Genomic DNA, 72,089 nt, shown 5'->3' with positions numbered 1-72,089 from the left:
CTAATCCTAACCATAACCCTAACCTTAACCTCACCCTAACCCTAAACCTAAAACTAACCCTAACCCTAACCCTCATCCTCACCCTCACTTGAATCCTATCTGTAACGATAAACCTCACCCTCACCCTCACCCTAACTCTAACCCTAAACCTAAACCTAAACCTCACCCTAACCCTAACCCTCACCCTCACCCTCAACGTAACCTTAACTCGAAACTTAACAATCACCCTAAACCTAACCCTAACCCTCACCCTAACCCTTACTCTCACCCGAAACCTAAACCTCAGCTTAACCCTAACCCTAACCCTCAGCCTCACCCTAGCCCTCACCCTAACCCTAATTCTAACCCTAACCCTCACCCTAACCCAAACCCTAATCCTCACCCTAAACCTCACACAAACCCCAACCCTGATCCTCAATCTAACCCTCACCCTCACCCTAACCCTCATCCTAACCCTTACCCTAACCTCAACCTAATCCTAACCCTCACCCTTAGGGGAACACTCACCCTCAGCCCAACCCTCAACTTTATTCTTACCGTCACACTCATGCTAACCCTCACCCTAACCCTAACCCAGATCCTAACACTCACCCTGAACCTAACCCTATCCATCACACTAACCAAAACCCTCACCCTCACCCTCACCCTAAGCCTAACCCTAAGCCTAAGCCTAACCCTAACCCTAACCCTCACCCTCACCCTAGCTCTCACCCTAAACCTAATCCTAATGCTAAGACTCATCCTCACCCTCAACCTAACCCTAACACTATCCATCACCCAAAACCTATTCCTCACCACCATACTCACCCTCAGCCTAACCCCAAGACTAAGCCTAACCCTAACCATAACCCTCACCCTCAGGCTCGCCCTCACCGCAAACTAAACCCAAACAATAACACTAACAATAACACTAATTTTAACCCTAACCCTAACCCTAATCCTCACCCCCACCCTCACCCTCAGCCTAACCCTAACCCTAACCCTAACCCTAAACCTAACACTAAAACTCACCCTAATCCTCAGCCTCAACCTCACCCTAAACCAAACCCTAACATTAATCCTCACCCTAACCCTAAGACTAATCCTAACCCTAATCCTAACTCTCACACTCAATCTCAACCTAAAATTAAACCTAACCCTAAACCTCACCCTAAACCTCACCCTAAACCTAACCCTCACCCTCAACCTCAACCTCACCACAAAATTTACCCTAACCATAAAACTACCAATAACCCTAACCCTAACCCTAACCCTAAACCTAATCCTCACCCCCACCCTCACCCTCAGCCTATTCATAAGCCTAATCCTAAGCCTAACCCTAAGCCACACCATAACCCTAAAACTAACCCTCGCACTAACCATAACCCTAACACGAAACCTCAACTTAAGGCTAACTCTAAACCTAACCCTAACGTAACCCGCACCCTAACCCTAACCCTCACACTTACACTCTACCTCAGCCTAACCCTAAGCCTAAATCTTATCCAAATCCTAACCCTCACACTCACCCTAACCCTAAACCTAGTCCTAAATCTAACACTATCCCTAACCCTAACCCTCACCCTAACGCTCACCCTACCATTAACCCTAACCCTAAACCTGACCCTCACCCTCACCCTCAAACTCAGTCTATCCCTAAACCTATCCCTAATCCTAACCCTAACCCTCACCATTACCCTAACCCTCACCATAACCCTTAACCTCACCCTCACTCTTGCCCTAACCGAAACCCTCACACTAAACCTAAGCCTCCCCCTAAACCTAAACCTAACCCTCACCCTAAACCTCACCATAAACTTAACCCTAAACCTAACAGTCACCCTCACGCTAGCCCTCAACCTAATCCTAACTCTAACCCTAACCCTCACCCTAACCCTCATCCTCACCCTAAACCTCACATTAACCTAACCCTAATCCCCAATCTAACCCTAACCCTAAACCTTACCCTATCCCTCACCCTAACCCTAACGCTAACCCTCACCCTCAACCTCACCCTCACCCAAATCGTAAGTCTAACCCTAACCCTAACATTACCACTAATCCTAACCCAAAAACTAACCCTTACCCTAACCTTAAACTTCACTCTCAGCCTCACCCTCACTGGAATTGTAACCCTAACCATAACATTTACAATAACCCTAACCCTAATCCTAACCATCACCATCACCCTAACCATAACTCTAACCCTAACCCTCGCCCTAACCTTAACCCTCACTCTCACTGAAACCCTAACCCTCATCTTAACCCTCACCCTAACCTAACCTTAACCCTCACCCTAACCCTTAACCTCAACCTAATCCTAACACTAAGCCTAAACTAAACCTCCCCCTCACCCTAACCCTAACCCTCACCCTCAAGCTGGGCCTAAGCCTAAGCCTAAGCCTAACCCTAGTCCTAACACTAACCCTCACCCAAACCCTAATGCTAACACTAACCCTAACTCAAACCCTAAACCTCACTCTCACCCTAACCCTAACTCTAACCCTAACCCTAAACCTAAACCTCATCCTAACACTAAACCTAACCCTCATCCTCACCCTCACTTTAACCATAACCTTAAACTTAACCCTAACAATAACTCTAACCCTAACCCTAACCCTCACCCTTACCATAAGCCTCAGCCTAACATTTACCCTCAACCTATCACTCACCCTAACCCTAACACTAACCCTCACACTAACCCTAAACATCACCCTAACCCTAAGCCTAACTCTTACCCTAACCATAAACCTCACCCTCAACATCACCCTCAGGCTAACCCTCAGGCTAACCCTCAGGCTAACCCTAAACCTAACCCTAACAATAACCCTAACCTTATCCCTAACCCGCACCCTCACCCTCACTGGAAATCTAACCCTAACCCTAACAATACCACTAACCCTAAACAAAACCATCACCCTAACCCTAATCCTAACCCCCACCCTCACCCTCAGCCTAACCCGAAGCCTAAGCCTAACCCTCAACCTAATCCTCAACTCACCCTCACCCTAAACCTAATCCTAAACCTAACCCTATCCCTAAACCTCAACCTAACCCTCACAAATCACCCTAACCCTAACACTAACCCTAACCCTAAACCGCAACCTAACAGTCCCCCTAACCATACCTCTAACCCTAATCCTAAACCTAAGCATAACCCTAACCGTCACCGTAACCCTAACCCTAAACCTAAACCTAACCCTAAACCTAACCCTAAACCAAACCCTAATCCTCATTCTCACCCTCACCCTAACCCGAACCCTAACCTTAAGACTCACCCTGACCCTAAGCCTAATCCTAAACCTAACCCTAATCCTCACATTCAACCTCAACCTAACCTTAATCCTAAAACGAACCCTATTCCTAACTCTAACCTTAACCTAACCCTCATCCTAGCCTTAACACTAACCCTAATGCTAACCCTACACCTCATCTTAACCCTCACCCTCAAACTCATGCTCAGCCTAAGCCTAAGCCTAAGCCTACGCCTAACCCTAACCCTCACCCTAACCCTAAAATTAACACTAACCCTAACTCTAAACCTAAACCACACTCTCAGCCTAACCCTTATTCTAACCCTGATCCTAACCATAAACCTTATCCTAACCGTAACCCTAAACTTCTCTGACCCTCACTGTAACCGTAACTGTAACCCTAACTCTAACAATAACCCTAACCCTAACCCTAACCCTCACCCTAACAATAACCCTCACCCTAAACCAAACCCACACCCAAACACTTACCCTCACCTTAACACTAACTCTAACCCTAACACTAACACTCACACTAACCCTAACCGTAACCCTAAACCTTAACCTCAACCTAACCCTCACCCTCACCCTAACCCTAACACTGACCCTAACCCTAACCCTCTCGCTAACCCTATATCTAACCCTAAACCTCACCCTCACCGTAACCCTCACCCTCAGCCTAGCCTTCACCCTAACCTTAATTCTAACCCTCACCCTCACCCTAACCCATACGCTCATCCTCACCCTAAACCTCACACTAACCCTAACCCTAATCCTCAATCTAAACCTCACCCTAAGCCAAAACCTAACCCTTATCCTAAACCTAAACCTAACCCTAACCCTCAGACTTATTTTAACCCTAACCCTCAGCGTAAACTTCATTTTTACCCTTACCATCATCCTCACCCTTACCCTCAACCTTACCCTAAACCTCACCCTAACCTTCACCCTAACCTTAAATTTAACCATAACCCTAACCCTAACCCTCACCCAAAACCTCACGATCAGCCTAACCCTAAGCCTAAGCCTTACACTAACCCTCACCCTCACACTAACACTAATCCTAACCATCACCATAACCCTAATCTTCACCCCCACCCTCAACCTCAGCCTAACCCTAAGCCTAAGCCTAACCCTAACCCTAACCCTCAAACTCACACTCACCCTAACCCTAACCCTAAACCTAACCCTAAACCTCAACCTAACCCTCACCCTAACCTTAACCCTAACACTAACCCTAACCCTAACCCTCGATCTAATCTTCCCCTAAACCTACATCTAACCTTAAACCTCACCCTCACCTTAACACTAATCCTAACCCTAACCCTAAACTTCACCCTAAACCTAACTCTCACCCTCACCCTCACCCTCACTCTCACAGTAAATCTAACCCTAACCCTAACAATAACACTAATCCTAACCCTAAACCTAACCCTAACCATAAAACTAATCCTAAACCTCAGCATCACCCTATCCCTAATTCTAACCCTAAGCCCCACCCTACCACTAACACTCATGTCACCATAACCCTAACCCTCATCCTAACCCTCACCCTTTCCCTAACACTAACCCTAAACCTCACACTAACACTAACCCCAATACTCACCCTCACCCTAGCCCTCACCCTAACACTAATCCTAACCCTAATCCTCAACCTAACCCTCACCCTAACCCTAACCCTAACCCTCACCATAACCCTAAACCTAACCTTCAACCTAACCTTAACACTCACCCTAACCCTAACCCTAAACCTCACCCTAACCCTAACTCTCACCTTCATGCTCACACTCAGCCTAACCCTAAACCTAACCCTAACCCTAACCCTAACCCTCAGACTTACCCGAAAGCTTACCCTAATCCTAATCCTAACCCTAAGCCTAACCCTAAGCCTAAACCTCACCCTCACCTTAATCCTAAATCTAACTCTAACCCTAACCCTAATGCTCAACCTCAGCCTCACCGTAACACTAACTCTAACCCTAAACCTCAACCTCACCCTAACCCTAACCCTTACCCTAACCCTAAACGTCACACTAACCCTAAGCCTAAATCTCACACTCAAAATAGCCCTCACTCTAACCCTAATCCTAAAATTAACCCTCATCCTAACTCTCACCCTAAACCTAATGCTAATCCTCACCCTCACCCTAACCCGAACCTTCAAACTAATCCTAACCCTCTCCCTCAACATAACCTTTACCCTAACCCTCACCCTAAACCTAAACGTAACCCGAACCTTAATGCTCACCCCAACCCTAACCTTCATCCTCAACCTCACCCTGAGCCTAAACTTAAGCCTAATCCTAAACCTAACCCTAACACACACACTCACCCTCAACCTAACCCTAATCCTAACCCTAACCCTAACCCTAAACCTCCCCCTACCTCTCACCCTAAACCTAACTCTAACCCAAACCCTAAACCTGACCCTAACCCTAACCATAACCCTCACACTAACCCAAACCCTCACCCTAAAACTTACCATGACCCTAAAACTAATCCTAACCCAAGCAATAACCCTCACACTAACACTAAACCTAAACCTCAGCCGCACCCTCACCCTCACCGGAACTCTAAACCTAACTCTAACAATAAGACTAATCCTAACCCTAACCATCACCCTAAACCTAATCCTCACCCCCACCTTTAGCCTCATCCTAACCCTAAGCCTAAGCCTAACCCTCACCCTAACCCTTACACTCAGCCTCACCCTAACCCTAATCCTAACCCTAATCCTATCCCTAAACCTCATCCTAACCCTCACCCTCACCATAACCTTAACACTAACCATAACGCTAAACCTCACCATAAGCTTCCCCCTAACACTAACTCTAACACTAAACCTCACCCTCAGCCTAAACCTAACCTTAAACCTCACCCTAAACCTCACCCTAACTCTAAACTATCACCCTCACCCTCAACCTCACAGTAACTCAAATCCTAACCCTAACAATAACACTAACACTAACCCTAACCCTAACCATAACCATAACCCTCAACCTCAGCCTCACCCTCACTGCAAACTTAACCCTTACTATAACACTAACAATAACCCTAACCCTAACCCTAACCCTAACCCTAACCCTCACTCCTACCCTCACCCGCACCCTCACCCTCAGCCTAACCCTAACCCTAACACTAACCCTCACCATAACCCTAAACCTAACCCTAAACCTAACGCTAAATCTAACCCTAAACCAAAACCTAATCCTCAGCCTCACCCTCATCATAACCCAAACCCTAATCTTAACCCTCACTCTAACCCTAAGTCTAATCCTAATCCTAACCTTAACCCTCACACTCAACCTCACCCTAACCTTAATACTAAACCTAACTCTCACCCTAACCCTAACCCTCAACCTAACCCTCACCCTAGCCCTAACCCTAAACCTAATACTAACCCTAAACCTCATCCTAACCCTCACCCTCAACCTCATGCTCGGCATAAGCCTAAGCCTAAGCCTAAGACTAAGCCTAACCCTAACTCTCACACTAACCGTAAAACTAACACTAATCCTAAATCTAAACCTAAACCTAACTCTCACCCTAACCCTAATTCTAACCCTAACATAACCCTAAACCTCATCCTAACCCTAACCCTAACCCTCACTCTCTTCCTCACTGTAACCGTAACACTAACCCTAACCATAACAATAACCCTAACCCTAACCCTAACCCTCACCCTAACCATAACCCTCACCCTAACCCAAACCCTCACCCTAACACTTACGCTAACCATAACACTAACCCTAACCCTAATACTAACCCTCACACTAACATTAACCCTAACCCTTACCCTTAAACTCAACCTAACCCTCCCCCTTACCCTAAGCCTAACACTAACCCTAACCATAACCCTCACCCTAACCTTACCCCTAACTCTAGATCTAACCCTAAATCTCACCGTCACCATAATCCTAACCCTAAACCTAACCTAAACCTCACCCTGATCCAAACCCTAACAATAATCCTCACCCTAACCCTAAGCCTAATCCTAACCCGAACCCAAACCCTCACACTCACCCTCACCCTAACCCTAATCCTAAACCTAACCCTATCCCTAACACTAAACCTCAACCTAACACTCACCCTTGCCGTCACCCTAACCTGAAACCTAAACCTCATCCTCAACCTAGCCCTCACCCTAACCCTAATTCTATCCCTCACCTCACCCTAACCCTAACCCTCATCCTCACCCTAAAGCTCACACTAACCCTAAACCGAATCCTCAATCTTACCCTCACCCTAACCCTAAAACTAACCCTTAACCTAACCCGAAAAATAAGCCTAACACTCACACTTATCTTAACACTCACCCTCAGCCAAAACCTCTCCTTTACCCTTACCATCATAATCACCCTAACCCACACCCTAATCTTAACCCTAACCCTAATCCTAACCCAAAACCTCAACCTAACCATCAACCTAACCTTAACCCTAACCCTAACCCTAACCCTAACCCTTGAACTAACACTCCCCCAACCCAAAATCTAACCCTAAACCTGACCCTCACCCTAACCCTAATCCTAACCCTAACCATAAACCTCACCCTATCCTTAACCCTAACCTTCAACCTCACCCTAACCCCACCTTACCATAAATATAACCCTAACCCGAACAATAACAGTAATCCTAACCCTAATCCTAAACCTAACCCTAAACCTAACCCTAATTCTAACACTCACCCTCAACCTAACCCTAATCCTAACGCTAACCCTCAACCTAACCCTAATCCTCACCCTCACTGTAACCCTAACTCTCATCCAAACCCTCACCATAACCCTAATACTAACCCTCAAACTCAACCTAGTCCTCACCCTAACCTAAATCCTAATTCTAATCCTCATCCTAACCCTAACCCTAACCCTAACTCTAACCATCACACTATCCCTAAACCTAACCCTCAACCTAACCCTAACCCTCACGCTGACCTTAAACATAAGCAGAACCCAAACTCTCACCATAATCCTAACCCTAATCCTCACCCTAAGCCTAAATCTAAACCTAAAGCTCACCCTCACTCTAATCCTAATTTTAACACTAATCATAAACCTCACCCTAACTCTAACCCTAAACTTCACCCTCACCCTCACCATACACCTAACCCTAACCCTAACAAGAACACTAATCCTAACCCTAAACCTAACCCTAAACCTAAGCCTAAACCTAATCCTAACACTCACCCTCACCCTAACCCTAATCCTAACCCTAACCCTATACCTAACCCTAATCCTCAACCTCGCTGTAACCCTAACCCTCATCCAAACCCTCACCCTAACCCACACCCTAACCCTAAAGCTCAAACTAACCCTCACCCTAACTGAAACCCTCACCCTCAACCTCAAGCTCAGCCTAACCCTAAGCCTAAGCCTTACCCTAATCCTCACACTCACCCTAGCCCTCACCCTAACGCTAATCCTAATCCTAACCCTCACTCTAACCCTCACCCTAACCCTAAACCTAACCATCACCCTAACCCTAATCCTCACACCCACCCTCACCCTCAGCCTAACACTAAGCCTAAGCCTAAGCCTAACCCTAACCCTCACACTCACCCTCACCCTAAACCTAATCCTAACCCTAAACATAAACCTCACCCTAACCCTAACCCTAACCTTCACCCTCACCCTCACCCTCACCCTTACCATAAATCTAAACCTAACCCTAACAATAACACTAATCCAAACCCTAAACCTAAGCCTAACACTAATCCTAACACTCACCCTCACCCTAACCCTAATCCTAACCCTAACCCTCAAACTAACCCTAACCCTCACCCTCACTGTAATCCTAACTCTCATCCAAACCCTCACCCTAACCCTAACGATAACCATAAACCTCACCCTAAAACTAACACTATAAACCTCAACCTCACCCTAGCCCTCATCCTAACCCTAAACATAACCCTAATCCTCATCCTAACCCTAACCATCACACTATCCCTAACCCTAAGCCTCAACCTATCCCTAACTCTCACCCTAACCCTAAAATTAACCCGAACCCAAAATCTCACCCTAACCCTAACCCTAACACTCACCCTAACCCTAACCCTCACCCTCACCCTCACCTCAGCCTAACCCTAAGCCGAAGCCTACCCCTAATCCTAACCCTCACACTCACTCTAAAACTTAACTTAATCCTAATCCTAAACCTGAGCTTAACCATCACCCTCAGCCTAACCCTCACCTTAACCATAAACGTAACACTCGCCCTAAACCTAACCCTCACCCTCAGCCTAAACCTAAGCCGAAGCCTAACCCTAATGCTAAACCTCACACTCACCCTAACACTTAAACTCACCCTAACACTTACCCTAATCCTACTCTTAACCCTAAGCCTAACCCTCACCCTCACATTAAACCTCACCCTAACCCTAACTCTAACACTAACCCTAACCCTAACCCTCACTCTCAGCCTCACCCGAGACCTAACACTAATCCTAATCCTCACCCTAACCCTAACGCTAAACCTAACCCTAAACCTCACCCTAACCCTAAACCTCACCCTCACCCTAATCCTAACCCTAACATCATCCTAACCCTCACCCTAACACTAACCCTAACCCTCACCCTCACCCTCACCCTCAGCCTAACCCTAAGCCTAACACTAACCCTAACCCTAACCCAAACCCTCAAGGGAACCCTAACCCTAACCCTAAACCTTACCCTAAATCTAATCCTAAACCAAACCCTAATCCTCAGCCTCACCCTCACCACAACACAAACCCTAATCTTAACCCTCACCCTAACCCTAAGCCTAATCCTAACCCTAACCCTAACCCTCACACTCAACCTCACCCTAACCTTAATCCTAAACCTGACTCTATCAATAACCCTAACCCTCAACCTAACCCTCACCCTAGACCTAACCCTAACCCTAATCCTAACCCTAAACCTGATCCTAACCCTCATCCTCAACCTCATTCTCGGCCTAAGTCTAAGCCAAAGCCTAAGCCTAACCCTAACCCTCACCCTAAACCTAAAACTAACACTAAGCCTAACTGTAAACATAAACCTCAGTCTCAACCTAACCCTAATTCTAACCCTAACATAACACTAAACCTCATCCTAACCCTAATCCTAACCCTCACTCTCACCCTCACTGTAACTGTAACCCTAACCCTAACCCTAACAATAACCCAATCCCGACCCCTAACCATCACTATAAACATAAACCTCACCCTAACCCAAACGCTCACCCTAACACTTACCCTAATCCTAACACTAACACTTACTCTAATACTAATCCTCACACTAACCCTAACCCTTAACCTCAACCTAACCCTCACCCTCAAACTAAACCTAACATTAACCCTAACCCTAACATTCACCCAAACCCTACCCCTAACCCTATATCAAACCCTAAACCTCACCCTCACCCTAACACTAAACCTAACCCTAAACCTAAACTTCACCCTAAACCTCACCCTAAACATAACCCTCACCCTCACCTTCAACCTCACCGTAAATCTAACCTTAACCCTAATAATAACATTAACCCAAACCCTAACCCTAACAATAACCCTCACCCTCAGCCTAACCCTCACTGCAAACTTAACCCTAACCATAACACTAACAATAACCTAAACCAAACCCCACCCTCACCCTCACCGTAACCCCAACCCAAACCCTACCTCTAGTCCGCACCCTAACCCTAAGCCTAAAACTAACATTAAACCTAACCCTCACACTCACTCTCACCCTAAACCTAATCCTAAACTTAACCTTATCCCTAACACTAAACCTCACCCTAACACTCACCCTAGCCCTCACCCTGACCCTAAACCTAAACCTCACCCTCACCCTAGCCCCCACCCTAACCCTAATTCTATCCCTCACCCTCACCCTAACCCTAACCATCATCCTCACCATAAACCTCACACTAACCCTAAACTGAATCCTCAATCTAAGCCTCACCCTAACCCTAACACTAACCCTTACCCTAACCCGAAAAATAACCCTAACCCTCACCCTTATCTTAAACTCACCCTCAGCCAAAACCTCTCCTTTACCCTTACCATCATAATCACCCTAACCCACACCCTAACCCTAAAACTCATACAAAACCTCACTCTAACCGTAAACCTAAACATCACCCTAACCGAAACCCTCACCTTCAAACTCAAGCTCAGCCTAACCCTAAGCCTAAGCCATACCCTAATCCTCACCCTAACCTTAATCCTAAACCTAACCCTCATTCTAACCCTCAAGCTAACCCTAACCCTAAACATCACCATAACCCTAATCCTCAACACCGCCCTCACCCTCATCCTAACCCTAAGCCTAAACCTAACCCAACCCTAAACCTCACACTCACCCTCACCCTAACCCTAATCCTATTCCTAACCCAAAACCTAAACATAACCATCAACTGACACTTAACCCTAACCCTAAACTTAACCCTAACCCTCGAACTAACACTCCCCCTAACCCAAAATCTAACCCTAAACCTCACCCTCACCCTAAACCTAATCCTAACCCTAACAATAAACCTCACCCTAACCCTAACCCTAACCCTAAACTTCACCCTCACCCTCACCCTCACCTTACCATAAATCTAACCCTAACCCTAAAAATAACACTAATCCTAACCCTAAACCTAAACCTAACCCTAAGCCTAACCCTAATCCTAACACTCACCCTCAACCTAACCCTAATCCTAACGCTAACCCTCAACCTAACCCTAATCCTCACCCTCACTGTAACCCTAACCCTCACCGTAACCCTAACACTAACCCTCAACGTCACCCTAGTCCTCACCCTAACCTTAATCCTAACTCTAATCCTAATCCTAACCCTAATCCTAACCCTAACTCTAACCATCACACTATCCCTAAACCTAACCCTCAACCTAACCCTAACCCTCACCCTAACCCTAAACTTAAGCGGAACCCAAACTCTCACCCTAATCCTAACCCTAATCCTCACCCTAACCCTAAATCTAACCCTAACCTTCACCCTCACACTAAACCTAATCCTAACACTAACCATAAACCTCACCCTAACTCTAACACTGAACTTCACCCTCACCCTCACCCTCACCCTTAAGATAAAACTAACCCTAACCCTAACAATAAAACTAATCCTAAACCTAAACCTAACCCTAAACCTAACCCTAATCCTAATCCGAACACTCACCCTCACCCTAATCCTAATGCTAACCCTAACCCTATACCTAACCCTAAACCTCAACATCACTGTAACCCTAACCCTCATCCAAACCCTCACCCTAACCCACACCCTAACCCTAAACCTCATACTAACCCTCACCCTAACCGAAACCCTCACCCTCAACCTCAAGATCAGCCTAACCCTAAGCCTAAGCCTTACCCTAATCCTCACCCTCACCCTAGCCCTCACCCTAACCCTAATCCTAATCCTATCCCTCATTCTAACCATCAACCTAACCCTAACTCTAACCATCACCCTAACCCTAATCCTCACCCCCACCCTCTCCCTCAGCCTAACCCTAACCCTCACACTCACCCTCACCCTAACCCTAATCCTAACCCTAACCATAACCCTAACCCAAAACCTCAACGTAACCATCAACCTAACCTTAACCTTAACACTAACCCTAACCCTAACCTCGAACTAACACTCCCCCTAACCCTAAATCTAACCCTAAACCTCACCCTCACCCTAAACCTAATCCTAACCCTAAACATAAACCTCACCCTAACCCTAACCCTAACCTTCACCCTCACCCTCACCCTCACCCTTACCATAAATCTAAACCTAACCCTAACAATAACACTAATCCTAACCCTAAACCTAAGCCTAACCCTAATCCTAACCCTCACCCTCACCCTAATCCTAATCCTAACCCTAACCCTCAAACTAACCCTAACCCTCACCCTCACTGTAATCCTAACTCTCATCCAAACCCTCACCCTAACCCTAACGCTAACCATAAACCTCACCCTAACACTAACCCTATAACCCACATCCTCACCCTAGCCCTCATCCTAACCCTAAACATAACCCTAATCCTCATCCTAACCCTAACCCTCACCCTAAACATCACACTATCCCTAACCCTAACCCTTAACCTAACCCTAACACTCACGCTAACCCTAAACTTAACCCGAACCCAAACTATCACCCTAACCCTAACACTAACCCTCACCCTAACCCTAAACCTCACCCTCATCCTCACCCTCAGCCTAACCCTAAGCCGAAGCCTACCCTTAACCCTAATCCTCACACTCACCCTAAACCTTAACCTAATCCTAAACCTGAGCTTAACCCTCAACCTCAGCCTAACCCTCACCCTAACCCTAACCCTAACACTCACACTAAACCTAACCCTCACCCTCAGCCTAAACCTAAGTCGAAGCCTAACTCTAACCGTAACCCTCACACTCACCCTAATCCTTATATTCACCCTAACCCTTACCCTAATCCTACCCTTAAACCTAAGCCTAACCCTCATCCTCACATTAAACATCACCCTAACCCTAACTCTAACACTAACACTAACCCTAACCCTCACTCTCAGCCTCACCCGAGACCTAACTCTAATCCTAAACCTCACCCTCACCCTAAACCTAACCCTAAACCTAAACCTCACCCTAAAACTAAACCTCACCCTCACCCTAATCCTAACCCTAACCCTGATCCTAACCCTCACCCTAACACTAAACATAACCCTCACCCTCACCCCCACCCTCACCCTCAGGCTAACCCTAAGCCTAACCCTAACTCTAACCCAAACCCGTACCGGAACCATGAGCCTAACCCTAAACCTTACCCTAAATCTAACCCTAAACCAAACCCTAATCCTCAGCCTCACCCTCACCATAACTCAAACCCTAATCTTAACCATCACCCTAACCTTAAGCCTAATCCTAACCCTAACCCTAACCCTCACACTCAACCTCACCCTAACCTTAATCCTAAACCTGACTCTTTCAATAACCCTAACCCTCAACCTAACCCTCACCCTAGACCTAACCCTAACCCTAATCCTAACCCTAAACCTTATCCTAACCCTCACCCTCAACCTCATGCTCGGCCTAAGCCTAAGCTGAAGCCTAAGCCTAACCCTAACCCTCACCGTAAACCTAAAACTAACACTAAGCCTAACTGTAAACATAAACCTCAGTCTCAACCTAACCCTAATTCTAACCCTAACATAACATTAAACCTCATCCTAACCCTAACCCTAACCCTCACTCTCACCCTCACTGTAACCGTAACCCTAACCCTAACCCTAACAATAACCCTAATCCCACCCCTAACCATCACTCTAAACATAACCCTCACCCTAACCCAAACGCTCACCCTAACACTTACCCTAACCCTAACACTAACCCTAACCCTAATACTAACCCTCACACTAACCCTAACCCTTAAACTCAAACTAACCCTCACCCTCACCCTAAGCCTAACATTAACCCTAACCCTAACGCTCACCCTAACCCTCTCCCTAACCCTATATCAAACCCTAAACCTCACCCTCACCCTAACACTAAACCTAACCCTAAACCTAAACCTCACCCTAAACCTCACCCTAACCCTAACCCTCACCCTCACCCTCAATCTCACCGTAACTTTAACCCTAACCCTAATAAAAACATTAACCCAAACCCTAACCATAACCATAACCCTCACCCTCAGCCTCACCCTCACTGCAAACTTAACCCTAACCATAACACTAACAATAACCTAAACAAAACCCATCCTCACCCTCAGCTTAACCCAAAGCCTAACCCTATCCCTAACACTAACCCTCACCATAACCCTAACCCAAACCATACCCCTAGTCCGCACCCTAACCCTAAGCCTAATCCTAACCCTAACCCTAACCCTCACACTCACCCTCACCCTAAACCTAATCCTAAACCTAACCCTATCCCTAACACTAAACCTCACCCTAACACTCACCCTAGCTCTCACCCTAACCCTAAACCTAAACCTCACCCTCACCCTAGCCCTCACCCTAACCCTAATTCAATCCCTCACCCTCAACCTAACCCTAACCCTCATCCTCACCCTAAACCTCACACTAACCCTAAACTGAATCCTCAATCTAACCCTCACCCTAACCCTAACACTAACCATTATCCTAACACGAAAAATAACCCTAACCCTCACACTTATCTTAACACTCACCCTCAGCCAAAACCTCTCCTTTACCCTTACCATCATAATCACCCTAAACCAAACCCTAACCCTAAACCTCATACAAACCCTCACCCTAACCTTAAACCTAACCATCACCCTAACCGAAACCCTCACCCTCAACCTCAAGCTCAGCCTAACCCTAAGCCTAAGCCTTACCCTAAACCACACCCTCACCCAAGCCCTCACCCTAATCTTAATCCTAACCCTAACCCACATTCTAACCCTCAAACTAACCCTAACACTAACCATCACTGTAACCCTAATCCTCATCCCTGCCCTCACCCTCAGCCTAACCCTAACCCTAAGCCTAAACCTAACCATAAACCTCATACTCACCCTCATCCCAACCCTAATCCTAACCCTAACCCTAATCCTAACCCAAAACCTCAACATAACCATCAACCTAAACTTAACCCTAACCCTAAACCTAACCCTAAACCTAACCCTAACATTAACCCTCGAACTAACACTCCACCTAACCCAAAGTCAAACCCTAAACCTCACCCTCACCCTAACCCTAATCCTAACCCTAACCATAAACCTCACCCTAACCCTAACCCTAACCTCACCCTCACCCTCACCCTCACCTTACCATAAATCTAACCCTAACCCTAACAATAACACTAATCCTAACCCTAAACCTAAACCTAACCCTAAGCCTAACCCTAATCCTAACACTCACCCTCAACCTAAACCTAATCCTAATGCTAACCCTCAACCTAACCCCAATCCTCACCCTCACTGTAACCCTAACCCTCATCCAAATCCTCACCCTAACCCTAACACTAACCCTCAACCTCACCCTAGTCCTCACCCTAAAATTAATCCTAACTCTAATCCTCATCCTAACCCTAACCCTAACCCTAACTCTAACCATCACAGTATCCCTAAACCTAACCCTCAACCTAACCCTAACCCTCACTCTAACCCTAAACTTAAGCGGAACCCAAACTCTCACACTAATCCTAACCCTAATCCTCACCCTAATCATAAATCTAACCCTAAACCTCACCCTCACCCTAACCCTAATCCTAACACTAACCATAAACCTCACCCTAACTCTAACCCTAAATTTCACCCTCACTCTCACCCTCACCCTTACCATTAATCTAACCCTAACCCTAGCAATAACACTAATCCTAACCCTAAACCTAACCCTAAAACTAAGCCTAACCCTAATCCTAACACTCACCCTCACCCTAACCCTAATCCTAACGCTAACCCTATACCTAACCCTAACATTAAACCTCACTGTAACCCTAACCCTCATCCAAAACCTCACCCTAACCCACACCTTAACCCTAAAACTCATATTAACCCTCACTCTAACCGAAACCCTCAACCTCAACCTCAAGCTCAGCCTAACCCTAAGACTAAGCCTTACCCTAATCCTCACTCTCACCATAGCCCTCACCCTAACCCTAATCCTAATCCTAACCCTCATTCTAACCCTCAAACTAACCCTAACCCTAACCATCACCCTAACCCTAATCCTCACCCCCACCCTCACCCTCAGCCTAACCCTAACCCTAACTGTAACCCCCACACTCACCCTCACCCTAACCCTATTCCTAACCCTAACCATAACCCTAATCCAAAACCTCAACGTAACCATCAACCTAACCTTAACCTTAAAACTAACCCTAAACCTAACCTCGAACTAACACTCCCCCTAACCCTAAATCTAACCCTAAACCTCACCCTCACCCTAAACCTAATCCTACCCCTAAGCATAAACCTAACCCTAACCCTAACCCTAAACTTCACCCTCACCCTCACCCTCACCCTTACCATAAATCTAAAACTAACCCTAACAATAACACTAATCCTAACGCTAAATCCATGCCAAACCCTAATTCTATCCCTCACCCTCACCCTAACCCTAACCCTCATCCTCACCTTAAATTTCACACTAACCCTAAACTGAATCCTCAATCTAACCCTCACACTAACCCTAACACTAACCCTTACGTTAACCCTAAACCTAACCCTCACCCTCACCCTTATCTTAACACTCATGATCAGCCAAAACCTCTCATTTACCCTTACCATCATAATCACCGTAACCCTAAAAATCATACAAACCCACACCCTAACTGTAAACCTAACCATCACCCTAACCGAAATCTCACCCTCAACATCAAGATCAGCCTAACCCTAAGCCTAAGCCTTACCCTAATCCTCACCCTTACCCAAGCCCTCACCCTAACCTTAATCCTAACCCTAACCCTCATTCTAACCCTCAACCTAACCCTAACCCTAACCATCACTGTAACCCTAATCCTTACCCCCGCCCACATCCTCGGCCTAACCCTAAGCCTAAGCCTAACCCTAACCCTAACCCTCACACTCACCCTCACCCTAACCCTAATCCTAACCCTAACCCTAATCCTAACCCAAAACCTCAACATAACCACCAACCTAACCTTAACCCTAACCCTAACCCTCACCCTAACCCTCGAACTAACACTCGCCCTAACCCAAAATCTAAACCTAAACCTCACCCTCACCCCAACCCTAATCCTAACCCTAACCATAAACCTCACCCTAATCCTAACCCTAAACTTCACCCTCACCCTAACCCTCACCTTATCATAAATCTAACCCTAACCCTAACAGTAACACTAATCCTAATCCTAAACCTAAACCTAACCCTAAGCCTAAATCTAATCCTAACACTCACCCTCAACCTAACCCGAATCCTAATGCTAACCCTCAACCTAACCCTAATCCTCACCCTCACTGTAACCCTAACCCTCATCCAAACCCTCACCCTAACATTAACACTAACACTCAACCTCACCCTAGTCCTCACCCTAACATTAATCCTAACTCTAATCCTCATCCTAACCCTAACCCTAACCCTAACTCTAACCATCACACTATCCCTAAACCTAACCCTCAACCTAACCCTAACCCTCACCCTAAATCTAAACTTAAGCGGAACCCAAACTCTCACCCTAATCCTAACCCTAATCCTCACCCTAACCCTAAATCTAACCCTAAACCACACCCTCACCCTAACCCTAATCCTAACACTAACCATAAACCTCACCCTAACTCTAACTCTAAACGTCACCCTCACACTCACCATAAATCTAACCCTATACCTAACAATAATACTAATCCTAACCCTAAACCTAACCCTAAACCTAAGCCTAACCCTAATCCTAACACTCACCCTCACCTTAACCCTAATCCTAACCCTAATCCTATACCTAACCCTAATCCTCAACATCACTGTAACCCTAACACTAATCCAAACCCTCACCCTAACCCACACCCTAACCCTAAACCTCATACTAACCCTCACCCTAACTGAAACCCTCACCCTCAAACTCAAGCTCAGCCTAACCCTAAGCCTAAGCCTTACCCTAATCCTCACCCTCACCCTAGCCCTCACCCTAACCCTAATCCTAATCCTAACCCTCATTCTAACCCTCAACCTAACCCTAACCCTAACCATCACCCTAACCCTAATCCTCACCCCCACCCCTACCCTCAGTCTAATCCTAAGCCTAAGCCTAATCCTAAACCCTCACACTCACACTCACCCTAAACCTAATCCTAACCCTAACCATAACCCTAACCCAAAAGCTCAACGTAACCATCAACCTAACCTTAACCTTATCACTAACCCTAACCCTAACCTCGAACTAACACTCCCCCTAACCCTAAATCTAACCCTAAACCTCACCCTCACCATATACCTAATCCTAACCCTAACCAAAAACCTCACCCTAACCCTAACCCTAACCTTCACCCTCACCATCATCCTCACCCTTACCATAAATCTAAAACTAACCCTAACAATAACACTAATCCTAACCCTAAACCTAAGCCTAACCCTAATTCTATCCCTCACCCTCACCCTAACACTAACCCTCATCCTCACTTTAAACCTCACACTAACCCTAAACTGAATCCTCAATCTAACCCTCACACTAACCCTAACACTAACCCTTACCCTAACCCTAAACCTAACCCTAACTATCACCCTTAAATTAACACTCACACTCAGCCAAATCCTCTCCTTTACCCTTACCATCATAATCACCCTAACGCTAAACCTCATACACACCCTCAAACTAACCGTAAACCTAACCATCACCCTAACGGAATCCCTCACCCTCAACCTCAAGATCAGCAAAACCCTAAGCCTAAGCCTTACCCTAATACTCACCCTCACCCAAGCCCTCACCCTAACCTTAATCCTAACCCTAACCCTCATTCTAACCCTCAACCTAACCCTAACCCTAAACATCACTGTAACCCTAATCCTCACCCCCGCCCTCACCCTCAGCCTAACCCTAAGCCTAAGCCTAACCCTAACCCTAACCCTCACACTCACCCTCACCCTAACCCTAATCCTAACCCTAACCCTAATCCTATCACAAAACCTCAACATAACCATCAACCTACCCTTAACCGTAACCCTAACCCTAAACATCGAACTAACACTCCCCCTAACCCAAAATCTAACCCTAAACCTCACACTAACCCTAACTCTAATCCTAATCCTAACAATAAACCTCACCCTAATCCTTACCCTAACCTTCACCCTCACCCTCACCCTCACCTTACCATAAATCTAAACCTAACCCTAATAATAACACTAATCCTAACCCTAAACCTAAACCTAAACTAAGCCTAACCCTAATCCTAACACTCACCCTCAACCTAACCCTAATCCTAACGCTAACCCTCAACCTAACCCTAATCCTCACCCTCACTGTAACCCTATTCCTCATCCAAACCCTCACCGTAACCCTAACACTAACCCTCAACCACACTCTATTCCTCACCCTAACGTCAATCCTAACTCTAATCCTAATCCTAAACCTAACCCTAACCCTAACTCTAACCATCACACTGTCCCTAAACCTAACCCTCAACCTAACCCTAACCCTCACTCTAACCCTAAACTTAAGTGGAACCCAAACTCTCACCCTAATCCTAACCCTAATCCTCACCCTAACGCTAAATCTAACCCTAAACCACACCCTCACCCTAACCCTAATCCTAACACTAACCATAAACCTCACCCTAACTCTAACCGTAAACGTCACCCTTACACTCACCATAAATCTAACCCTAGCCCTAACAATAACACTAATCCTAACCCTAAACCTAACCCTAAACCTAAGCCTAACCCTAATTCTAACACTCACCCTCACCTTAACCCTAATCCTAACCCTAATCCTATACCTAACCCTAATCCTCAACATCACTTTAACCCTAACACTAATCCAAACCCTCACCCTAACCCACACCCTAACCCTAAACCTCATACTAACACTCACCCTAACTGAAACCCTCACCCTCAAACTCAAGCTCAGCCTAACCCTAAGCCTAAGCCTTACCCTAATCCTCACCCTCACCCTAGCCCTTACCCTAACCCTAATCCTAATCCTAACCCTCATTCTAACCCTCAACCTAACCCTAACCCTAACCCTAACCCTAACCCTAACCCTAATCCTCAACCCCGACCCTCACCCTCAGCCTAACCCTAAGCCTAAGCCTAACACTAACCCTCACACTCACACTCACCCTAAACCTAATCCTAACCCTAACCATAACCCTAACCCAAAACCTCAACGTAAAAATCAACCTAATCTTAACCTTAACACCAACCCTAACCGTAACTTCGAGCTAACACCCCCCAACCCTAAATCTAACCCTAAACCTCACCCTCACCCTAAACCTAATCCTAACCCTAACCATAAACCTCACCCTAACTCTAACCCTAAACTTCATCCTCACCCTTACCCTCACCCTTACCATAAATTTAAAACTAACCCTAACAATATCACTATTCCTAACCCTAAACCTAAGCCTAACCCTAATTCTATCCCTCACCCTCACCCTAACACTAACCCTTATCCTCATCCTAAACCTCACACTAACCCTAAACTGAATCCTCAATCTAACCCTCACCCTAACCCTAAAACTAACCCTTACGATAACCCTAAATCTAACCCTAAACCTCACCCTTAAATTAACACTCACGCTCAGCCAAAACCTCTCCTTTACCCTTAACATCATAATCACCCTAAACCTAAACCTCATACAAACCCTCACCCTAACCGTAAACCTAACCATCACCCTAACCGAAACCCTCACCCTCAACCTCAAGCTCAAACTAACCCTAAGCCTAAGCCTTACCCTAATCCTCACCCTCACCCAAGCCCTCACCCTAACCTTAATCCTAACCCTAACCCTCATTCTAACCCTCAACCTAACCCGAAACCTAACCATCACTGTAACCCTAATCCTCACCCCCGCCCTCACCCTCAGCCTAACCCTAAACCTAAGCCTAACCCTAACCCTAACCCTCACACTCACCCTCACCCTAACCCTAATCCTAACACTAATCCTATCACAAAACCTCAACATAACAATCAACCTACCCTTAACCCTAACCCTAACCCTAAGCCTCAAACTAACACTCCCCTAACCCAAAGTCTAACCCTAAACCTCACCCTCACAATAACCCTAATCCTAATCCTAACAATAAACCTCACCCTAACCCTAAACCTAACCTTCACCCTCACCTTCACCCTCACCTTACCATAAATCTAACCCTAACCCTAACAATAACACTAATCCTAACCCTAAACCTAAACCTAACCCTAAGCCTCACCCTAATCCTAACACTCACCCTCAACCTAACCCTAATCCTAATGCTAACCCTCAACCTAACCCCAATCCTCACCCTCACTGTAACCCTAACCCTCATCCAAACCCTCACCCTAACCCTAACACTAAACTACAACCACACCCCAGTCCTCACCCTAACCTTAATCCTAACTCTAATCCTCATCCTAACCCTAACCCTAACCATAACTCTAACCATCACACTATTGTAGGGAGCCGAGGCGAGACTCCGCCCACTCCCTTGCAGTTTTGAGGATTACCACTCCAGACGGTGCTTGGCGGGACGCCTGGGCTGTGCGCGTGCGCGAGCAAGGTAGTGTCCCCAGCCAATCCCATGACACCTGGTGACGGTAAAAGGCAGGCGACCAACAATAGAAAAGACCCGTGTTCGAATTCCCTATATAAGCGGCTGTATTTCGGGTGCACGCTCTCTCGCGCCCAAGCTCTCCTACAACTAAAAGGCTCTCCAATAAAGCGTGATCTGAGAAGACTCCTGGAGTGGTGGTCGTTTTTCCTCGCTGGTCGAGTAGGCGGTCACTACACACTATCCCTAAACCTAACCCTCAACCTAACCCTAACCCTCACCCTAAATCTAAACTTAAGGGGAACCCAAACTCTCACCCTAATCCTAAACCTAATCCTCACCCTAACCCTAAATCTAACCCTAAACCTCACCCTCACCCTAACCCTAATCCTAACACTAACCATAAACCTCACCCTAACTCTAACCCTAAAGTTCACCCTCACCCTCAACATAAATCTAACCCTAACCCTAACAAGAACACTAATCCTAACCCTAAACCTAACCCTAAACCTAAGCCTAACCCTAATCCTAACACTCACCCTCACCCTAACCCTAATCCTAACCCTAACCCTATACCTAACCCTAATCCTCAACCTCGCTGTAACCCTAACCCTCATCCAAACCCTCACCCTAACCCACACCGTAACCCAAAACCTCATACTAACCTTCACCCTAACCGAAACCCTCACCCTCAAACTCAAGCTCAGCCTAACCCTAAGCCTAAGCCTTACCCAAATCCTCACCCTCACCCTAGACCTCACCCTAACCCTAATCCTAATCCTAACCCTCATTCTAACCCTCACACTAACCCTAACCCTAACCATCACCATAACCCTAATCCTCACCCCCACCCTCACCCTCAGCCTAACCCTAAGCCTAAGCCTAAGCCTAACCCTAACCCTCACACTCACCCTCACCCTAACCCTAATCCTAACCCTTACCATAACCCTAACCCAAAACCTCAACGTAACCATCAACCTAACCTTAACCTTAACACTAACCCTAACCCTAACTTCGAACTAACACTCCCCCTAACCCTAAATCTAACCTTAAACCTCACCCTCACCCTAAACCTAATCCTAACCCTAACCATAAACCTCACCCTAACCCTAACCCTAACGTTCACCCTCACCCTCACCCTCACCTTTACCATAAATCTAAAACTAACCCTAACAATAACACTAATCCTTACCCTAAACTTAAGCCTAACCCTAATCCCTAACACCCTCACCCTAACCCTAATCCTAACCTTAACCCTCAAACTAACCCTAACCCTCACCCTCACTGTAATCCTAACTCTCATTCAAACCCTCACCCTAACCCTAACGCTACCCATAAACCTCACCCTAACACTAACCCTACCCCTCAACCTCACCCTAGCCCTCATCCTAACCCTAAACCTAACCCTAATACTAATCCTAAGCCTAACCCTCACCCTAGCCCTAACTCTAACACTAACCCTAACTCTAACCCTCACCCTCAGCCTCACCCTAAACCTAACTCTAATCCTAAACCTCACCCTCACCCTAACCCTAACCCTAACCCTAAACCTCACCCTAAATCTATACCTCACCCTCACCGTAATCCTAAACCTAACCCTAATCTAATCTTAAAGCTCAACCTAAACCTAAAGCTCACCGTCAAATTAACCCATACCCTAACCCTCACCCTAAACCTAAACTTAACCGGAAACCTAACTCTCACCCTAACCCTAACCCTAAACCTCACCCTAAAACTAAACCTCAGCCTCACCCTCAGCCTAACCCTAAGCATAACTCTTACCCTGACCCTAAACTTCACACTCATTCTAACCCTAAGCCTAATCCTAATCCTAACACTAACACTAAACCTAACCCTCAACCTAACCATCAAATTAACCCTAACCCTAACAATAACCCTAACCCTCACCCTCATCCTCAGCCTCACTCTAACCCTAACTTTAACCCTAAGCCTCACCCTCATCCTAACCCTAACCCTAACACTAACACTAAACCTCACCAAAACCATAACCTCACCCTAATGCAAACCCTCACCCTAACACTTAACCTCACCCAAACATTAACCCTAACCTTAACACTAACACTCACAATAACCCTAACCCTAACCCTTAAGCCTAAACCTTAACCAAACCCTCACCCTCACCCTAACACTAACACTAAGCCTCACCCTAACCGTCCCCCTAATCCTATATCTAACCCTAAACCTCACTGTAACCCTAACCAAAACCCTACCCCTAGTTCACACCCTAACCCTAAGCCTAATCCTAACCCTCACCCTAACCCTCACACTCACCCTCACCCTAAACCTAATCCTAAACCTAACCCTATCCCTAACACTAAATCTCACCCTAACACTCACCCTAGCCCTCACCCTAACCCTAAACCTAAACCTCACCCTCACCCTAGCCCCAACCCTAACCCTAATTCTATCCCTCACCCTCACGCTAACCCTAACCCTTATCCTCACCCTAAACCTCACACTAACCCTAAACTGAATCCTCAATCTAACCCTCACCCTAACCCTAACACTAACCCTTACCCTAACCCGAAAAATAACCCTAACCCTAACCCTTATCTTAACACTCACACTCAGCCAAAACCTCTCCTTTACCCTTAACATCATAATCACCCTAAACCAAACCCTAACCCTAAACCTCATACAAACCCTCACCCTAACCGTAAACCTAACCATCACCCTAACCGAAACCCTCACCCTCAACCTCAAGCTCAAACTAACCCTAAGCCTAAGCCTTACCCTAATCCTCACCCTCACCCAAGCCCTCACCCTAACCTTAATCCTAACCCTAACCCTCATTCTAACCCTCAGCCTAATCCTAACCCTAACCATCACCGTAACCCTAATCCTCACCCCCGCCCTCACCCTCAGCCTAACCCTACGCCTAAGCCTAAGCCTAACCCTAACCCTCACATTCACCCTCACCCTAAGCGTAATCCTAACCCTAACCCTATTCCTAACCCAAAACCTCAACATAACCATCAACCTACCCTTAACCCTAACCCTAACCCTAACCCTAACCCTCGAACTAATACTGCCCCTAACCCAAAATCTAACCCTAAACCTCACCCTCACCCTAACCCTAATCCTAACCCTAACCATAAACCTCACCCTAACCCTAACCCTAAACTTCACCATCACCCTCACCCTCACTTTACCATAAATCTAACCCTAACCCTAACAATAACACTAATCCTAAACCTAAACCTAAACCTAATCCTAAGCCTAACCCTAAACCTCACACTCACCCTCAGCCTAACCCTCATCCTAACCCTAACCATAACCCTAACCCAAAACCTCAACGTATCCATCAACCTAACCTTTACCTTAACACTAACCCTAACCCTAGCCTCAAACTAACACTCCCCCTAACCCTAAATCAAATCCTAAACCTCACCCTCACCCTAAGCCTAACCCTCACCCTAACCCTCACCCTACTCCTCAGCCTAACCCTAATCCTAACCCTAAAACTCATCTTAATCCTCACCCTAACCTTAACCCTCACCCTAATCCTTACCCTAACCCTCACCCACATGCTGGGCCTAAGTCTAAGCCAAAGCCTAAGCCTAACCCTAACCCTAACGCTAACCCTAACTCTAACCCTAACACTCACCCTAACTCTAACTCTAAACCTCACTCTAAAACTAATCCTAACTCTAAACCGAAATGTAAACTTAAACCTCATCCTAACCCTAACCCTAATAATAACCCTAACAAAAACCCTTACCCTAACCTTACCCTAAACCAAACCCTAACCGTAACACTAAACCTAAACCTAAACCTAGCCCAAACCCTAATCATAACCCTCACCCTAAACCTAACACTAAACCTAATCCTCACCCTCACCCTAGCCCTCACCCTAAGCCTAAACCTCATCCTCACCCTCAAACTCACACTAACCCTAACACTAATCATCAATCTAACCATCACCCTCACCCTCACCCTAAACCTAATCCTCACACTAACCTTCACCCTAACCCTAACTCTACCCCTAAACCTCACCCTCACCCTAATCGTATCTCTAACCCTAACCCTAACTCTAAAAAGCTCACCCTAACTCTAACCCTAACCCTCAACCTCACTGTAACGGTAACCCTAACCCTAACAATAACCCTAACCCTAACCCTAATCCTAACCCTCAACCTCACATTAACCCTAATCCTGACCCTAACCCTCAGCCTAACCCTAACCCTCACCCTTACCGTAACCCTAACCCTCATCCTAACCCTCACCCTAACACTAACCCTAAACCTAAAACTCACCCTAACAATAAACATACCCCTCACCCTCATCCTCACCCTCAACCTCACCTTAACCCTAACCCTAACATTAACACTAATACTTATCTTAAACCTAACCCTAACCCTAACCCTAACCCTAATCCTAACACTCACCGTCAACCTAAACCTAACCCTAACCCAACCCTCACACTCAGCCTCACCCTAACCTAACCTCTAACCCTAAACCTCACCCTAACCTTAACCCTAAACCTCACCCTAATGCTAGCCCTCACCCTAACCCTAATCCTAACCCTGACACTCATCCTAAACCTCATCCTAAAAATAACCTTAACCCTAATCCTCACCCTCACCCTCACCCTAAACCTAACCCTAACCCTCAACCTAACCCTAACCCTCAACCTCACTGTAACCCCTACCCTAACCCTCACCCTAACCCTAAACTTAACTCAAACCCTAACTCTCACCCTAACCCTATCCCTCACCCTAACTCTAAGCCTCACACTCACCCTCACCCTCAGCCTAAACCTAAGCCTATCCCTATCCCTAACCCTAACCCTCACACTTAACCTAACCCAAATCCCAATCAAACCCTAACCCTGACGCTCACCCTCAGCCTAAGCCTCACCTTAAGCCTAACCCTAACATTAATCCTAACCCTAACCCCATCCCTAAACCTCACACTAACAATAACCCTAACCATCACTCTAAAACTAACCCTCACCTTAACACTAACCCTAACCCTCACACTTACCCTACCCTCACCCTAACCCTAAGCCTCATTCTCACCCTAAACCTGACACTAACCCTAACACTAATCCTCAATCTAAGCCTCACCCTCACCCTAACCCTAACACTAACCCTCAACCTAGCCCTAACCCTCACCCTTACCGTAACCCTCACCCTCAGCTTAAATTTCACATTTACCCTTACCATCACCCCCACCCTAACCCTCACCCTAAACCTAACCCTCATCCTAACCCTAACTCTACCCCTAAACCTCACCCTCACCCTAACCCGAACTCTATCCCTAACCCTAACACTAAACCTCAACTGAACCCTAAAGCTAATCCTCGCCCTCAACCACATGCTCAGCCTAAACCTAAGCCTAAGCCTAATGCTTACCCTAACCATCAACCTCACACTAGCCCTAATGCTAACCCTAATCCTAAACCTAACCCTCATCCTAACACTCACTCTATCTCTAACACTAAACCTCAACCTAAACCTAACCCTAAACCTCACCCTCACCCTAGCCCTCATCCTAGCCCTAATCCTAACCCTAACCCTCATACTAACCCTCCCGATAACCCTAACCCTAACCCTCAACCTAACCCTAACACTCAGCTTCACCCTCACACTCAGCCTAATCCTAAGCCTAAAACTAACCCTAACCTTAACCCTCAATCTCACCTTAATCCTCACCCTAACCCTAACCCTAACACTAAGCCTAACCCTAACCCTCACCTTCAGCCTCATCCTAACCCTAACTCTAACCCTAAACCTCACCCTCACCATAACCCTTAGCCTAACCCTAAACCTAAACCTGACCCTAACACTAACTCTAAACCTACCCTTATCCTAGCCCTTACACTAACCTTAATCCTAACCCTAACCCTCATCCTAACCCTCAGCCTAATCCTAACACTAACCCTAATCCTCACCCTCACCCTAGCCCTCACCCTAACCCTAACCATCACCCTAGGCCTAACCCTCACATTTAACCTTATCATGACCCCCACCTTAATCCTCAGCCTAATTGAACCCTAACCCTAACCCCCACCCTAACCCTCACCCTAACCCTAACTCTAACCCTAAATCCCACCCTCACCCTAAACTACTAAATCTCACCGTAACCCCAACCCTAATCCTAACCCTAACCCTAACCATAACCATAACCACAACCCTCACCATAACCCAAAACTTAACCCTAACAATAACCCTCACAGTAACCCGAACCTCACGCTAAATCTAACTCTAACCCTAACCATAACACAAAAAACCTCACCCTAACCCTAACCCTAAACCTCAACCTCACCATAATCATAACCCTAACCCTATCCCTAACAATAACCCTAAACCTAACCCTAATCATAATCCTCAAACTCACACTAACGCTAATCCTAAACCTAAACCTCAACCTAACCCTAACCCTCACATTTATTCTAACCCTAAACCTCATCCTAACCCTCACCCTAAGGCCTAAACCTAACATTAAAATTCACCCTAACACTAAACCTAACCCTCACCCTCAACCTATACCTCATCCTAACCCTAATCCTAACCCTACTTCTCATCCTAAAACTCACCCTAAACCAAACCCTAAACCTCACCCTAAACCTAACACTCAACCTAACCCTAATCCTCACGCTCAACTTAACACTAACTCTAACCCCCACCCTAACCCTAAACTTTACCTGAACCCTAACTTTCACCTTAACCCTAACCCTAACCCTCACCCTAACCCTAACCCTCACACTCACCTTACCCTTACCTTAATCCTAATCCTAACCCTAACCCTAAGCCTCAACCTCCGCCTCACCTTATCCCTAACTCTAACCCTAAACCCCACTCTCACCCTAACCCTAACCCTAAACCTAAACCTAAACCTCACCCTAACCATAACCCTAAACCTCACCCTCACCCTAGCCCTCACCCTAACCCTACTCCTAACACTAACCCTCATCCTAACCCTCCCTATAACCCTATCCGAAACACTCACCCTATCCCTAACCCTCACACTCACCCTCACCCTCAGCCTAACCCTTAGCCAAACCACAAGCCTTACCTGAAACCTAACCTTAACCCTCAAACTCACCCGCACCCTCACCCTCACCATAACTCAAAACCAAACCATAACCCTAACCCTAAACCTCACCCTAACCCTAACCCTAACCCTCACCCTCACCCTCACCCTAACCCTAACACAAACCCTAACCCTAACCTAACCCTCAACCTACCCCTCCCCCTAACCCTGTATCTAACCGTAAACTTCACCCTCCACCTAACCCTAACCCTAACTCTAACCCTAAAACCCACCCTAACCTTAACACTAACCCTCACCCGCACCCTTACCCTCACCATAACACTAATGCTAACTCTAAAAATAACACTAAGCCTAACCCTAACCATCACCCTAACCCTAATCCTCACCCCCACCCTCACCATCAGCCTAACACTAAGCCTAAGCCTAACCCTCACCCTAACCCTCACACTCATGCTCACCCTAACCCTAATCTTAAACCTAACCCTATTCCTAAACCTCAAATTAACCCTCACCCTCACCCTAGCCCTAACACTAACCCTAACCATAAACCTCCCCCAAAACCTCCCCCAAACCCTAACTCTAACGCTAAACCTCACCCTCACCCTAACTCTAAAACTCACCCTAAACCTAACCCTCACCCTCACCCTCTAACTCACCCTAACTCTAACCCTGTCCCTAACAACACTAACCCTAACCCTAACCCTAAACATAACCCTCACCCTCAGCCTCACCCTCACTGAAAACTTAATCCTAACCATAGCACTAACAATAGGACTAACCGTAAACTTAACCCTAACTCTAATCCTCACCCCCAACCTCAGCCTCAGCCTAACCCTAACCCTAACCCTCCCTTTAACACTAACTGTAACCCTAAATCTAACCCTAACCCTAAACCTAAAACAAAACTTAAACCTAACCTCAAACCTAAACCTAATCCTCAGCCTCACACTCACCCTAACCCAAACCTTAACCTTAACCCTCACCCTAACCCTAAGCCTAACCCTAACCCTTAGCCTAACCCTCACACTCACACTCACCGTACCCCAAATCCTAAACCTAATCCTATCCCTAACCCCAACACTCACCCTAACCCTCACCCTAGCCCTCACCCTAAATCTAACCCTAACCCTAACCCTAACCCTAACCCTAACCCTAACACTTACCCTCCCCCTTATGCTCGGCCTAAGCCTACCCCTAAGCCTAAACCTAACCCTAAACATAACCCAACCCTCACCCTCAGCCTCACCCTAACCCTAACTCTAACCCTAAAGCTCACCCTCACCCTAACCCTAACCCTTACCCTAACGGTAAACCTCACCGTAACCTTAACCCTAAACTTCACCCTCATGCTAGCCATCACTCTAACCCTAATCCTAACCCTAACACTCATCCTAACCCTCACCCTAACACTAACCCTAACCCTCACCCTCAATCTCACCCTAACACTAACCCTAACCCTTACACTCAACTTCACCCTAACCCTAACCTAACCCTAATGCTCAACCTATCCCTAACCCTCAACCTCACCTTAACCCGTACCCTAACCCTCACCCTAACCCTAAACTTAACCGGAACTCTAACTCTCACCCTAACCCTAACCCTAAACCTCACACTCACCCTAACCCTAAGCCTACTCCTAATCCTAACCCTAACCCTCACCCTAACCATCACATTAACCCTAACCCTAAAAATAACCCTAGCCCTAACCCTCACCTTCAGCCTCACTCTGACCCTAAGCCTCACCCTAACCCTAACCCTACCCCTAAACCTAACACGAAACCTCACCAAAACCATAACACTGACTCTAACCCAAACCCTCACCCTAAAACTTACCCTCACTCAAACACTAACCCTAAACATAACACAAACCCTCACACTAACCCTAACCCTAAACCTCATACTAAGCCTCACCCTCACCCTAACCCTAACAACTAAGCCTCACACTAACGCTCACCCTAACCCTATATCTAACCCTAACCCTCACCCTCACCATCAACCGAACCCTAACCCAATCCCTAAACCCCACCCTAACCCTAAACCTAACCCTCACCCGCACCCTCACCCTCTATGTAGCTCTAACACTAATACTAACAATAACACAACCATAACCCTAACCCTAATCCTCACCCCCACCCTCACCCTCAGCCTAACCCTAAGCCTAAGCCTAACCCTCACCCTAACCCACACACTTAACCCTACCCTAACCCTAATCCTAAACCTAATCCTAACCCTAAACCTCAAACTAACCCTCACAATCACCCTAACCCTAACACTAACCCTAACCCTAAACCTCAACCTAACCATCCCCATAACCGTAACTCTAACCCTAAACCTCACCCTTACCCTAACCCTAACCCTCAACCTAAACCTCACCCTAAACTTCACCTTTTCCCTAACTCTCACCCGCACCCTCAACCTCACCATAACTCTAACACTAAATATAAATATACCACTAAACCTAACCCTAACACTAACCCTAAACATAAACCTCACCCTCAGCCTCACCCTCACCTAAAACTTAACCCTAACCATAACACTAAAAATAACCCTAACCCTAACCCTAACTCTAACCATAATCCTCACCCCCATCCTCACCCTCAGTCTAAACCTAAGCCTAAACCTACCCCTAATCCTAACCCTCACTGTAACCCTAACCCTAACCCTAACCCTAAACCTCACACTCACCCTCACCCTAAACCTAATCCTAAACATAACCCTAACCTTACCCAAACCCTCAATATAAGCCTCACCCTAGCCCTCAACCTAAACCTAATCCTAACCCTAAACCTCATCCTAACTCTCACCCTAACCCTAACCCTAACCCTCACCCTAAACCTAACCCTAACCCTCACCCTCATGCTCGGCCTAAGCCTAAGCCTAAGCCTAAGCCTAGCCCTAACCCTAACCCTCACCCTAACCCTAACCCTTACACTAACCCTAACTCTAACCCTAAACCTCACTCTCAACCTAACCCTAACTCTAACCCTAAACCTAAACCTCATCCTAACACTAAATCTAACCCTCACCCTGACCTTAACCATAACCCTAAACCTAACCCTAACAATAACCCTAACCTTAACGCTAAAACTAACCCTTATCTTAAGCCTCACCCTAACATTTACCCTCAACCGAACGCTCCCACTAATCCTAACACTAACCCTCACACTAACCCTAACCATCACCCTAACCCTAAAGCTCACCTTAACCCTAACCCTAACCCTCACCCTCACCCTAGCCCTCACCCTAACCCTAACACTCATCCTCACCCTAAACCTCACACTAACCCTAACACTAATATTCAATCTAACCCTCACCCTCACCCTACCCCTAACCCTAATTTTCATCCTAACCCTAACCCTCACCCTTACAATAACCCACAACCTCAGCCTAACCCTCACGTTTACCCGTACCGTCACTCCCACCCTAACCCTCACCCTAACCCTAACCCTCAACTTAACCCTCACCCTAACCCTGACTCTACCCCTAAACCTCATCCTCACCCTAAACCTACCTCTAACCCTAATCCTAACATTAAATCTCACCATAATGCTAACGCTAATCCTCACCCTCACCCTCATTGTAACTGTAACCTTAACCCTAACCCTAACAATAACTCTAAACCTAGTCCCTAACCCTCACTATAACCCTAACCATAACACTAACACTAACCCTAAACCTAAACCTAACCCTCAACCTAAACCTAATCCTCAGCCTCATCCTCACCCTAACAAAACCCTAACCCCACCCTTCACCCTAATCCTAAGCCTAAACCTAACCCTAATTCTAACCCTCACATTCACCCTCACCCTAAACCTAATCCTAAACCTAACCCTATCCCTAACCCTCAGCCTAATCCTCACCCTAGACCTCAGCCTAACCCTAATCCTAACCCTAAACCTCATCCTAATCCTCACCCTAACCCTAAAATTAACCCGAACCCTAAACCGAACCCTAACCCTCACCCATATGCTGGGGCTAAGCCTGAGCCAAAGCCTAAGCCTAACCCTAACCCTAACGCTCACCCTAGCCCTAACCCTAACACTAACACTAACTCTAACCCTAAACCTCACACTCACACTAACCCTAACTCTAACCCTAAACCTAAACCTCATCCTAACCCTAACCCTAACAACAACCCTAACCCTAACCCTAACCCTAACCCTACACTAACCTTAACCTTAACCTTAACCCTAACACTGAACCTAACCCTAACCCTCATACTAACCATAACCCTCACCCTAACCCTAACCGCACCCTAACACCAACCCTAATCCTCTCCCTCACCCTAGCCCTCACCCTAACCCTTACCCTCATCCTCACCCTAAACATCACACTAACCCTAACACTAAGCCTCAATTTAACCCTCATCCTCACCCTCACCCTAACCCTAACCCACACCCTAAACCTAACCCTCACCTACCGTAACCGTCACCCTAGGCCTAACCCTCAACTTTACCCTTACCGTCACCCCACATAACCCTCACCTTAACCCTAACCCTCAGCCTAACATTCACCCTAACCCTAACTCAACCCCTAAACCTCACCCTCACCCTAACGCTACCTCTAACCCTAACCCTAACACTAAAAACCTCACCCTAACTCTAACACTAACCCTCAACCTGACTGTCACCGTAACCCTAACCCTAACAATAACCCTAACCCTAACCCTAATCCTAAACTTCACTCTCAGATTAACTCTAATCCTGACCCTAAACCTCACCCTAACCCTAACCCTCACCCTTACCGTAACCCTAACCTTCATCCTAACCCTCACCATAACACTAACCCAAACCCTAAACCTCACCATAACAATAAACCTACCCCTCACCCTCACCCTTTCCCTTAACCTCACCTTAACTCTAACCCTAACCCTAACAATAACACTAATCCTAACCCTAACCCTAACCCTAATCCTAACACTCACCCTCAACCTAACCCTAACCCTAACCCAACCCTCACCCTCACCATCACCCTAACCCTACCTCTAACACTAAACCTCACACTCACCCTAACCCTAACCCTAAACCTCACCCTAAACTTAACCCTAAACCTCACCCTCACGCTAGCCCTCACCCAAACCCTAATCCTATCCCTAACACTCATCCTAAACCTCACCCTAAAAATAAACCTAACCCTCAACCTCACCCTCACCCTAACCCTAACCCTAACCCTAACTCTCAACCTAACCCAAACACTCACCCTCACTATAACCCCTACCCTAACCCTCACCCTAACCCTAAACTTAACCCAAAACCTAACTCTCACCCTATACCTAACACTATCCCTCACCCTCAACTTAACTCTCAACCTCACCCTCACCCTCAGCCTAACCCTAAGCCTATCCCTATCCCTAAACCTAACCCTAACAATCAACGTAACCCTAATTCTAATCAAACCCTAGGCCTAACTCTCACCCTCACCCTATCCCATACCTTAAGCCTAAACCTAACATTAATCATAACCCTAATCGTAACCCTCAACCTCACCCTAACACTAACACTATCACCCTAACCATAAACCTCAACCTAACACTAACCCTAACCCTCACACTCACCCTAACCCTAACCCTCATCCTCACCCTAAACCGCACACTAACCCTAACACTAATCCTCAATCTAACCCTCACCCTCACCCTAACCCTAACCCTAACCCTAACCCTCACCCTTATTGTAACCCTTACCCTCAGCCTAGTCTTCACTTTTACCCTTACCGTCACCCCAATCCTAACCCTCACCATAAACCTAACCCTAACTCTAACCCTAAACCGCACCCTCACCCTTACCCGAACTCTATCCCTAACCCTAACACTAAACCTTACCCTAACCCTAAAGCAAACCCTCAACCTGAACAGTATGCTCAGCCTAAACCTAAGCCTAAGCCCAACGTTTACCCTAACCCTCACCTTCAGCCTAGCCCTCACCCTAACCCTATTCCTAAACCTAAACCTCATCCTAACCCTCACCCTAACCCTAACCCTAAACCTCATCCTAAACCTCACCCTCACACTAGCCCTCAACCAAGCCCTAATCCTAACCCTAACCCTCATCCTAACCCTCCCCATAACCCTAATCATCACCCTCACCCTAACCCTAAACCTCCCCTTCACCCTCACCATCAGTCTAACCCTAAGCCTATACCTAACTCTAACCCTAAAACTAACACTAACCCTAAACCTAACCCTAACATTAATCCTAACCCTAACACTAACCGTCAATCTCACCTTAACCCTCACCCTAACCTCAACCATAATCCTAACACTAAGCCTAACCCTAACCCTCACCCTCAATCTCACCCTAACACTAACTCTAACCCTAAATCTCACCCTCACCATAACCCTTACCCTAACCCTAAACCTAAACCTCAACCGAACCCTAACTCTAAACCTCACCCTCACCCTAGCCCTTAACCTAAACCTAATCCTAACCCTAACCCTCATCGTAACCCCCCATCTAACCCTAACCCTAACACTCACCCTAACCCTAAACCTCACCGTCAACGTCACCCTCAGCCTAACCCTAAGCCTAACCCTAAACCTAACCCTAACACAAACACTCACCCTAACCCTAACCATAACCCTCACCCTAACCCTAACCTCACCCTATCACTAATCCTAATCCTCACATTCACCCTAGCCCTAACCCTAAACCTAACCCTCACCCTCACCTTAAATCTCACACTAACCCTAACACTAATGCTCAATCTAACACTCAGCCTCAGCCTATCCCTAACCCTAACCCTCACCTAACCCTAACCCTCACCCTTACCGTAACCCTCACCCAAGGCCTAACCCTCACCTTTACCCTTATGGTCACCCCCACCTTAACCCTAACCCTAATCCTAACCCTAACCCTAATCCCCACCCTAACCCTCACCTTAACCCTAAATCTAACCCAAAACCACACCTTCACCCTAAACCTAACTCTAAAGTAACCCAAACCCTAAACCTCACCCTAACCCTAACGCTAATCCTAACCCTAACCCTCACCCTAACCCTAAGCCTAACCCTAACCCTAAGCCTAACCCTCACACTCACCCTCACCCTAACCGTAACAGTAAACCTAACCATAACAATAACCCTAACCCTAATCCTAAACCTAACTGTAACCATAACCCTCATTGTAACCCATACCCTAACCCTAACACTAACCCTCACACTAACCCAAACAATAACCTCACCCTAACCCTAACTCTAACCCCAAGCGTAACACTAAAAACCTCAGCCTAACCCTAACCCTAACCCTCACCCTCACCTTAACCTTAAACCTAACACTAACCCTAACAATAACACTAACCCTAACCCTAATCATAATCCTCAACCTCACACTAACCCTGATCCTAACTCTAATCCTCACCCTTATCCTAACCCTCACACTTACCCTACCCCTAACCCTCATCCTAACCCTCAACCTAACCCTAACCCTAAACCTAAACCTCACACTAACACTAAACCTAACCCTCATCCTCACCGGAGCCCTCACCCTAACTCTAATCCTAACCCTAATCCTCATCCTTAGCCTCGCCCAAACACTAACCCTAAACCTCACCCTAACCCTAACCCTAAACCTAACCCTCAACCTAACCCTAATCCTCACGCTCAACTTAAGACTAACCCTAAACCTGAACATAACCCTAAACTTTACCTGAACCCTAACTCTCAACGTAACCCTAACCCTAACCCTCACCCTAACCCTAACCCTCACCCTCACCCTCAGTGAAAACCTAAGCCTAACCCTAACCCTAACCCTCACACTCACCCTAACCTTACCCTAATCCTAATCCTAACCCTAACCCTCACCCTCAGCCTCACCTTAACCCTAACTCTAACCCAAAAAATTACCCTCACCCTAAACCTAACCCTAACCCTAAACCTAAACCTCACCCTAACCCTAACCCTTAACCTCACCCTCACCCTAGCCCTCACCCTAACCCTAATCCTAACCCTAACCCTCATCCTAACACTCCCTATAACCCTATCTGAAACCCTCACCCTCACCCTAAACGTGAAACTCACCCTCACCCTCAGCCAAACCCTAAGCCTATCCACAAGCCTTACCAGAAACAGAAACCTAACCCTCATACTCACCCGCACCCTCACCCTCACCATAACTCTAAGCCTAACCCTAAACCTCACCCTAACCCTAACCGTAATCCTAACCCTCACCCTCACCCTAACCCTAACACAAACCCTAACCCTAACCCTCACCCTAACCTTCCCCTAATCCTATATCTAGCCCTGAATCTCTACCTCAACCTAACTCTAACCCTAGCCTTAACCCTAAACCCCACCCTAACCCTAACACTAACCCTGACTCGCACCCTCACTCTCACCGTAACTCTAACCCTAACCCTAAAAATAACACTAAGCCTAACCCTAACCATCACCCTAACCCTAATCCTCACCCCCACCCTCACCATCAGCCTCAAACTCACGCTCACCCAACCCTAAACCTAAACCTAAACCTGTCCCTTAATCTCACCTTAACCCTCACCCTCACCCTAACCCAAACACTAACCGTAACCCTAAATCTCACCCTTACCCTCCCCCAAACCCTAATTCTAACCCTAAACCTCACCCTCACCCTAAAACTAAAACACCCTAACCCTAACCCTCAACCTCACCCTCAACCACACCGTAACACTAACCCTGTCCCTAACAATAACTCTAACCTTAAACCTATCCCTAAACATAACCCTCACCCTCACGCTCACTGAAAACTTAACCCTAACCATAACACTAAAAATAACCCTAACCCTAACCTTAACCCTACCCCTATTACTGACCCCCACTCTCACACTCAGCCTATCCGTAACCCTAACCCTCCCTGTAACCCTAACCCTAACCCTAACACTAACACTATCCCTAAACCAAACACTAAAACTAAACCTAATCCTCATCCTCACCCTAATCCAAACCCTAACCCTAACCCTCACCCTAACCCTAAGCCTAACCATAACCCTTAGCCTAACCCTCACCCTCACCCTTATCCTATCCCAAATCCTAAACCTAACCCTATCCCTAACCCTAACCCTCACCCTAACCCTAACCCAAGATCTCACCCTAAACCTAATCCTAACCCTAAACCTCATCCTAACCCTCACACTAAACCTAACCCTAACGCGAACCCTAACCCTCCCCCTCATGCTCAGCCTAAGCCTAAGCCTAAGCCTAAACCTAACTCTAACCCTAACCCTATCCCTAACCCTAACCCTAACTCTAACCCTAAATCTCACCCTCTCCCTAACCCTCAGTCTAACCCTAACCCTAAACCTAAACCTCATCCTAACCCTAACCCTAACCCTCACCCTCACCCTCACTCTAACCGTAAACATAACCCTAACCCTAACAATAACGCAAACCCTAACCCTAACCATCACCGTAACCATAACCCTCACCCTAACCCTAACCCTCACCCTAACATTTACCCTCACCCTAACACTAACCCTAGCGCTAACACTAACAATCACACTAAACCTAAACTTCACCCTAACCCTTAACCTCACTCTAACACTAACCCTAAACCTCACCCTCACCCTAGCCGTCACCCTAACCCTAACACCCATCCTCACCCTAACCTCACACTAACCCTAACACTAATCCTCAATCTAAACCTTACCCTCACCCTAACCCTAAACCTAACCCTCACCATAACCGTAACCCTCACACTTACCGTAACCCTCACCCTCAGCCTAACCCTCACCTTTACCCTTACCGTCACCAGCACCCTAAACCTCACCCTAACCCCAACCCTCTCCCTAACCCTAACTCTACACCTAAACCTCACCCTCACATTAAACCTAACTCTAACACTTACCCTATCACTAAACCTCAGCCTCACCCTTTCCTTAACGCTCACACTCACCCTCACTGTAACCATAACCGTAAACCTAACAATAACCCTAAACCTAACCCTATCCCTCACCCTAACCATAACCCTTACCCTAAACATCACCCTCAACCTAACACTTACCCTCACCCTAACACTAACCCTAACACTAACCCTAACACTAACCCTAACCCTAACCCTCACTCTAATCCTAAACCTCACCCTAACCCTAACCCTAACTCTAAACCTCACCCTCTCCCTAGCCCTCACACTAACCCTAATTCTAAACCTCCCCATCTCCCTAAGCCTAGCCCTAATCCTCACCCTAAACCTCACACTAACCCTAACCTTAAACCTAATGCTCAATCAAACCCTCACCCTAACCTTAACCCTAACACTAAACCTAACCCTATCACACACACTCATCCTCACCCTAAATCTAACAATAACCCTAACCCTTACCCTAACTCTCCCCCTAACTCTCACCCTAAACCTAACACTAACACTAACCCTAACCCTAAACCTCAACCTCTCACACTAACCCTAACTCTAAATCTAAACCTAACCCTCACCCTAAACCTAAATCTAACCCTAACCCAATCCCTAAACCTCACCCTAAACCTAACCCTAAACATCACCCTCACCCTCACCATAACCGTAACTCTAAACCTAACCCTAACAATAACCCTAACCCTAATGCTAACCCTCACCATAACCATAACCCTCACCCTCACCCTCACCCTAACCCAAACCCTCACCCTAACACTTACCCTGACCCTAAAACTAATCCTAACCCTAACACTAACCCTCAAACTAATCCTAACCCTAACCTCACCCTAAACCTAACCCGAACCCTATCCCTCAACCTAACCCTAACCCTCACGCTCAACATAACCCTAACCCTAACATTCACCCTAACCCTAAACTTAAACTGAACCCTAACTCTCACCTTAACCCTAACCCTAATCCTCACCCTAACCCTAACCCTCACCCTCACCCTCAACGTAACCCTAAGCCTAACCCTAAATGTTACCCTAAACCTCACACTCACCCTATCCCTTACCCTAATCCTAATCCTTACCCTAAATCTAACCTGACCCTACGCCTCAACTTAACCCTAACTCTAACCCTAAACCTCACCCTCACCATAACCCTGTCCCTAACCCAAACTGTAAACCTCACCTTAACCCTAACCCTCACCATAGCCCTCACCCTAACCCTAATCCTAACCCTAACCCTCATCTTATCCCTCCGCATAACCCTAATCCTAACCCTCGCCCTAACCCTAACCCTCACCCTCACCCTCAGCCTAAACTTAAGCCTAACCCTAACCCTAACCCTAACCCTAACCATCACACTCACCCTAAACCTAACCCTAAACCTCACCCTAACCCTAACCCTCACCCTCACGCTCACCCTCAGCCTAACCCTAAGCCTAACCCGTACCCTAACCCTAAGATTCACACTCACCCTAAACCTAACCTTAATCCTAATCCTAATCCTAAACCTAACCCTAAACCTCACCCTCAACCTTACCCTCACCTTAAGCCTAAACCTAACATTAATTCTAACCTAACCCTCACCCTCAGCCTGACCCTAACCCTAACTCTAACCCTAAACCTCACCTGACCCTAACCCTAACCCAAACCCTATCTCTAAGCCTCATCTGAACCATAACCCTAAACCTCACCCTCACCCTCACAGTAACCATAACCCTAACCCTAACGCTAACAATAACCCTAATTCTAACCCTAACCCTCGCCCTAACCATAACCTCACCCTAAACCTAACACTCACCCTAACACTTACCCTCACCTTAACACTAACCCTAACCCTAATACTAACCCTCACACTAACCCTAGTCATCACCCAAACCCTAAACCTCACCCTACCACTAACCCTAAACCTCACCCTCTCCCTAGCCCTCACCCTAAACCTTAACCCTCATCCTCACCCTAAACCTCACAGTAACCCTAACACTAATCCTCAATCTAACCCTCACCCTCACCCAAACCCTAACCCTAAACCTCACCCTAACATTAACCCTGACACTTAACTTAACCCTCACCCTAAGCCTAACTCTCAACTTTACACTTACCATCACCCCCACATTAACCCTAACACTAAATCTCACCCTAACCCTAACCCTAACCCTCACCCTCACCTTAGGCTCACCCTAAGCCTAAGCCTAAGCCTAACCCTCACCCTCACACTCACCCTCAGCCAAAACCTAAGGCTAACCCTAACCCTAATCCTAACCCTCACACTCACCCTGTCCCTAACCTTAATCCTAACCCTAACCCTAACCCTAACCTTCACCCTCAAACTCAGCCTAACCCTAACACTAATTCTAACCCTAAACCTAACCCTCAGCTTAACCCTAATACTAACCCTAACCCTAACCCTAACCCTCCCCCTAACTCTCACCCTAACCCTAACCGTAACACTAACAATAACCCTAAACCTCACCCTAACTGTAACTCTAACCCTAAACGTCACCCTCACCATCACCCTAACCCTAACCCTCACCCTAACACTTACCATCACCCTAACGCTCACGATAACCCTCACACTCACCCTCAACCTAACCCTAATCCTAAACCTAACCCTAACCCAAAACCTCACCCTAACAATCCCCCTAACCCTAACTCTAACCCTAAACCTCACCCTCAAACTACCCCTAACCCTAGCCCTAAACCGCAACCTAAACGTTAGCCTAAACCTAACTCACACCCTCACACTCAAGCTCACTGTAACTCTAAGCCTATCCCCAAAAATAATACTAATCCTAACCCTAACCCTCAGCCTCACCCTGACCGCAAACTTAACCCTAACCATAATCCTTACAATAAGCCTAGCCCTAACCCTAACCATAACCCTAACCCTAACCCTAATTCTAAACCTAACCCTATCCCTAAGCCTAACCCTAACCCTAACCTCACCCTCACCCTCACCCTAATCCGAATCCTAACCCTAACCGTATGCCTAAACCTAACCCTCACCATAACACTCACCCTAGCCCTCAACCTCATGCTCGGCCTAAGACTAAGCATAAGCCTTAGCCTAATCCTAACCCTAACCCTCACACTAACCCTAACCCTACACTAACCCTAACTCTAATTGTAAACCTCACGCTCACCCTAACCCTAACTGCAACTCCAACTCTAAAACTAACCCTAAACCTAACCCTAAAATAACCCTAACCCCAACCCTAAATCTACCCCTAAATCTCATGCTCACCCTAAAGCTAACTCTAACCCTAACCCTAACACTAAAACTCACCGTAACCCTAACCTTAACTCTCAGGCTAAACCTAACCCTCACCCTCACCCTCACTCTCAGCCTAAACCTAAGGTTAACCCTAAGCCTAACCCTAACCCTCACACTCACCCTAACCCTAACCCTAATCCTAATCCTAATCCTAGCCTTAACACTAACCCTCACACTAACCCACACCCTAACCCTCGCCCTAACCCTAACCCTAAAACTAACCCTCACCCTCAGCCTCACCCTAACCCTAATTCTAACACTAAACCTCAACCACACCCTAACGCTAACGCTAAACCTAACCCTAACCCTAACAATCCCCCTAATTCTCACCCTAACCCTAACACTAACATCCTAACCCTAAACCTCAACCTAAACCTCACCCTAAACCTAACTCTATCACTAAATCTCACCCTCACCCAACCCTCACATTAACTCTAACCCTCACCCTAACACTTACCCTCACCCTAACAATAACCCAACATTAACACTAACCCTCAAACTAACCCTAAACTTAACCCTAACCCTAAACCTCAACCTAACCCTCACCCTCACCTTAACCGTAATACTAACCCTATGCCTAACCCTTACCCAAACCATCGCCCTAACCCTATATTTAACCTAAAACCTCACCCTAACCCTAACACTAAGCCTAACCCTAACCCTAACGGTAATGCTAAACCTAACCCTAACCCTAACCCTAAAAGTAAGCCTAATGCTCAGCCTCACCCTCACCTTAACCCAAACCCTAACCCTAACCCACACCCTAACCCTCACCCTAACTCTCAGGCTAACCCTAACCCTAACCCCAACCCTAACAATCACCCTCACCCTAACCCTAATCCTAAACCTAACCCATTTCCTAACCCTAACGCTCACCCTAACCCTCACTCTAGCCTCACCCTAACCCTAATCCTAACCCTAAACCTCATCCTAACCCTCACCATAACCCTAACCCTCACCCTAACCCTAACTCTAAACCTCACGCTCATGGTCGGCCTAAGCATAAGCCTAAGCCTAAGCCTAACCCTAACCCTATACCTAACCCTCACCCTAACCCTAACCCTAACACTAACTCTAACTCTAACCCTAAATATCACACTCACCCTATCCCTAAATCTAACCCTAACCCTCACATTAACCATTACACTCGCCCTTACCCTAACCCTCACCCTAACACTTACCCTCACATTAACACTAAACCTAACAATAACACTAAGGCTCACCGTAACCCTAACCCTCATCCTCACCCTAAACCTCTCACTAACCCTAATACTAATCCTCAATCTAACCCTCACCCTCACCCTAACCCTAACACTAACCCTCACCCTAACCCTAACACTAACTCTCACCCTAACCCTAACCCTCACTCTTACCGTAACCCTCACCCTCAGCCTAACCCTCAAATTTACCCTTAACGTCACCCCCACCCTAACCCGCACAATAAGCATAACCCTAACCCTAACCCTCACCTTAACCCTAGCTCTACACCTAAACCTCACCCTCATGCTAACACTAACTCTAACCCTAACACTAAACCTCACCCTAAGCCTAACCCTAACCCTTACCCACACTCTCACCGTAACCGTAACACTAACCCTAACCCTAACATTAAACCTAAACCTAAGCCTAACCTTCACCATAAACATAACCCTCATCCGAACCCTAAACCTCACCCTTACACTTACCCTCACCCTTACACTAACCCTAACCCTACCACTAACCCTCACTCTAACCTTAAACCTCATCCTAATTCTAAACCTCACCCTAACCCTAACCCTAAACCTAACCCTCACCCTCACCCTAGCACTCACCCTAACCCTAATTCTAACCCTCACTCTCACCCTAAACCTAACCCTCATCCTCACCCTAAAGCTCACACTAACCTTAAACCTAATCCTCAATCTAAAGCTCACCCTAACCCTTATCCTAACACTAAACCTAAAACTAAACTTCACCCTAATCTTAAACCTCACCCTCAGGCTAAACCTCACCTTTACCATTACCATCATCCTCAACCTAACCCTCAACCTAACCCTAAATCCCATCCTAACCCTCACCCTAAGAGTAAACCTAACCATCACCCTAACACTAACTCTCACCCTCACCCTCACGCTCAGCCTAAACCTAAGCCTAAGCCTAAAACTTACCTTAACCCTCACCCTCACCCTAGCCTTCACCTGAAACCTAATCCTAACCCTAACCCTCATCCTAACCCTCACACTAACCCTAACCCTAACCATCACCATAATCCTAATCCTCAACCCCACCCTCACCCTCAGCCTAACCTTAAGCCTAAGTCTAAGATTAACCCTAACCCTCACACTCACACTCATCCTAAACCTAATCCTAAACCTAACCCTAACCATAACCCTAAACCTCAACCTAACCTTCACCCAACCCTTAACCCTAACACTAACACTAACACTAACCCTCAACCTAACCCTCCAACTAACCCTAAATCTAACACTAAACTTCACCCTCACCCTAAACCTAATCCTATCTATAACCCTAAACCTCACCCTAACGCTAACCCTAATCCTCACCCTCACCCTCACCTTAACCATCACGATAACTCTAACCCTAACCCTAACAATAACACTAATCCTAACCCTAAACCTAACCATAACCCTAACACTAATCCTAACACTCACCGTCACCCTAAACCTAATCCAAACCCTAAACCTCACCCTAACCCTAACCCTCACCCTAACCCTAACTCTCACCCTCCCTGTAACCCTAATCCTCAACCTAACCCTCAACCTAACCATAACCCTAACCTTAAACCTTAACCTAACACTAAACCTAACCCTCACCCTCATCCTAGACCTCACCCTTACCCTAATCCTAACCCTAATCCTCATCCTAACCCGCACACCAACCCTAACCCTAACCATCACTCTAACCCTAACCCTAAACCTCAACCTAACCCTAAACCTCACGCTCACCCTAACCCTAACCCTCACCCTAACCCTGAACTTAACCGAACCCTAACTCTCACCCTAACCCTAACCCTAACCGGAACCCTTACTCTAACCCTTACCCTCACCCTCACCCTCAGCCTAACCCTAAGGCTAAGCCTAACCCTAACCTTAACTGTAAAACTCACCCTAAACCTTACCCTAATCCTAATAGTAACCCTAAGCCTAACCCTCAACCTCAACCTAACCCTCAACCTAACCCTAACTCTAACACTAACCCTAACCCTAACCCTCAACCTCAGCCTCAAGTTAAACCTACCTCTAAATCTCACCCTCACCCTAACCCTAACCCTAACACTAAACCTCACCCTAACCCTAAGCTAAACCTCACCCTCACCCTAGCCCTCACCCTAACCCTAATCCTAAACATAACCTTATTCCTAAACCTCAACCTAACCCTCACCCTCACCGTAAACCTAACACTAACACTAACCCTAAACCTCACCCTAACCCTCCACTTTACCCTAACTCTAACCCTAAACCTCATCCTCACCCTAACTCTAAACCTAAACCTAACCCTAAAACTCAACCTAACACTAACCCTCACCCTCACCCTCAACCTCATCGTAAATCTAACAATAACCCTAAGAATAACACTAACCCTAACCATAACCATAACCCTAACAATAACTCACACCCTCAGCCTCAACCTCACAGCAAACATAACCCTAACAATAACACTAACAATAACCCTAACCCTAACCCTAATCTTAACTCTAATCCTCACCGCCACCCTCACCCTCAGCGTAACACGAAGCCTAATCCTATCCATAACCCTAACCCTAAACCTCACCGTAACCCTAACCCTAACCCACACCCTAAACCTAACACTAACCCTAACACTAAATCTAACCCTAATTCTCAGCCTCACCCTCAAACTAAACCAAACCTTAACCCTAACCCTCACACTAACCCAAAGCCTATATCTAACCCTAAAGCTCACCCTCACCCTAACCCTAACCCTAAACCTAACACTTAACCCCACCCTAACCATAACACCTAACCTAACCCTAATCTCAACCGCACCCTCATCCTCAAAGGAACTCTAACCCTAACCCTAACAATAACACTAAACCTAACCCTAATCATCAACTTAACCCTAATCCTCACCCCTACCCTCACCCTCAGCCTAACCCTAAGACTAAACCTAACCCTCATCCAAACCCTCACACTCACGCTCACCCTATCCCTAATCCTAAACCTAACCCTATCCCTAAACCTCAACCTAACCCTCATCTTCACCCTAACCCTAACACTAACCCTATCCCTAAATCTCAACCTAACCCTCACCCTCACCCTAACCCTAACACTAACCCTAACCCTAAACTTCATCCTAACCCTCCCCCAAACACTAACTCTAACCCTAAACCTCACCCTCACCCTCACCCTAACCCTAACCCTAACCCTAAACATCAACCTAACCCTAACCCTCACCCTCAACCTCAACCTCACCGTAACTCTAATCCTATTCCTAACAATAAAACTAACCCTAACCCTATCCTTAACAATAACCCTCACGCTCAGCCTCACCCTCACTGCAAACTTAACCCTAACCATAACACTAAAAATAACCCTAAACCTAACCCTAAACATCACCCCCACCCTCACCCTCAGCCTAACCCTAAGCCTATCCCTAACCCTAACCCTAACCCTAATTGTAAACCTAACCCTAACCCTAACCCTAACACTAACCCTAAACTTATCCCTAACCCAAACCCTAACCCTAATCCTCAACCTAACCCTAAGCCTAACCCTAACCCTAACCCTAACCCTCATACTCACTCTCACCCTAAACCAAATCCTAAAGCTAACCCTATCCCTAAACCTAACCCTCAACCTAACCCTCACACTTGCCCTCACCCTAAACCTAACCCTAACCCTCACCCTAACCCGAACCATAACCCTCCCCCTCATGCTCGGCCTCAGCCTAAGCCTAAGCCTAAGCCTAAACCTAACCCTAACCCTCAACCTATCCCTAAACCTAACACTAACCCTAACTCAAACCCTAAATCTCACCCTCACCTTAAGCCTAACTCTAACCCTAACCCGAAAACTAAACCTCATCCAAAACGTAACCTTAAACCTAACCATCACCCTAATTTTTACACTCACCCTAAAATTAACCCTATTGCTAACACTAATACTCACAGTAACCCTAATCATCACCCTAACCCTAAATCTCACCCTAACACTAACCCTAACCCTCTTCCTCACCCTAGACCTCACCCTAAGCCTAACCCTCATTATCACCCTAAACCTCACACTAACCCTAACACAAATCCTCAATCTAACCTTCACCCTCACCCTAACCCTAAACCTAAACCTCACCCTAACCCTAACCCTCACCCTTACCGTAACCCTCACCCACAGCCTAACCCTCACTTTTACCCTTACCGTGATCCGCACCATAACATTCACCCTAACCCTAACTCTACACCTTAACCTCACCCTCACCCTCACCCTCACCCTCACCCTAACTCTAACCCTTACCCTTACACTAAACCTCACCCTAACCCTATCCCTAACCCTCAGCCTCACCCTCAACCTCAGCCTAACCCTAAGCCTAAGCATAACCCTAACACTAAGGCTCACACTCACCCTCACCCTAAACCTAATCCTAACACTAACCCAAACCCTAAACCTCAACCTAACCCTGACCCTAACCTTAACCCTAACACTAACGCTAACCCTAACCCTCAAACTAACCCTAACCCTCTTCCTCACCCTAAACCTCACACTAACATTAACTCTAACCCTAATCTCCAATCTAACCCTCACCCTAACCATAACACTCACCCTAAACCTAACCCTCACCCTAACACTAACCCTAACCCTAACACTAACCCTAACACTAACCCTAACACTCACCCTAATCCTAAACTTCACCCTAACCCTAACCCTAACTCTAACCCTCACCCTCACTCTAGACCTCACCCTAACCCTAATTCTAACCCTAACCCTCACCATAACCCTAACACTCATCCTCACGCTAAACCTCACACTAAACTAACTCTAAACCTAATCCCCAATCTAACCCTCACCCTAACCCTCAAACTAATCCTAAACTTCACCCTCACCTTCACCCTCAGCCTAAACCTAATGCTAACCATAACCCTAACCCTAAACCTCACACTCACCCTCACCCTATCCCAAATCCTAATCCTAACCCTAACCCTAACACACACCCTCACCCTCAGCCTCAACCTAACCCTAATTCTAACCCTAAACCTCACCCCACCCTCACCCTCAGCCTAACTCAAAGCCTAACCCTAAGCCTAACCCTAACCCTAACCCTCACCATAACCCTAACCCTAACCCTAACACTAACCCTAACCCTAACCCTAACCCTCACACTCAATCTTACCCTAAACCTAATCCTAACCCTAACCGTATACCTAACCCTAACCCTCACCGTACACCTCAACCTAGCTCTCTCCCTAACCCTAATCCTAACCCTAAAACTCATCCTAACCCTCACCCTAAACCTAACCCTAACCCTCACCCTAACCCGAATCCTAACCCGAACCCTCATGCTGAGCCTAAGCCTAAGCCTAAGCCTAAGCCTAAACCTAAACCCAACCCTCACCCTAACCCTAACCCTAACCCTTACCGTAACCCTCACCCTCAGCCTAACACTCAACTTTAGCTTTAACGTCATCCCCTACGTAATCCGCACCCTAACCCTAACCCTCATCCTAACCCTCACCCTAACCCTAACACTATACCTAAACCTCACCCTCACTCTAACCCTAAACCTAACACTAAGACTAAACTTCACCCTAGCCCTAAACCTAACCCTCACCCTCTCCCTCTCCCTCAACATAACTCTGAACCTAATGCTAACAATAACACTAATCCTAACACTAAACCTAAACCTAACCCTAATCCTAACACTCACCCTCACCATAACACTAATACTAACCCTAACCCTCACAGTAACCCTAACTCTCACCATCACCGTAACCCTAACCCTCAACCTAACCCTCACCCTAACCCTAACCCTAACCCTAAACTTTAATCTAACACTAACCATAACCCTCACCCTCACCCTAGCCCTCAAGCTAACTCTAATCCTAACCCTAATCCTCACCCTTACCCACACCCTAACCCTAAAACCCACCCTAACCTTAACCCTAACCCTAACCCTAAACCTAACTCTAATCCTCACACTCACCATAACCCTAACCCTAACCCTCACCCTAAGCCTAAACTTAACCGAACCCTAAATCTCACCCTAACCCTAACCCTAACCCTCACCCTAATCCTAACCCTCACCCTCCCCTCACCCTCAGCCTAACCCTAAGCCTAACCCTAACCCTAACCCACACACTCACCCTAACCCTTACCTAATCCTAATCGTAACCCTAAGCCTAACCCACACCCTTAACCTAAACCTCAACCTAACCCTAAATCTAACCCTAACCCTAACCCTAACCCTAAACCTCAGCCTCACCATAACCCTAACCCTAACACTAAACCTCACCATAACCCTAATCCTAAACCTCACCCTGTCCCGAACCCTCACCCTTACCCTAATTCTCACCCTAACCCTCATCCTAACACTCAATCTAACACTAACCCTAACACTCAAACTCACCCTAACCCTAATCCTAACCATAAACTTCAACCTAACCCTAACCCTAACTCTAACCCTAACTCGATCCCAAACTCTCACCCTAAGCCTAAACCTGACCCTCACCCTAACCCTAACCCTCACCCTTACCATAACTCTCACCCTCAGCCTAACCCTCACGTTTACCCTTACCATCAATCCCACCCTCAGTCTCACCCTAACCCTAATTGTAACCCTAAACCTCACCCTCACCCTCACCCTCAGACTAATCCTAAGGCTAACCCTAACCCTAACCCTTACCCTCACACTCACCCTAACCCTAAACCAAATCCTAATCCTAACCCTAACCCTAACCCTCACCCTCAGCCTCAACCTAACCCTAATTCTAACCCTAAACCTCACCGTGAGCCTAACGAAAAGCCTAACCCTAAGCCTAAACCTAACCCGAACCCTCACCGTAACCCTAACCCTAACCCTAACACTAACCTTAACCATAAACCTAACCCTCACACTCACCCTTACCCTAACCTTAATCCTGAACCAAACTTATACCTAACCCTAACCCTCACCCCAAACCTCTTCCTAGCTCTCACCCTAACCCTAATTCTAACCCTAAACCTCATCCTAACCCTCACCCTAACCCGAACCCGAACCCTCACCCACATGCTGGGCCTAAGCCTAAGGCTAAGTCTTACCCTAACCCACACCCTCTCCTCAGCCCTAACCCTAAACCTAAACCTAAACATCATCCTAACCCTAATCCTCAACCCCACCCTCACCATCAGCCTAAGCCTAATCCTAAGCCTAATGGTAAACCTAACCCTCACACTCACCCTCACCCTAACCTTAATCTTATCCCTAAACCTAACCCTAAGCCTAACCTTCTCCCTAACTCTCACCTAACCCTATGCCTAACACTAACCCTAAACCTAACTCTCAACCTAACCCTCACCCTACCCCTAACCCTAACCCTAAACCTCAACCTCACTCTAACCCTAACTCTAACCCTAACCCAAACCCTAAAACTCACCCTAATCCTAACCCTAACCCTCACCCTCACTGCAACCATGACCCTAAACCTAAGCCTAACAATAACCGAACCCTAATTTTAACCATCACCCTAACCATAACTCTCACCCTAACCCATACTGTCACCCTAACACTTACCATCCCCCTAAGACTAACCCCAACCCTAACACTAACCCTCACACTAACCCTAACCCTAACCCTAACCTTAAACCCAACCTAACCCTCACCCTAAACCTAACCCTACCACTAACCCTAACCCTAACCCTCAACCTAACCCTCACCCTAACCCTATATCTAACATTAAACCTCACCCTAACCCTAACCCTAACCCTAAACCTAACCCTAAACCTCATCCTAAACCTAACCCTCAACTGCACCCTCACCCTCACCGTAACTCTAACCCTAACCCTAACAATAACACTAACCCTAACCCGAACCATCACCCTAACCCTAATCCTCACGCCCAACCTCACCCACAGCCTAACCCAAAGCCTAAGCCTAATCCTCACCCTAACCCTCACACTCACCCTAACCCTAACCCTAATCCTAAACCTAAACCTATCCCTAAACCTCAACCTAAACCTCACCCTTACCCTAACTCTAACACTAACCCTAAACCTAAACTTCACCCTAACCCACACCGTAACCCTAATTCTAAACCAAAACCTCACCCTCACACTAACCTTAACACTAACCATAACCCTAAACCCCACACTAAACCTAACCTTCACCCTCACCCTCAACCTCACTGTTACTCTAACCCTAAGCCTAACAATAACACTAATCCTAACCATAACATTAACCATAAACATAACCCTCACCCTCAGCCTCACCCTCACCTCAAATATAACCCTAACCATAACACTAAAAATAACCCTAACCCTAAGCCTATGCCAAAACCTAATTCTAATACTCACCCCCACCCTCACCCTCAGCCTATCCCTAAGCCTAACCCTATATCTAACCCTAAACCTAAACATCACTTTAACCCTAACGCTAACACTAACCCTAACACTAACCCTAAAACTAAACCAAACCCTAAACCTAACCCTAACCCTCATCCTAAATCTAAGCCTAACCCTAACCCTAACCCTAACACTCACATTCAACCTCACCCTAACCCTAATCCTAAACCTAACCTTATCCAAAACCTAAAACTCATCATAACCCCCACCCTAACCCTAACCCTAACCCTAACCCTAACCCTCAACCTCAGGCTCGGCCTAAGCCTAAGCATAAGCCTAAGCCTAACCCTAACCCCAACCCTCACCCTAACCCTAACCCTAAACCTAACCATCACCCTAACCATAACCCTCACCCAAACCCTAACCTTCACCCTAATATTATCCTCACCCTAACACTAACCCTAACGCTCAAACTAACGCTCACACTAATCCTGACCTTCACCCTAGCCCTCACCCTAACCCTAACCCTCACCCTCACTATCAGTGTAACTCTAAGCCTAACCCTAACCCTAAACATAACACTCATGCTCACCCTAACCCTTACCCTAAACCTAACCCTAACCTTAACCCACACCCTCAGGCTCACCTTAACCCTAAATCTAAAACTAACCCTAAACCTCACCTTAACCCTAACCCTAAAAGTAACCGATACCATAGACCTCACCGTAACCCTAATCCTAACCATAACCATAATCCTAACCCTCCTCATAACCCTAACGTTAACAATCACCCAAACCCTAACCCTCACTCTCACCTTCACCCTCAGCCCAACCCTAAGCCTAACCCTAAACCTAACCCTCACACTCACCTTAACCCTAACCCTAACCCTAATCTTAACCCTAACCCTAACCTCAACCTCACCTAAACTCTCACCCTAACCTGAACCGACACCTAACACTAACCCTAATCCTAACGATAACCCTAACCCTCACCTTCAGCCTCACCCTAACACTAACTCTAACCCTAAACCTCACCCTCACCCTAAACCAAACCCTAACCCTAAACCTCACCCTAAACCTAACCCTAAATCTCACCCTCACCCTAGCCCTTACCCTATTCATAACCCTCACCTTAATCCTAACCCTCACCCTAACCCTTACCCTAACCCTAATCGTAACCCTAACGCTCATCCTAACCCTCACCCTAACCCTAACCCTCACACTCAACCCTCAGCCAAACCCTAAGCCTAACCTTAAACCTAACCCTAACACACACACTCACCCACACCCTAAGCATAATCCTATCCCTAAACCTAAACCTATTCCTAAATCTCTCCCGAACTCTCACCTAACCCTAACCCTAACACTAACCCTCACCGTAACCATATCCCTCACCCAAACCCTAACCTTCACCGTAACACTTATCCTCACCCTACCACTAACCCTAACGCTAAAACTAACGCTCACACTAATCCTCACCTTCACCCTAGCCCTCAACCTAACCCTAACCGTCATCTTCACCCTAAACCTCACACTAACCCTACCACTAATCCTCAATCTAACCCTCACCTTCACCCTAACCTAACACTAACCCTGACCCTAACCCTAACCCTAACCCTAACCCTAACCCTAACCCTCACCCTTACCGTAACCATCACCCTCAGTTAAAACCTCACATTTACACTTACCGTGACCCCCACCCTAAACCGCACCCTAACCCTAACCAACACCCTAACCCTCACCCTAAACCTAACCCTAACACTCACCATAACCATAAATCTAACCCTAACCCTAACCCTCACCCAAACACATACCCTAAATTAACACTAACCCTAAACCTAACACTAAAGCTCACACTAACCCTAACCCTAATCCTACTCCTAAACCTCACCATAACCCTAACCCTAAACCTAATCCTCACCCTCACCTTTGTCCTCACCCTAACCCTAATTCTAACCCTCACCCTCACCCGAACCCTCATCCTCACCCTAAAACTCACACTAACCTTAAAGCTAAACCTCAATCTAACCCTCACCCTAAGCCTAACCCTAACATTTACCCTAACCCTAACTCTCAACCTAACCATCCCCCTAACCCTATATTTAACCTTAAACCTCACCCTCACCCTAAACCTAACACTAACCCTAAACCCCACCCTAACCCTAAACCTAACCCTCACCCACACCCTCACCCTCACCATAACTCTAACCCTAACCCTAAGAATAACACTAACCCTAAACCGAACCATCAACCTAACCTTAATTCACAACCCCACTGTCACCCTCACCCTAACCCTAATCCTATCCCTAAACCTAACCCTAATCCTAACCCTCTCCCTAACTCTCACCTAAACCTAACCCTAACACTAACCCTAACCCTAACCCTCAACCTGACCCTCACCCTAACCCTAACCCTAACCCTAAACCTCACCCTCACTCTAACCCTAACTCTAACCCTAATCCAAACCCTAAACCTCACCCTAACCCTAACCCTAACCCTCACCCTCACCCTCACCACAACCATTACCCTAAACTGAACCCTAACAGTAACCCTAACACTAATCCTAACCGTCACCCTAAACATAACACTCAGCCTAACCCATACCATTACCCTAACAATTACCATCCCCCTAAAACTAAGCCTAACCCTAACACTATCCCTCACACTAACCCTAACCCTAACCCTAAACCTAAACCTCAACCTAATCCTCACCCTCAACCTAATCCTAACAGTAACCATAAACCTAACCCTCACCCTAACCCTCACCCTAACCCTATATCTAATCCTAAACCTCATCCTCAACCTTACCCTCACCCTAAACCTCACACTAACCCTAACACAAATCCTCAATCTAACCCTCACCATCACACTAAACCTAACACTAACCCTCACCCGAACCCTAACCCTCAACCTTACCATAAACATCACCCTCAGCCTATCCCAAAGGTTTACCCTTACCATCACCCCCAGCCTAACCCGCACTCTAACCCTAACCAACATCCTAACCCTCACCCTAAAACTAACCCTAATCCTAACCCTCACCCTAACCATAACCCTCACCCTAACCCTAACCCTCACCCTAACACTTACCCTCACCCTAACTCTAACCCTAACCCTAAAACTAACGATCACACTAACCCTAACCCTCACCCTAGTCCTAAACCTTACCATAACCCTAACCATAAACCTAACCCTCACCCTCACCCTAGCCCTCACCCTAACCCTAATTCTAACCTTCACCCTCACCCTAACCCTAACCCTCATCCTCACCCTAAACCTCACACTAATACTAAAACTAATCCTCAATCTAACCCTCAACCTAACCCTAACACTTACCCAAACCCTAATCCTCAACCTAACCATCCCCCTAACCTTATATTTAACCCTAAACCTCACCCTCAAACGAACCCTAACACTAAAACTAAACCCCATCCTAACCCTAACCCTAACCCTCACCCACAAACTCACCCTCACCGTAACTCTAACCCTAACCCTAAAAATAACATTAACCCTAAACCGCACCATCACCCTAACCCTAATCCTCACACCCACTGTCACCCTCAGCCTAACCCTAAGCCTAAGCCTAACCCTCACCCTAGCCCTCACACTCACCCTCAACCAAACCCTAATACTAAACCTAACTCTATCACTAAACCTCAAATTACCCCTCAACCTCACCATAACCCTAACACTAACCCTAACCCTAAACCTCAACCTAACCCTCTCCCTAACCTTAACTCTAACCCTAACCCTCACCATCACCCTCAAACTCACCATAAATCTAACCCTAACAATAACACTAACCCTAACCCTAATTCTAACCCTAAACATAACCCTCAACCTTACCCTCACTCTCACCGAAAATTTAACCGTAACCATAACACTAGCAATAACCCTAACCCTAAACCTAAACCTAATCCTCAACCCCACCCTCAACTTCAGCCTAACCCTAAGCGTATTCCTAAACCTAACCCTAACCCTAACCCTCACTGTAAACCTAACACTAACCCTAAACCTAACCCTAAACCTAACCCTAAACCTAACCCTAACCCTAACACTAACCCTAATCCTCATCCTCATCCTCACCCTAACAGAAACTCTAACCCTAAACCTCAACCTAACCCTAAGCCTAACATTAAACCTAACGCTCAAACTCACCCTCACACTAACCCTAGTCCTAAACCTAACCCTTAACCGAACCCTCACCCTAGTACTCAACCTAACCCTAATCCTAAAACTAAACCTCATCCTAACCCTCACCCTAACCCTAACCCTAACTTTCACCCTAACCTAACCCTCACCATCATGCTAGGCCTAAGCCTAAGACTAACCCTAACCCCAACCTCGCAATAAGACTAACCCTAACTCTAACCGTAAACCTCGCTCTCAACCTAACTCTAACTCTAACCTTAACCCTAAAGCTAAACCTCATCCTAACCCTAAACCTAACCCTCACCCTCAACCTCACCGTAACCGTAACCCTAACCCTAAACCCTAACCCTAAACTTCAACCTAACAATAACCCTCACCCTGACACTAACCCTCACCCTAACACTTACCCTCACCCTAACACTAACCCTAACCCTAACACTAACCCAAAACATCACCCTGACCCTAAACCTCACCCTAAACCTAAACCTAACCCTCACCCTCACCCTAGCCCTCACCCTAACCCTAAACCTCATCCTCACACTAAAACTCACACTAACCCTAACCCTCACCCTAAACCTAACCCTCAGTCTACTGTAACCCTCAGCCTCAGCCTAACCCTCACGTTTACCCTTAACATCAACCCAACATAACCCTTACCCTAACCCTCAACCTAACCCTAACCCTAACCCTAACTCTACCTCTAAACCTCACCCTCACCATAACCTTATCTCTAACCCTAACCCTAACACTAAACCTCACCCTGACCCTAAACCTCACCGTTACCTTAACCCTCACCCTCAGCCTAAACCTCACCTTTAAACTTACCATCATCCTCACCCTAAACCTCACCCTAACCATAAATTTCATCCTAACCCTCACCTTTCCCGTAAACCTAACCATCATCTTAACACTAACCCTCACCCTCAACCTCATGCTCAGCCTAACCCTAAGCCTAAGCCTAACCCTTACCCTTACCCAAACCCTCACCCTCACCCTAGACCTCACCCTAACCCTAATCCTAACCCTGACCCTCACCATAGAACTCACCCTAACCCTAATCCTAACCCTAACCCTCATCCTAACCCTCACCCTAACCCTAACCCGCACCCTCACCCTCACCCTAACCCTAATCCTAACCCTAACCCTCAACCTAACCCTAACACAAACACTCACCCTCACCCTAACCCAAATCCTATTCCTAACGATAACCCTAACTCTCCCCCTAACTCTCACTCTAATCCTAACCCTAACACTAACCCTAACCCTAAACCTAACTCTCACCCTAACCCTAACTCTAACCCTAAACCTCACCCTCAACTTAAACCTCACGCTAACCCTAACCCTAATCCTCACCCTCACCCTCACCATAACCCTCACCTAACCCAAACCATCACCCTAACACTTACACTCACCCTAACACTTAACCCTAACCCTAACACTAACCCTCACACTAACACTAACCCTAAATCTAACACTAAACCTCAACCTCACCCTAACCCTAACCCTAACCGTAAACCCCACCCTAACCCTAAACCTAACCCTCACCCTAACCCTCACACTAACCCTAACCCTACCCCTAATCGTAACTCTAACCCTAAACCTCACTTTCACCCTAACCATAATTCTAACCCAAACCCTAAACCTAAATCTCATCCTAACCCTAACCCTAAGCCTCACACTCACCCTCATCTTAATCATAACCCTAACACTAATCCTAACCCCTACCCTCATCCTAACCCTCCCCCTAACCCTAACCCTCACCCTCAGCCTCACCCTAAGCCTAACTCTAACATTAAACCTCAACCTCACCCTAACCCTAACACTAACCATAACCAAAAACCTCACCCTAACGCTAACCTTAAATCTCACCCTCACCCTAGACTTTACCCTAACCCTAATCCTAACCCTAACCCTCATTCTAAACCTCCCCCTAAACCTCACCCACAGCCTAACCCTAAGCCTAAACTTAGACCTAACCTTAACACACACCCTCACCCTCACCCTAAACCTAATCGTATCCCTAAACCTAACTGTAACCCTAACCCTCCAACTAACTCTCACAATAACCCTAACCCTAACCCTCACCCTGACCCTAACTCTAACCCTAACCAAAACCCTAAACCTCAAACTAAACCTAAACCTTACCCACACCCTCACCTTCACCATAACCGTAACCCTAAACCTAACACTAACAATAACCCTAACACTAAACCTAATCCTCACCCTCACCCTCAGCCTAACCTAAGCCTAAGCATAACCTTCACCTTAACCCTCACACTCACACTCAACCTAAACCCAATCCTAAACCTAACCATATACCTAAACCTCGCCTAACCCTCACTCTCACCCTAACCCTAACACTAACCCTTACTCTAAAACTTACCCTAACCCTCCCCCTAACCCTAACTCTAAAACTAAACCTCACACTCACCCTAACCCTAACCCTAATCATAAACCTCACCCTTACCCTAACCCTCACCCTCACCCTCAACCTCACCGTAACTCTAACCCTAGCCCTAAGAGTCACACTAACCCTAACCCTAACCCTAACCCTAACCATAACCATAACTCTCACCCTCAGCCACACCCTCACCTCAAACTTAACCCGAACCATAACACTAACAATAACCCTAAACCTAAGCCTAACCATAATCATAAATCTAATCCTCACCCCCACCCTCACCCTCAGCCTAATCCTAAGCCTAACCCTAACCCTAACCCTAACACAAAACCTCACAGTAACACTAACCCTAACCCTAACACTAAACCTAACCATTAACCTAACCATAAACTAACCCTAAACCTCAGACTCACCCTCACCCTAAACAAAACCCAAACCCGAACACTATTTCTAACCCTAAATCTCAACCTAATCCTAACCCTAACTCTATCCCTAACCCTAAACCTAAACCTCATCCTAACCCTCACCCTAACACTTACCCTGACCCTAACACTAACCCTAACGCTAACACTAATGCTCACACTAACCCTAACCATCACCCTAAACCTAAACCTCACCCTAACACTAACCCTAACCCTCAACCTCACCCTAGACCTCACCCTAACCCTAACCCTCATCCTCACCCTAAACCTCACACTAACCCAAACACTAATCCTAAATCTAACACTCAACATCACCCTAACACTAACCCTCACACTCAGCCTAACACTCAAATTTGCCATTACCATCAACCCCACCCTAACTCGCACCCTAACCCTAACCCTCACCCTAAACTTCACCCTAACCCTAACTCTACCCCTAAACCTCACCCTCACCCTAACCCTACCTCTAAACATAAACCTAATCCTAACCCTAATCCTAACCCTGACTCTCACCCTCACTCTAACCCTAAATCTCACCCTAACACTTACCCTCACCCTAACACTAACCCTAACCCTAACACTAACCCTCACACTAACCCTAAACCTCAGCCTAATCCTAAACTTCACCATAACCCTAAAACTAACCCTAACCCGAACCCTCACCCTAGCCCTCAAACTAATCTTAATTCTATCCCTCACCCTCACCCTAACCCTAACCCTCATTCTCACCCTAACCTCACACTAAACCTAACCCTAATCCTCAAACTAACCCTCACCCTGACACTAACCCTAATCCTTACCCAAACCCTAACCCTCACCCTAACCCAAACCCTCACCCTAACAATTACCCTAACCCTAACACTAACCCTACCCTAACACTAACCCTCAAACCAACGCTAATACTAACGCTAACCCTAAACTTCAACCTAACCCTCAACTCACCCTAACCCTAAGACTAACCCTAACCCTAAACCCCACCCTAACCCTAACCATAACCGTCAGCCTTCGCCTCACCCTCACCGCAAACTTAACCCTAACCATAACACTAAAAATAACCCTAAACCTAACCCTAACCCTCACCCTAATCCTCACGCCACCCTCACCCTCAGCCTAACACTAAGCCTAACTCTAACCCTAACCCTAACCCTCACCATAACCCTAACCTTAAACCTAACCCTAACCCTAACCCTAAACCTAAAGCTAACCCTAACCCTAAACCTAACCCTAATCGTCAGCCTCACCCTCACCCTAACCCAAACCCTAACCCTAACCCTCAACCCAACCCTAAGCCTAATCCTAACCCTAACCCTAACCCTCCTACTCACCCTCAACATAACCCTAATCCTATCCCTTAACCTAACCCTCACCATAACCCTCACCCTAGCCCTAACCCTAACCCTAATCCTAACCCTAAAACTCATCCTATCCCTCACCATAACCCTAAACCTAACCCTGACCCTAACCCGAACCCTAACCCTCACCCTCATCCTCGGACTAAGCCTAAAACTAAGCCTAAGCCTAACACTAACCCTAACCCTTACCCTAACACTAACCCTAACATTAACCCTAACTGTAAACGTAAACCTCACTCTCACACTAACCCTAACTCTAACCCTAAACATAAACCTAAAACTCACCCTAACCCTAAACCTAAACCTCACCTTCACCCTCACTGTAACTGTAACCCTAACCCTAACCATAACAATAAACATAACCCTAACCCTCACCATAACCACAACACTTACCCTAACCCAAACCCTCACCCTAACACTTACCCTCACCCTAACACTAACCCTAACCCTGACACTAACCCTCACACTAACCCAAACCCAAACCCTAACCCTAAACCTTAACCTAAACCTCACCCTCACCCTAGCCCTAACACTAACCCTAACCCTCACCCTCACCCTAACCATCCCCCTAACCCTATATCTAAACCTAAACCTCACCCTCATCCTAACCCTAACCCTAACCGTAACTCTAAACCCCACCCTAGCCCTAACCCTAAACCTCACCTGCACCCTCACACTCACCGTAACTCTAACCCTAACACTAACAATTACATTAATCCTAAACCTAACCATCGCCCTAACCCTAATCCTCACACCCACCCTTACCCTCAGCCTAACCCTAAGCCTAAGCCCAACCCTCTCCATAACCCTCACACTCACCCTCCCCCAAATCCTAACTCTACCCTAAACCTCACCCTCACCCTAACTCTAACACTAACACTAACACTAAACCTTACCCAAACCCTAACCCTAACCCTAAACCTAACAATAACCCTCACCCTCAGCCTCACCCTCACCCTAACACTTACCCTCACCCTAAAACTAACCCTAACCCTAACACTAACCTTCACACTAACCCTAACCCTCACCCTAATCCTAAAACTCACCTGAACCCTAACCCTAATACTAAACCTCACCCTCATCCTAGCCCTCACACTAACCCTAATTCTAACCCTCACCTTAACCCTAACCCTAATCCTCACCGAAACCTCACACTAACATTAACCCTAATCCTCAATCTAACCCTCACCCTAACCCTAACCCTAACCCATACCCTAACCCTAAACCGAACCCTAACCCTCACCCTTATCTTAACCTTCACTCTCAGTCTCAACCTCAACTTAACCCTTACCGTCATCCTCAACCTAACCATCACTGTAACCCTAAACCTCATCCTAACCCTCACCATAACCGTGAACCTAAACATCACCCTAACCCTAACCCTCACACTAAACCTCACACTCAGTCTAACCCTAAGCCTAATCCTAAGCCTTACCCTAATCCTCACACTCACCCTATACAACACCCTAACCTTAATCCTAACCATCACCCTAAACCTAATCCTCATCCCCACCCTCACCCTCAGCCTAAGCCTAAACCTAACCGTAAACCTCACACTCACCCTCACCCTAACCCAAATCCAAACCCTAAACTTAACCCTAACCCTAAAACTCAACCTAACCCTCACCCTAACCTTAACCCTCACACTGACCCTAATCCTAACCCTCGACATAACCCGCACTCTAACCCTACATCTAACCCTAAACCTCACCCTCACCATAACCATAATCCTAACCATAACCCTAAACCTCACCCCAAACCTAACCCTCAACCTCACCCTCACCTTCACTCTCACTGTAACTCTAACATTAACACTAACACTAATCTTAACCCTAAACCTAAACCTAACCCTAACCCTAACCCTAATCCTAACACTCACCCTCACTCTAACACTAATTCTAACCCTAACCTAAACCCTAACCCTAACCCTCATGTCACCATAACCCTAACCCTCATCCTAACCCTCACCCTAAACCTAACCCTAACCCTAATCCTCACCCTAACACTAACCCTAACCCTCAACCTCACACTAGCCCGCACCCTAACCCTAATCCTAACACTAATCCTCATCCTAACCCTCACCCTAACTCTAACCCTAACCGTCACAATAACCCTAATCCTAATCCTAACCCTCAACCTAACCCTAACTCTCATGCTCACTGTAAGACTAACCGTAACACTCACCCTAACCCTAAACTTAAGGCAAACCCTAACTCTCACCCTAACCCTAATCCTAAAACTCACCCTAACCCTAAACTTCAACCTCACCCTCACCCTCGGCCTAAACCTAAGCCTAACCCTAAGCCTAACCCTAACCCTCAGACTCACCCTAACGCTTACCATAATCCTAATCCTAACCCTTAGCCTAACCCTCAGCCTCACCCTAACCATAAATGTAACACTAACCCTAAACCTAAACTTCAACCTCAGCCTCACCCTAAACCTAACTCTAACCCTAAACCTCACACTCATCCTCACCTTAACCCTAACCCTAACCCGAAACCTCATCCTCACAATAGCCCTCACCATAACCCTAATCCTAAAACTAACCCTCATCCTAATCCTCACCATAAGCCTAACACTCATCCTCACCCTTACCCTAAACCTAAACCTAACCGTCAACCTAACCCTAACCCTCACCCTCACCATAACCCTTACCCTAACCCTCACTCTAACCCTAAACTTAACCCTCACCCTAACCCTCACCCTAATCCTAACCCTCACCCTCAACCTCACCCTCAGCCTAACCCTAAGCCTAACCCTAAACCTAACCCTAACACACACGCTCACCATCACCCTAACTCTAATCCTAACCCTAACCCTCCCCCTAACTCTCACTGTAAACCTAATCTTAACAATAACACTAACTCTAAACCTCAACCTAACCCTCACCCGAACCGTAATTTTAACCCTAAACCTCACCCTCACCCTAAACCTAACTCTAACCCTAACCCAAACCCTAAACCTCACCCTAACCCTAACCCTCACCCGCACCCTCACCCTCACCCTCACTGTAACTCTAAACCTAACCATAAAAATAACACTAACCCTAAACGGAACCATCACCCTACCCCTAATCCTCACCCCCACCCTCACCTTCAGCCTAACCATAAGCCTAGGCCTAATCCTCAACCTAACCCTTACACTCACTCTCACCCTAACCCTAATCCTAAACCTAAACTTAAACCTAACCCTAACCCTAACCCTAAACCTAATCCTAATCCTCACACTCACACTTGCCCAATTCCTAAACTTAAGCCTCACCCTAACCTTAAGCCTCATCCTCACCCTAAGCCTCACACTCACCCTCACCCTCACCCTAACCCTAATACTAACCCTAACCCTAACCCTAACCCTCACCCTAACCCTCAACCTAGCCCTAATCCTAACCCTAACCCTAATCCTAAACCTCATCCTAACCCTCACCCTAAACCTAACCCTAAACCTCACCCTCAACCTAGCCCTCACCCTAAACCTAATCCTAACTTTAAAGCTCATCCAAAACCTCCCCATAACCCTAACCCTAGCTCTCAACCTAAACCTAACCCTCACCCTCAACCTCACTCTCAGCCTAACACTAACCTTCACCCTAACCCTCACATTCACCCTAACAGTAACCCTAATCCTAAACCTAACCCTATCACTAAACCTCAACCTAAACCTCACCCTCACCCTAAACCTAACACTAACCCCAACCCTTAACCTCTCCATAACCCTAACTCTAACCCTAAACTTCACCCTCAACCTAACCCTAACCCTAAGCCTGACTCTCACCCTCCCCCTAACCCTAACCCTATCACTCACCCTAACCATAAACTTAATCCGAATCCTAACTCTCACACTAACCCTAAACCTCAGCATAACCCTAAACATAAATGTAACCCTAACCCTCACCATCACACTCACCCTCACCCTACCGTCCCCCTAACCGTATATCTAACCCTAAACCTCACCCTCACTCTAACCCTAACCCTAACACTAAACCCCATTATAACCCTAAACTTAACCCTCACCCGCACCCTCACCCTCACCGTAACTCTAACCCTAACCCTAACAATAACACTAACCCTAACCCAAACATCACCCTAACCCTAATGCTCACCCCCACACTCACCGTCACCCTAACCCTAATCCTAAACCTAGCCCTATCCCTAAACCTCAACCTAAACTTCACCCTCACCCTAACCCTAACACAATTCCTAACCCTAATCCTCATCCTAACCCTCCCCTTAACGCTATCTCTAACCTTAAATGTCACACTGACCCTCACCCTAACCCTAACCCTAACGCTAAACCTCTCCCTAAACCTCACCCTAACCGTAACCCTCACCCCCATCCTCAACCTCACCGTACCTCTAACCCTAACTATAACAATAACACTAACCTCAACCCTAACCATAACCACAAACCTCAACCTCAGCCTAACCCTCACCACTAACTTAACTCTAACCATACCACAAACAATAACCGTAATCCTAACCCTAACCCTAATACACACACCCACTCTCACCCTATGCCTAACCCTAAACCTAACCCTAACCCTAACCATAACCCTCACTGTAACTCTAACCCTAACCCTAACCCTTACACTAAACCTAACCCTAAGCCTCAGCCTCATCCTCACCCTACCCCAAACACTAACCCTAACCCTGACCCTAACCCTAATCCTCACCCTATCCCTAAACCTAACCCATACACTCAGCTTCTCCCTACCCCTAATCCTATACCTAAACCTATCCCTAATCCTAACCCTCACCCTCACCCAAAACCTCAAAGTAACTCTAACTCTAAACCTAACAATAACACTAACCGTAACCCTAACCATAACCCTCACCCTCAGCCTCATCCTCACCGCAAACTTAACTCTAACCATTATACTAACAATAACCCTAACCCTAACATTAACCGTAATCCTCACCCCCACCCTCACCCTCAGCCTAACCCTAAGCCAAACCCTAACCGTAACTCTAACACTAACACTCACCATAACCCTAACCCTAAACCTAATCCTAAAACTAAACCTAAGCCAAACCCTAACCCTAAACCTAAATCTAATCCTCAGCCTCACTCTCACCCTAAACCAAAACCTAACCCTAACCCCCAACCTAACCCTAAACCTAACCATAACCATAACCCTCACTGTAACTCTAAAACTAAACCTAAACCTAACCTTAAACCTAACCCTAATCCTCAGGCTCAACCTCACCCTAACCCAAAACCTAACCCTAACCCCCACCCTAACCCTAAGCCTAAACCTAACCCTAACCCTCACACTCACCCTCACCCTAACCCTAAACATAAACCTAACACTTTCCCTAACCCCAACCCTCACAGTCAGCCTCAACCTAGCCCTCACCCTAACCCTAATCCTAAACCTAAACCTTATCCTAAACCTCACCCTAACCCTAAACCTAACCCTCACCCTAACCCTAAACCTAACCCTCTCCCTCATGCTCAGCCAAAGCCTACGCCTAAGCCTAAAACTAAGCCTAAACCTAACCCTAACCCTCACCCTAACCCTTACCCTAACACTAAACTTAACTCTAACCCTAAACCTCACCCTTTCCCTAACCCTAACTCTAACCCTAACAGTGAACCTAAACCTCATCCTAACCTTAACCCTCACACACACCCTAACCCTTACCCTAATCCTAATCCGTTCACTAAGCCATAAACTCACCCACACCCTAACCCTAACTCTAACACTAACCCTAACCCTAACCCTCACCTTCAGCCTCACCCTAACCCTAACTCTAACCCTAACCCTAAACCTCACCCTAACCCTAACATTAAACCTAACGCCAAACCTCACCCTAAGCCTAATCCTAAAACTCACCCTCACGCTAGCCCTCACACTAACCCTAATCCTAACCCTAACGCTAATCCAAACCATCCCAATAACCCTAAACCTAGCCCTCACCCTATCCCTAACCCTCAAAGTCTCCCTCATCCTCAGCCTAAACCTAAGCCTAAACCTAACCCACACCCTAACCCTCACACTCAACCTCACCCTAACCCTAATCCTAAACCTAACCCTATCCCTAAACCTCAAACTAAACCTCAGCCTCACCCTAAACCTAAAAATAACCCTAAACCTGAACCTCCCCCTAACCCTCCCCCTAACCCTAACTCTAACCCTAAACCTCACGCTCACCCTAATCCTAACCCTAACCCTAAACCTCACCCTAACCCTAAAACTCACACTCACCCAAAACCTCAAAGTAACTCTAACTCTAAACCTAAAAATAACACTAACCCTAAACCTAACCCTAACCATAACCCTCACCCTTACCGAAAACTTAACCCTAACCATAACACTAACAATAACCCTAACCCTAACACTAACCCTAATCCTCACCCCTACCCTCACCCTCAGCCTAACCCTAAGCCAAACCGTAACCCTAACCCTAAAGCTAACCCTCACTGTAACCCTAACATTAAACCTAACCCTAACCCTAAACCTATCCCAAACCTTAACCCTTAACCTAACCCTAATCCTCAGCGTCAACCTCACCCTAACCCTAACCCGCACACTTACCCTAAGCCTAACCCTAAACCTAAAACTAACCCTCACACTCACCCTCACCCTAAACCTAATCCTAAATCTAACCCTAACCCTAACCCTAACCCTCACCCTAAGCCTCAACCTAGCCCTCACCCTAACCCTAAATCTAAACCTAACACTAAACCTAAACCTCATCCTAACCATAAACCTAACCCTCATACTCACCCTCACCATAACCGTAGCCTTAACCCTAACAGTAACCCTAACCCTAGCCCTAACCCTCACCCTTACCATAACCCTCACCCTAACCCTAACGCTCACCCTAACACTTACCCTCACCCTAACACTAACTCTAACCCTAACACTAACCCTCACACTATCCCTAACCATCACCCTAACCGTAATCCTCAAACTAACCCTAACCCTAATCCTCACCCTCAACCTAACCCTCACCCTAAACCTAACCCTCATCCTCACCCTAAACCTCACAATAACCCTAAGACTAATCCTCAATCTAACCCTCACCCTCACCCTACCCCTAAACCTAACCCTCACCTTAACCCTAACCCTCACCCTAACACTCACCCTAACCCTAACTCTACGCATAAACCTCACCCTCAGGCACACCCTCTCCATCACTGTCACCCTAAGCCTAACCCTAACCCTAATCCTAACCCTCAAACTAACTCTAACCCTTACCCTCACCCTAAACCTCACCTTCACCCTCAGCTTAAACCTAAGCCTAAGCTTAACCCTAACACTCACACTCACCCTAAACCTTAGCCTAATCATAATCCTAACCCTAAACCTAACTCTCACCCTCACCCTAACCCTCACCCTAACCCTAAACCTAACCCTAATCCTCAGCCTCACCCTTACCCTAACCCAAACCCTAACCCTAACCCCCAGCCTAACCCTAAGCCTAACCCTAACCCTCACACTCACCCTCACCCTAAACCTAATACTAAACCTAAACCTATCCCTAACCCTAACCCTCACCCTAAGCCTCAACCTAGCCCACACCAGAAACCTAAATCTAACCCTAACCCTAAACCTAAACCACATCCTAAACCTAAACATAAGCCTCACCCTCACCCTCACCCTAACCGTAGCCCTAACCCTAACAGTAACCCTAATTCTAGCCCTATTCCTCACAGTTACCATAAGCCTCACCCTAACCCTAACCCTCAACCTAACACTTAACCTCACCCTAACACTAACTCTAACCCTAAGACTAACCCTCACACTATCCCTAACCATCACTCTAAACCTTATCCTCACCCTAACCCTAACCCTATCTCTCACCCTCAACCTAACCCTCACCCTAAACCTAACCCTCATACTCACCCTAAACCTCACAATAACCGTAACACTAATCCTCAATCTAACCCTCACCCTCACCCTACCCCTAAACCTAACCCTCACCGTAACCCTAAACCTCACCCTAACCCTCACCCTAACCCTAACTCTACACCTAAAACTCACCCTAACCCTAACTCTAACACTAACCCTAACCCTAACCCTCACCCTCAGCCTCACCCTAAACCTAAACCTCAACCTCACCCTAACCCTGTCCCTAAACCTAACGCTAAACCTCACTCTAACCCTAACTCTAACCCTCACCCTAACCCTAAACCTCAAACTCACACTCACCCTCAGCCCAAACCTAAACCTAAACCTAAACGTCACCCTAACCCTCACACTCACCCTCACCCTAAACCTAATCCTAAACGTAACCCTATCCCTAAACCTCAACCTAAACCTCACCCTCACCCTAAACCTAACACTAACCCTAACCCTGAAACTCACCCTAACCTTCCCCCTAACCCTAACTCTAACCCTAAACCTCACCCTCACCCTAACCCTAACCTGAACCCTAAACCTTACCCTAACCCTAACCCTCACCCTCACCCAAAACCTCAAAGTAACTCTAACTCTAAACCTAACAATAACACTAACCCTAACCCTAACCCTAACCCTAAACATAACCCTCACCCTCAGCCTCACCCTCACCGCAAACGTAACTCTAACCATAACACTAACAATAACCCTAACGGTAACACTAACTCTAATCCACACCTCGACCCTCAGCCTAACCCTAAGCCAAACCCTAACCCTAACCCTAAACCTAACTCTAACCCTAAACCTCACCCTCACCCTAAACCTAACTCTAAACCTAACCCTGAACCTAAACGTCATCCTAAACCTAACCCTCACACACACCCTAACCCTTACCCTAATTCTAATGCTTTCACTAAGGCTAACCCTCACCCACACCCTAAACCTCACCCTACCCTAACTCTAACACTAACCCTAACTATAACCCTAAACCTCAGCCTCACCCTAACCCTAACCCTAAACCTAATGCTAAACCTCACCCTAACCCTAACCCTAAAACTCACCCTCACCCTAGCCCTCACCCTAACCCTAATCCTAACCCTAACGCTCATCCAAACCCTCCCCATAACCCTAAACCTAGCCCTAACCCTAACCCTCAAAATTTCCCTCACCCTCAGCCTAACCTTAAGCCTAAACCTAACCCTCACGCTAACCCTCACATTCAACCTCTCCCTAACCCTAATCCTAAAGCTAACCCTATCCCTAAACCTCAACCTAAACCTCCCCCTCACCCTAAACCGAACCCTAACCCTAACCCTGAACCTCATCCTAACTGTCCCCCTAACCCTACCTCTAACCCTAATCCTCCCCCTCACACTAACTCTAATCCTAACCCTAAACCTCACCCTAAACCTCACCCTAACCCTAACCCTCACCCTCACCTAAAACTTCAAAGTAACTCTAACGCTAAACCTAACAATAACACTAAATCTAACCCTAACCCTAACCATTAACCTCACTCTCAGCCTCACCCACACCGCAAACTTAACCCTAACCATAACACTAACAATAACCCTAACCCTATCCCTAACCCTAACCCAACCCTAACCCTCACACTCACCGTCACCGTAAACTAAATCCTAAACCTAACCCTATCCCTAACCATAACCCTCACCCTAAGCCATAACCTAGCCCTCACCCTAATCCTAAATCTAACTCAAACCCTAAACCTAAAACTCATTGTAACCCTAAACTTAACCCTCACACTCACCCTCACCGTAACCGTAGCCTTAACCCTAACAGTAACCCTAAATCTACACCTAACCCTCACCCTTACCATAACCCCCACCCTAACACTAACCCTCACCCTAACACTTATCCTCACCCTAACACTAACTCTAACCCTAGCACTAACACTCACACTATCCCTAACCATCACCCTAAACCTAATCCTCACCCGAACCCTAAGCCTAACCCTCACCCTCAACCTAACACTCACAATAAACCTATAAACCTAACCCTCATACTCACCCTAAACCTCACAATAACTCTAACACTAATCCTCAATCTAACCCACACCCTCACCCTACCCTTAAACCTAACCCTCACCCTAACCGTAAACCTCACCCTAACCCTCACCCTAACCCGAACTCTAAACCTAAACCTCACCCTAACCCTCTCCCTCACGCTCACCCTCTCCCTCAGTGTAACCCTAAGCCTAACCCTAACCCTCACACTAACTCTAACCCTTACCCTCACCCTAACCCTCAACCTAACCCTAGCCCTCACGCTCACTGTAACCCTAACACTTACCTCACCCTCACCCTAACCTTCACCATCACACGCACCCTCAGCTTAACCCTAAGCTTAAGCCCAACCCTAACCCTAACCCTCACCCTCACCCTAACACTCAACCTAACCCTAACTCTAACACTAAACCTAACCCTCATCCTCAGCCTCACCCTAACCCTAACTCTAACCCTAAACCTCACCCTCACCCTAACTCTAACCCTAAGCCTAACCCTAAATCTCACGCTCATCCTAGCCCTCAACCTAACCATAATCCTTACCGTAATGCTCATCCTAACCCTCCCCTAACCCTAACCCTAACCCCCACCCTAATCCTCAACCACACCCTCACACTCAGCCTAACCCTAAGCCTAACCCTATCCCTAATGCTAACCCTAACCCTCACCGTAAACCTAACCCTATCCCTAACGCTAACCCTAAACCTAAACCTAAACCTAACCCTAATCCTCAGCATCACCCTCACCCTAACCCAAACCCTAAACCTAATCCTCACCCTAACCCTAAGCCTAAGCCTAACATAACCATAACCCTCACACTAACCCTCAACCTAACCCTAATCCTAAGCCTAACTTAACCCTAAAACTAAACCTCACCCTATCCCTAACAATAACATTAACCCTAACCCTAAACCTCACCCTCAGCCTCACCCTAACCCTAACTCTATTCCTAACCCTAACACTAAACCTCACCCTCAGCCTAAGCCTAAACCTAACCCTCACCCTCACCATCACCGTAACCGTAACCCTAACCCTAACCCTAAAAATAACCCTAACCCTATCCCTATTCCTCACCCTAACCATAACCCTCACCCTAAGGCTAACCCTCACCATAACACTTACCCTCACTCTAACACTAACCCTAACCCTAACACTAACCCTCACACTAAACCTAACCCTCAACCTAATCCTAAACCTCACCCAAACCCTAACCCAAACCCTCACCCTCACCATAGCCCTCACCCTAACCCTGATTCTAACCCTCAACCTCACCTTAAACCTAACCCGCATCCTCACACTAAACCTCACACTGACCCTAACCCTAATCCTCAATCTAACCCTCACCCTAACCCTAAACTGAACTTTAACCCTCACCCTTATCTTAACCTTCACCCTCAGCCTAAACCATACCTTTTCCCTTAGCATCTCCCTCACCCTAAACCTCACCCTAACCCTAAACCTCATCCTAAACCTCACCCTAACCATAAACCTAACCATCACCCTAAACCTAGCCCTCACCCTCAACCTCAAGCTCAGCCTATCCCTAAGAATAAGGCTAAGCCTAAGCCTAACCCTCACCCTCACTGTAACTCTAACCCTAACCCAAACAATAAAACTAATCCTAATCCTAAACCTAACCCTAACCCTAACCCTACCCTAATCCTCACACTCACCCTCACCCTCACCCGAACCCTGATTCTAACCCTCACCCTCACCCTAACCCTAACCCTCATCCTCAACCTAAACCTCACACTAACCATAACCCTAATCCTCAATCTAATCCTCACCCTAACACAAAACCTAACCCTAACTCTAAACCTAAACCTCAAACTCACCCTCACCCTAACGTTAACCCTAACCCTAAACCTCACCCTAACCCTAACCCTCACCCTCACCCTCAACTCCACCGTAACTCTAACCCTAACAATAACACTAACCCTAAACCTAACCATAACCCTATCCATAACCCTAAACC

Source organism: Dipodomys merriami, unplaced genomic scaffold (genome assembly GCF_024711535.1).
Source record: "Dipodomys merriami isolate MVZ:Mamm:240054 unplaced genomic scaffold, mDipMer1.0.p SCAF_65, whole genome shotgun sequence".
In the NCBI taxonomy this organism is placed as follows: Eukaryota; Metazoa; Chordata; class Mammalia; order Rodentia; family Heteromyidae; genus Dipodomys; species Dipodomys merriami.
The sequence above is the reverse complement of the archived record's forward strand: the minus strand, read 5'-3'. Positions refer to the sequence as shown.